The 72,089-nt window shown below is 40.0% G+C and overlaps 1 protein-coding gene across 1 annotated transcript; it reads left to right on the top strand.

Annotated features, from left to right (window-relative positions):
• Positions 1-14,249: 14,249 nt before the first annotated feature.
• On the top strand, positions 14,250-38,620 carry TNFRSF9 (TNF receptor superfamily member 9). The gene is made up of 8 exons (XM_067711329.1): positions 14,250-14,338; positions 15,079-15,259; positions 16,227-16,334; positions 16,724-16,861; positions 17,401-17,467; positions 18,837-18,967; positions 19,468-19,602; positions 36,117-38,620. The coding sequence occupies exons 2-8, from the start codon at positions 15,160-15,162 to the stop codon at positions 36,203-36,205; spliced, it is 768 nt and encodes a 255-aa protein (XP_067567430.1). The 5' UTR covers positions 14,250-14,338; positions 15,079-15,159; the 3' UTR covers positions 36,206-38,620.
• Positions 38,621-72,089: the final 33,469 nt, after the last annotated feature.

The following is a 72,089-nucleotide window of genomic DNA, read 5'->3' as shown; positions in this document are numbered from 1 at the left end:
CCAGCCCAGATCTGCCCCATGCTAGCTAAGTGATCCTGAGCAAATTACTTATCCTTCATGCCTTGGGTTCCCCACCTATAGAACAGGGATAACTTCAAAGTGTTCTCATAAGGATTAAAAGAGTTTATAAAGACAGAGCTAGAACATTGGCCTAGAATAAATACTCAAATGCTGCCATTAATACTTGGCTGTTACTTGAACTCTCTCAGCTTCTGTTTCTTTAGCATTAGAAGAGTTACATTAGTTCTTACCTCCTAGAATTGGTAAGAGGCTACATAAAATAATGTGCTGAAACACTACTGCAATGCAGGAAGCCACCCGTAAGTATTTGCTATTATTAAGATTAGAAAACATTTATTTATCAATAGTTGCAATCTGTTTAAATTCAGTGGTGATGGGATCACAGGAGAGGAACAGAGAAAATGATATGCCATAAAGATATACCATCTTGTTGAAGAAGATGAGGGCTAGAAATTGTATAGTTAAAGTTTTTGCCTTGAGATACAGTGACAGGATTTCATGGAAGGATTTGAAAAAAATAAAGTGCAAATGGCTCTTCTTAGAGTCACAGCAGATTCCCAGAGCTAAACCTATTTAAGCTTTGAGTACCTGTCTCAAAACAAGACATTTATCTTGGCCTGAAAGGCAACAAAGGGACTTGGTACAGGGGTTGTGATGTGGAGCTCTGCAGATGCCCAAGGGGCACAAAGTTCAGGGGTGTGTGAATTTGGATGGGGACAACTACATCTTTCATTTTCACTAATCTCTAATGGAAACCTAGGCTTCAATTTTTTTTTTTTTTTTTTTGCGGTACGCGGGCCTCTCACTGTTGTGGCCTCTCCCGTTGCGGAGCACAGGCTCCGCACGCGCAGCTCAGCGGCCATGGCTCATGGGCCCAGCCGCTCCGCGGCATGTGGGACCTTCCCGGACCGGGGCACAAACCCGTGTCCCCTGCAGCGGCAGGCGGACTCTCAACCACTGCGCCACCAGGGAAGCCCTAGCCTTCAATTTTGAATTAAAAAATTCACAAACATAGACAAAGAAACAGTACCTGTGGTGTTGCACCAATAGAAATTAGTTTTCATATCACATTACGGTTCTTGCAGATATCCCCAAATACCATTTACCCAAAGGTGAATTTGAAGGTATGTGATCATGAAGAAGTCCATGTATTACTACATCACAAATCGGTTTTTAAATATTTGGTAAGTATATTTCAATACAATCGGTCTCCTTTGTAATCCTTTGTATTATATTTACAAACTTAAGAACATCATTCTGTGGGACACCACAAGCGTCAGGTCTACAAGATTAAAGGTTAAGAGTCCTTGATAGGAGCATGGGCTGCAGAGCCAAACAGCTGAGTTTGAACCCTTTCTCGGTTCCTTTCCAGCCAGGGGACACTGGGCAGGCTACCCAGCTTCTCGTGCCCTAGGGATGAAGGGTGCTGTGAGGTATAATTTAGGGGACTATGTAAACATAAAGCAGTGCCTCGCAGGTAGTAAACCCTCAGTAAATGTGAGCCATTTGCAGAAAAGCAAATGTGAGAAAGGAAAACCGTACAGCTTTGGCTGGGGTTTACACACCAGAACGATTTCCCAAGGAAGAGGGGGAGAAGTAAAACTTTAGGTCGTGAAGAAGTAGGCAGACTCTGAGACTGGAGTTATTCATTGATTCATTCACTCATTCATTCAATCACTCCATTCATTCAAGAAAGGTTTCTTGACTGCCTACTATGTGCCTCTCAACACATTCACTACCACTTGTGGGCCTTGAGCAAGTGTAGAAATGGAGCTCATACACCCTACATCTAAATAAGTGGCCAACCCAGCCAGTGCTGAATGTGTTCTTTTCCACTTCAACAGAGAAACCTTCACAATAACAAAATAAAAAAAAATTGCTTTTATGTGACAAAGGTACGAAAATATCAAAGATGACTGGATTTAATTATTACAGGTGTCTACGTTCTTTGATGGCCTAGAAATGTTTGCATGGGTGGTAAAGACACACAATTCATAAATTAGTATATATTTGGTCCATAATATTAAATTAAATTAAGTGAAAATTTTTTCATGTTGTTTTAAAGTTATTTTTCTGGGACTTCCCTGGCGGTCCAGTGGTTAGGACTCCACACTTTCACTGCTGAGGGTGTAGGTTCAATCCCGGGTGGGGGAACTAAGATCCCGCAAGCTGCATGGTGCAGCCAGAAAAAAAGTATTTTTCTTCTGAAAGTTTCAAAATTATCTATAAAATTAAAATAGTATACTTGATAAAAATCAAATATCTAGTTTGTTTAAATATATCTGACCTTTTTATTTTGTGAAATTTAATTAAATTTTATTAAATACTTTTATAAAAATTAAAACTGTTTGCCATTCTGGGGTTCAATGTCCCTCTAGTTAATTCCTGTAAAGAACCACTATTACAGTTCTCATGCTACTTCCTACATATGTGGAGATTTAACAGTCAGATGAATCATTTAATATTGCAAAGCCTTCCTCAGATTTCTTGTGCAACTATTTTGAATTCCATGGTAATTCACAAGGACTTCCAAAACCACAAAAGGGAGCATAAGTAGCATCAAGATAATAGACACTTGGGACTCCTGGGAAGCTACAGTTTCCAGAATGTTCCTGCATAATAACAGATTATGCAAGAATTTATCGCATCCTAGGCCTCTGAGAGGGATTTGATTAATTTTTTTTTTAAATCTCATGTTGATTTTTATTTTTTCCAGGTTTTTTTTTTTTTTTGGGCTGCATTGGGTCTTCATTGCTGCGTGCAGACTTTCTCTAGTTGTGGCAAGAGGGGGATACTCTTTTTTTCATTTTGAATTTTATTTTATTTATTTTTTTATACAACAGGTTCTTATTAGTTATCCATTTTATACATATTAGTGTATACATGTCAATCCCAATCTCCCAGTTCATCCCACCACTAGCACCCCTGCCACTTTCCCCCCTGGTGTCCATACGTTTGTTCTCTACATCTGTGTCTCAATTTCTGCCCTGCAAACCGGTTCATCTGTACCATTTTTCTAGGTTCCACATATATGTGTTAGTATACGATATTTGTTTTTCTCTTTCTGACTTACTTCACTCTGTATGACAGTCTCTAGATCCAGCCACGTCTCTATAAATGACCCATTTTGTTCCTTTTTATGGCTGAGTAATAATCCATTGTATATATGTGCCACATCTTCTATACATTCATCTGCAGATGGGCATTTAGGTTGCTTCCATGACCTGGCTATTGTAAATAGTGCTGCTGTGAACATTGGGGTGCATGTGTCTTTTTTTTTTTTTTGCGGTACGCGGGCCTCTCACTGTTGTGGCCTCTCCTGTTGCGGAGCACAGGCTCCAGACGCGCAACTCAGCGGCCATGGCTCACGGGCCCAGCTGCTCCACGGCATGTGGGATCTTCCCGGACCGGGGCACGAACCCGCATCCCCTGCATCGGCAGGTGGACTCTCAACCACTACGCCAACAGGGAAGCCCTGTCTTTTTGAATTATGGTTTTCGCTGGGTATATGCCCAGTATTGGGATTGCTGGGTCATATGGTAATTCTACTTTTAGTTTTTGGGGTTTTTTAAAATTTATTTATTTATTTTTGGCTGCGTTGGCTCTTCATTGCGGTGCATGGGCTTCTCATTGCGGTGGCTTCTCTTTGTTGTGGACAACGGGTTCTAGGAGCGCGGGCTTCAGTAGTTGTGGCACACGGGCTCAGTAGTTGTGGCTTGCGGGCTCTACAGCGCAGGCTCAGTAGTAGTGGCGCACGGGCTTACTTGCCCCGCGGCATGTGGGATCTTCCTGGACCAGGCCTCGAACCCGTGTCCCCTGCATTGGCAGGCGGATTCTTTGCCACTGCACCACCAGGAAAGCCCTATTTTTAGTTTTTTAAGGAACCTCCATACTGCTCTCCACAGTGGCTATATAAATTTACACTCCCACGAACAGTGCAAGAGGGTTCCATTTCTCCACACCCTCTCCAGCATTTGTTGTTTGTAGATTTACTGATGATGCCCATTCTAACTGGTGTGAGGGGATACCTCATTGTAGTTTTGATTTGCATTTCTCTAATAATTAGAAATGTTGAGCAGCTTTTCATGTGTTTTTGGCCACCTGTATGTCTTCTTTGGAGAAATGTCTATTTAGGTCTTCTGCCCATTTTTGGATTGGGTTGTTTGTTCTTTAAATATTGAGCTGCATGAGTTGTTTATATAATTTGGAGATTAATCCTTTGTCTGTTGATTCGTTTGCAAATGTTTTCTCCCATTTTGAGGGTTATATTTTTGTCTTGCTTATGGCTTCCTTTGCTGTGCAAAAGCTTTTAAGTTTCATGAGGTCCCATTTCTTTATTTTTGTTTTTGTTTCCATTACTCTAGGAGGTGGGTCAAAAAAGATCTTGCTGTGATTTATATCAAAGTGTGTTCTTCCTATGTTTTCCTCTAAGAGTTTTATAGTGTCTGGTCTTACATTTAGGTCTCTAATCCATTTTGAGTTTATTTTTGTGTATGGTGTTAGGGAGTGTTCTAATTTCATTCTTTTACATATAGCTGTCCAATTTTCCCAGCACCACTTATTGAAGAGACTGTCTTTTCTCCTTTGTATATCCTTGCCTCCTTTGTCCTAGATTAGTTGACCATAGGTGTGTGGGTTTATCTCTGGGCTTTCCATCTTGCTACATTGATCTGTATTTCTGTTTTTGTGCCAGTACCATATTGTCTTGATTACTGTAGCTTTGTAGTATAGTCTGAAGTCAGGGAGTCTGATTCCTCCAGCTCCGTTTTTTGCCCTCAAGACCGCTTTGGCTATTCAGGGTCTTTTGTGTCTCCATACAAATTTTAAGATTTTTTATTCTAGTTCCATAAAAAATGCCATTGGTGATTTGATAGGGATTGCACTGAATCTGTAGATTGCTTTGGGTAGTAGAGTCATTTCCACAATATTCATTCTTCCAATCCAAGAACATAATATATCTCTCCATCTGTTGGTATCATCTTTAATTTCTTTCATCAGTGTCTTATAGTTTTCTGCATACAGGTCTTTGGTCTCCCTAGATAGGTTTATTCCTAGGTATTTTATTCTTTTTGTTGCAGTGGTACATGAGAGTGTTTCCTTAATTTCTCTTTCAGATTTTTCATCGTTAGTGTATAGGAATGTAAGAGATTTCTGTGCATTAATTTTGTATCCTGCAACTTTGCCAAATTCACTGATTAGCTCTAGCAGTTTTCTGGTGGCATCTTTAGGATTCTCTATGTAAAGTATCATGTCATCTGCAAACAGTGACGGATTTACTTCTTCTTTTCCAATTTGTATTTCTTTTTTATCTTTTTCTTCTCTGATTGCCATGGCTAGGACTTCCAAAACTATGTTGAATAATAGTGGTGAGAGTGGACATCCTTCTCTCGTTCCTGATCTTAGAGGAAATGCTTTCAGTTTTTCACCATTGAGAATGATGTTTGCTGTGAGTTTGTCATATATGACCTTTATTATGTTGAGGTAGGTTGCCTCTATGCCCACTCCACTTTCTGGAGAGTTTTTATCATAAATTGATGTTGAATTTTGTCAAAAGCTTTTTCTGCATCTATTGAGATGATCATACGGTTTTTATTCTTCCATTTGTTAATATGGTGTATCACATTGATTCATTTGCATATATTGAAGAATCCTTGCATCCGTGGGATAAATCCCACTTGATCATGGTGTATGATCCTTTTAATGTGCTGTTGGATTCTGTCTGCTAGTATTTTGTTGAGGATTTTTGCATCTATATTCATCAGTGATATTGGTCTGTAATTTTCTTTTTTTGTGACATCTTTGTCTGGTTTTGGTATCAGGGTGATGGTGACCTCGTAGAATGAGTTTGGGAGTGTTCCTTCCTCTGCAATTTTTTGGAAGAGTTTGAGAAGGATGGGTGTTAGCTCTTCTCTAAATGTTTGATAGAATTCACCTGTGAAGCCACCTGGTCCTGGACTTTTGTTTATTGGAAGATTTTTAATCACAGCTTCAACTTCACTCCTTGTGATTGGTCTGTTCATATTTTTATTTGTTCCTGGTTCAGTCTTGGAAGGTTATACCTTTCTAAGAATTTGTCCATTTCTTCCAGGTTATCCATTTTATTGGCATAGAGTTGCTTGTAGTAGTCTCTTAGGATGCTTTGTATTTCTGTGGTGTCTCTTGTAACTTCTCCTTTTTCATTTCTAATTTTATTGATTTGAGTCCTCTCTCTCTTTTTCTTGATGAGTCTGGCTAATGGTTTATCAATTTTGTTTATCGTCTCAAAGAACCAGCTTTTAGTTTTATTGATCTTTGCTGTTGTTTTCTTTGTTTCTATTTCATTTATTTCTGCTCTGATCTTTATGATTTCTTTCCTTCTGCCAACTTTGGGTTTTGTTTTTTCTTCTTTCTCTAGTTCCTTTAGGGGTAAGGTTAGATTGTTTATTTGAGAGTTTTCTTGTTTCTTGAGGTAGGCTTGTATAGCTATACACATCCCTCTTAGAGCTGCTTTTGCTGCATCCCATAGATTTAGGATCATCATGTTTTCATTGTCATTTGTCTCTAGGTATTTTTTGATTTCCTCTTTGATTTCTTCAGTGATGTCTTGGTTATTTAGTAATGTATTGTTTAGCCTCCATGTGCTTGTGTTTTTTACGTTTTTTCCCCTGTAATTGATTTCTAATCTCATAGCGCTGGGGTCAGAGAAGATGCTTGATATGATTTCAATTTTCTTAAATTTACTGAGGCTTGATTTGTGACCCAAGATGTGATCTATCCTGGAGAATGTTCCATGCGCACTTGAGAAGAAAGTGTAATCTGCTGTTTTTGGATGGAATGTCCTATAAATATCAATTAAATCTATGTGGTCTATTGTGTCATTTAAAGTTTCTGTTTCCTTATTTATTTTCATTTCGGATGATCTGTCCATTGGTGTAAGTGAGATGTTAAAGTCCTCCAGTATTATTGTGTTACTGTTGATTTTCTCTTTTACAGCTCTTAGCAGTTACCTTATGTATTGAGGTGCTCCTATGTTGGGTGTATGTATATTTATAATTGTTATATCTTCTTCTTGGATTGATCCTTTGATCATTATGTAGTGTTCTTCCTTGTCTCTTGTAAGATTCTTTATTTTAAAATCTATTTTATCTGATATGAGTACTGCTACTCCAGCTTTCTTTGGATTTCTATTTGCATGGAATATCTTTTTCCATCCCCTCACTTTCAGTCTGTATGTATCCCTAGGTCTGATGTGGGTTTCTTGTAGACAGCATATAGACGTTTCTTGTTTTTGTATCCATTCAGCAAGCCTGTGTTGTTTGGTTGGAGCATTTAATCCATTCACATTTAAGGTAATTATCGATATGTATGTTCCTATGACCATTTTCTTAACTGTTTTTGGTTTGTTTTTGTAGGTCCTATTCTTCTCTTGTGTTTCCCACTTGGAGAAGTTCCTTTAGCATTTGTTATAGAGCTGGTTTGGTGGTGCTGAATTCTTAGCTTTTGCTTATCTGTAAAGCTTTTGATTTCTCCATCAAATCTGAATGAGATCCTTGCTGGGTTGAGTAATCTTGGTTGTAGGTTCTTCCCTTTCATCACTTTAAGTATATCATGCCACTCCCTTCTGGTTTGTAGAGTCTCTGCTGAGAAATCAACTGTTAACCTTATGGGAGTTCCCTTGTATGTTATTTATCCTGTTCCCTTGCTGCTTTCAATAATTTTTCTTTGTCTTTAATTTTTGCCAATTTGATTACTATGTGTCTCGGCATGTTTCTCATTGGGTTTATCCTGTATGGGACTCTCTGCACTTCCTGGCCTTGGGTGGCTATTTCCTTTCCCATGTTAGGGAAGTTTTTGACTATAATCTCTTGAAATATTTTCTCTGGTCCTTTCTCTCTCTCTTCTCCTTCTGGGACACCTATAATGCAAATGTTGTTGCGTTTAATGTTGTCCCAAAGGTCTCTTAGTCTGTCTTCATTTCTTTTCATTCTTTTTTCTTTATTCTGTTCTATGGCAGTGAATTCCACCATTCTCTCTTCCAGGTCACTTATCCATTCTTCTGTCTCAGTTATTCTGCTATTGATTCCTTCTAGTGTATTTTTCATTTCAGTTATTGTACTATTCATCTCTGTTTGTTTGTTCTTTCATTCTTCTAGGTGCTTGTTCTTTAATTCTTCTAGGTCTTTTTAAACATTCCTTGCATCTTCTCGATCTTTGCCTCCATTCTTTTAATTTTTTTATTTTTGGCTGCGTTGTGTGTTTGTCGCTGTGCACAGGCTTTCTCTAGTTGCAGTGAGTGGGGGCCAACTTGGTTGCAGTGCATGGGCTTCCTACTGCGGTGGCTTCTCTTGTTATGGTGCAAAGGCTCTAGGCTTGTGGGCTCAGTAGTTGTGGCACATGGGCTCAGTAGTTGTGGCTCGAGGGCTCCAGTGTGCAGGCTCAGTAGCTGTGGTGCACAGGGTTCGTTGCTCTGCGGCCTGTGGGATCTTCCTGTACCAGGACTCGAACCCGTGCCCCCTGCATTGGCAGACGGATTCTTAACCACTGCATCACCAGGGAAGTCCTTTGCCTCCATTCTGTTTCCGAGGTCCTGGATCATCTTCACTATCATTATTCTGAATTCTTTTTCTGGAAGGTTGCCTATCTCCACTTCATTTAGTTGTTTTTCTGGGGTTTTATCTTGTTCCTTCATCTGGTACAAAGTCCTCTGCCTTTTCATTTTGTCTATCTTTCTGTGAATGTGGTTTTCCTTCCACAGGCTGCAGAATTGTAGTTCTTCTTGCTTCTTCTGTCTGCCCTCTGGTGGATGAGGCTATCTAAGAGGCTTGTGCAAGCTTCCTGATGGGAGGGACTGGTGGTGGGTAGAGGTGACTGTTGCTCTGGTGGGCAGAGCTCTGTAAAACTTTAATCCACTTCTCTGATGATGGGTGGGGCTGGGTTCCCTCCCTGTTGGTTGTTTGGCCTGAGGTGACCCAACACTGGAGCCTACCCGGCTCTTTGGTGGGGCTAATGGCGCACACTGGAAGGGCTCACGCCAAGGAGTACTTCCCAGAACTTCTGCTGCCAGTGTCCTTGTCCCCATGGTGAGCCACAGCCACCCCCCACCTCTGCAGGAGACCCTCCAACACTAGCAGGTAGGTCTGGTTCAGTCTCCAATGGGATCACTGCTCCTTCCCCTGGGTCCCGATTCACATACTACTTTGTGTGTGCCCTCCAGGAGTGGAGTCTCTGTTTCCCCAGTCCTGTCAAAGTCCTGCAATCAAGTCCCACTGGTCTTCAAAGTCTGATCCTCTAGGAATTCCTCATCCTGTTGCCGGACTCCCAGGTTGGGAAGCCTGACATGGGGTTCAGAACCTTCACTGCAGTTGGGGGACTTCTGTGGTATAAGTGTTCTCCAGTTTGAGTCACCTACCCAGCAGTTATGGGATTTGATTTTATTGTGACTGAGCCCCTCCTACCATCTCATTGTGGCTTCTCCTTTTTCTTTGGATGTGGGGTATCTTTTTTGGTGAGTTCCACTATCTTCCTGTCAGTGATTGTTCAGCAGTTAGTTGTGATTCTGGTGCTCTTACAAGAGGGAGTGAGTGCACATCCTTCTACTCCACCATCTTGAATCAATCCGTGAGGGGGCTGCTCTTTGTTGTGGTGCGCAGGCTTCTCATTGCCATGGCTTCTCTTGTTGCAGAGCATGGGCTGCTCTAGGCACACGGGCTTCAGTAGTTGTGGCACGTGGGCTCAGTAGTTGTGGCTTGTGTGTTCTAGAGCGTGGGCTCAGTAGTTGTGGTGCACGGGCCTAGTTGCTCCACGGCATGTGGGATCTTCCTGGACCAGGGATCGAACCCGTGTGCCCTGCATTGGCAGGCGGATTCTTAACCACTGTGTCACCATGGAAGTTCCAGGATTTGATTACTTGATTTGCCTTTTCCCAGCCCCCTACTTCTGTGGCTCATGCTCGCTGTGCTCCAAGGCAAGGCTGCTCTGTTTGGCAGTAAAAAAGCACAGAGACCCCGTCACCTTGCATTTCAGGATGTAGAAAAGAGCTGTGGGGAGGAGTTGACCTGGGGACAGACAGTGTTATCTCCGAGGGCAATAGAACTGTTGGTAGCATTATGTATTCTCTATGCCAGCATGAAGCACCAGACCCCCGATCAGAGGCACCGTGTGTTCATTGTGTGTGTTTGATTTGTGGGGCCCTGTCCTGGGTAGAATGGAGTTTATTTAACAGTGTATTTACCTTGATGTGTAACTTCTGAATATCCGGACATAGGCTATGCGGGCCTCCATTTGCCCTCTTGCCCTGGGAGCTGCAGGATTGGAGGTGGTCTGAAGTTGGAGGTACAGATCTATGAGTCACTAACATAGATGTGGATATCACACAGAGAAAGTGTGAAGAGGGAGGAAAAGTGAGCAAATTGGATGGCTGCTAACATTCCACTTTTCCTTACAGTATATGCTTCCTTCTCTGCCCCACTCTACCTCCTTCCTCTTCTCTGATTTCTCACTCATTCCTTTTTCCAATTCCTTTCTAGTTTCTTCCTTCCCATGTGTCAGGACTCCCATTGGCATCACAAGCATCCACCATCCCTAACAGCAACTGCTACCTGGATGGCTGGATGGATAGATGCTTGGGGGAGGGGTAAGGACACTGCATCTTGAATGAATCCATTTTGGGGGAAATAACAAATGTAGGCAGTGAACACTCCATGGGTGAGATTACCTCTAAGGTGTGTGCTGGCAGGAAAGGAGCATACTTTACAGGAAGCTTATTTTGAGGGGCTGTTTCCCTGTCTAAGTATTGTCTTTATCTTATTTAGAGTAGTTGAGCCTTCATGCTGTTTAACCTCAAGCTATACTCACTCGAGACCTTCAATCTTAGACCCACAGCCAGTCACGTTAAAACAAAATCTCTTCCTTGGCTTAGAGCGAGATGTTCAGAATGTGATGGAACAAAGATTATTGCTGATACGGCTAAAGTGTTGATGTTTTGTTGGGTCTATCTCTGTTTAGTTTGGGAAGACTTTTTAGAAGAGGTGAGTTTTTTTGTGGCCTTTGACTGTTTAGAAGGCTAAAATGGATAAAGCAATGTGATATGTATTGATATTCTAAAGCAAATGAAAATTGTACTAAAAGAGTATTACAGCTTTGGCTAGCTTGAATATCATGTGCATCTAGTTAGCAATAGAATTTGCCTTAGCTTCTTATCATGATTTTATCAAATAAAATGCAGAAAAGTGAACATTATAAAACTCTTCACACAGCTGAATGAGGCTGTGCGCAACCTCTGGTAGAATCATTCTGAAGCGGCTGATTTTGTTTAACCATAGGCTGGTAAAACTAATCTTGAGAACCTTTTAGCTCAGTAAAGACTCTTATGTCATTGACCCCGCTTCAAAAGGTGAGCTAATTACTGTGCTAGGAAAGGACACACATCACTTTCAGGGGAGGTAATACCTCTGCCCACAGAATATCCAAAATGTAAATTAGCAAGTAGCAGTAAGTGAAATAAAAATATAGTCCAGTTAAATGTCATGCTGTCATGTTAAACCCAGAGTCCCACAGTTAAATGAGGTTAGATGGTGACACTGAAAGTGCTAGGAAATTAGCAGCTGTGTGGTTTCTATGGCGTGATGCTCCTCTATTCGGCCAACTCTGCTGAAGTTGGTGGAGGGGATCCCACAATTATCACAGGGAGAATGACTCTCAGATGATGCTCAGAATTGGGGAATAAATTCTGTAGATAGCCCATGCATTTTTCTCCTTCTCTCTTGCTACTTGCCCTGGTTGCTTTACTGACAATCACTGTGGGAGGCTGGGGAGGAAAATTTTTGAAATAATAAGTCTCATAATAACAGTTACTATTTTCTTGAGAACTATGTGCCAGGCATTGAACGAAGCATTTCATATTCATTGTTTCATTTAATCCTCACTAAATGAGGGTGGGGTACAGGGTTCCTGTATCTGTAAGGTATGGTTGGAAAAACTGAGATTTAGGGAGGTGAAGAAACTTGCCCAAGGTTGCGTGATGGCAGAGCCTAGATTCAATCCAAATCAGCCTGATAGTAAAGCTTGGACTCTTAACCGTGTGCTATACTCTACTATTCCCATTACATGGGGTGTGGGTGAGGGTTGATAAAATTGGGGCGTGGGTAGCAAATCAAAACCACAATGAGATACTTCACACCTACTTGGATGGCTATAATAAAAAAGTTTTTTGTTGTTGTTAAAAAAAAAACCCCGACAGAAAACCAACAAGTGGTAGCAAGGATGTGGAGAAATTGAAACCCTTGTACATTGCTGGTGGGAATGTAAAATGCTGCAGCTGCTGTGGGAGACAGTCTGGCAATTCCTCAAAAAGTGAAACAGGCTGACCACACAATGGAGCAATTCCACACCCAAGAGAACTGAAAACATACGTTCGTACAAAAACTTGTACACATATCTTCATAGCAGTGTTATTCGTAATAGTCAAAAAGTGGCAACGACCCATATGTCCATCAGCTGATGAACGGATGAACAAGATGTGGTAAATCTACAGAATGGAATAGTATTCAGCCCTAAAAAAGGAATGAAGTACTGATATGTACTACATCATGGAAGAACCTTGAAAATATAATGCTAAGTCAAAGAAGCCCAATACGAAAGACCAGCTGTCGTATGATCTATGTATATGAAATGTCCAGAACTGGCAAATTCATTGAAACAGAAAGCAGATTAGTGGCTACCGGCAGCTGGGGGGAGGGAGATTGAGGAGTGGCTGCTAATGGATATGGGGTTTCTTTTCGGACCAATGAGAATGTTTTGAAATTATATACTGGTGATGATTGCACAACGTAGTGAATACTAAAATCCACTGAAATGTACCCTTTAAAATGGTGATATTTATGTGAACTGTATGTTTTGTTTTGTTTTGTTTTTTAAAGGCAGCTTCAGGTCAGATCTGGGATGTCCTTGAATACTGGACTATAGGGTCCAGGTTTTCTTCTGTGGACAACAGGGAGCCACTGAAAGTTTCTAAGGAGGTTGATGGCATCATAGGAGTCGTGGAGATGTGTAAGGTGCTTAGCACACAGCAAGTGTTTAATAAATATTTGCTCCCCTCCCCCTTCATCCCCCAATTCAAGACAAAGCCACCCTGTCTCCTGTGGAAAAAGAACTCTTCTGTTTGGATCCTAATAGAAAACCATCTGTTTTATTGAAAACCACTCTGGCTCTTGGCTCCCGGGTCATCTTCCTGAGGGCTTCTAGCCATTCAGTGCTGGGTGAGTTTTAGCATCTTGAAAGCAACCTCCTCCTCTTCCTCTCCTCTTATTCTTTCTTTCTTTTTTTTAATTTGAAATAATGGTTTTCTAAAAGCCCTCATAGATCCTAACTTCACCCAATAAAGTCACCCGCCATATAAATTCTATGCTTCCTTTGTCTCCAGTTCCCCTCCATTTCTTCCTCCTTCTTCCTCCATCTCACCCAGATAGCAAGGAACACAGTCAAAAGGAGTCAGGTCATCTTTGTTTCTAATCCTGGCTCCCCGTCCTGCTGATAATCTGGCTAGACTCATAGCTCAATGATCTTATTTGCATAATGCTGTCATACGCATCTTCAACATCCTATCAACACCTAGGGTTCATTTGCAACTAAGTCGCTTATCTGATGCCTGGTACATCAGCTGCAGTCAATAAGTTATAGCTATAGCATCACTGTTATTATAGGGTTAAGAGGTAGTAATTGACAGGAGTGCTGACCTTTTTTTTTTTTTTTTTTTGCGCGGTACGCGGGCCTCTCACTGCTGTGGCCTCTCCGGTTGTGGAGCACAGGCTCCGGACGCGCAGGCTCAGTGGCCATGGCTCACGGGCCCAGCCACTCCGCGGCACGTGGGATCTTCCCGGACCAGGGCACGAACCCGTGTCCCCTGCATCGGCAGGCGGACTCTCAACCACTGCGCCACCAGGGAAGCCTCTGACCTTTCTTTAGTAGAAATGGGTTTCATCCTTCAAATCTCAAATATTTTAAGGATGCCTTAAAAGCTTTGACATGGAGAACTACTTTAAGTGACAAAATCTGTTTGCCAAAGTCATCTGAAAAATGCCCTAACGGCAGAGGGCTGCTTTTAGTATGAAGTGTGTTATTAAGTGGGGACAGAAGCTCTAGGGGACTTTGAGGTCAGCAAATATCAAGTGAACTACCTCACAGAGCTGTCTCTGGGGATTTCCCACGAGGCCCCGCCCCCGGGTGAGTCACCAAACTCCCCTCTTTGAGTCTTTGACCTGCAGCCCTTGTCAGCTGCAGAACCTCACTGCTCTGAAGATCAAGGAGTAGGAAAGTTCTCCACCATCCCTGCGATCTCAAGGTTTGTCCATTTGGGGCAGATAGATGGGGGGAAGCGAGGAGGGATGAGGATGAAGCTTTGTTCCCTTTGTACATTTCTAGACCTTTTCCCTCCTAATTTCTAATAACTTTTATTCCATAGCCCGTTAAATAAGGATCAAGAACCTGGCCTATAGAGATTGTTGGACTCTTTAGTTTTCTGACTAGATGAGCTTTAAATCTCAAAATGAGCAGATACATGTCTATTAAGAAAATGTGATAATGAGTTGACCAAGGAGGTGTTTCAACATTTTAGCAACTAGGTGTTGAAATTCCACATGCTGTTTGGACAAAGGGAGAATAGTAATAATGAGATGTCTTCTCACTGAGCTGAACTGTTGGATGCCCCTGACAGATTCTCTCTTTAAGGACTATATTTCAGGGGCAGCAAGCCACAGGCATTGTTGAAATCTAGACGCTAATGCTAAATATCTATGAAAGTCCCCAAAAGTTCTTGCTATTGTTATTTCTGCATTTCAGCAAAACATGTTGGAAAGTACACTCTTAGACTTTGGCAAATCTACAGAAAGCTATGTGTTGAGTCATGCTTCTCTTATCCTAGAAGTTTCTATGAATTTGCTACCTTTTCCATGGTATTCCATCATTAATTTTTCCTGCAAACCCTGAGTTATGATCGTGTAGAATTGTACAGATGATAGCTGAACTGTAGGTAATTCTGAAAGGAGAAACCACCTCATCCTAGGAAACTTTCACCTTTTGCAGAGTGGTACATGTGAAACCAGCTACTTTGATTAAAATTCTTTTGGAATCTGCTTGGCTAATACGTCTCTGCAAGATTTCATCATGGGAAATTGCTATTACAACATAGTGGCTACTGTGCTGTTGGTCATGAATTTTGAGAGGACAAGATCATTGCAGGATTTCTGCAGTAACTGTTCAGCGGGTAAGGACCAAATTAACATGTGTGCTTGATCTGTTCTGCTGAAAACATGGTTCAGTTAGTCTGGTAGTCAGGGCGTATGAGCTCTGTTTTAATGATTTTTTTAAAAAATTGAACTATAGCTGATTTACAATATTGTGTTAGTTTCAGGCATACGGCAAAGATATTTATATATATATGTATATTACAAGCTATTGAATATAGTCCCCTGTGCTGTACAGCAGGTCCTTGTTGTTTATCTATTTTATATACAGTGGTGTGTATCTGTTAATCCCAAACTTCTAATTTATCCCTCCCCCGCAATAATGATCTTTGATTCATTCATTTACAAGAACCTGCATTACATTTCTTGAATGCTACATCTTAGCTGTGTGAATGCAGGCTTGTCACTTAAACTCTTGTGCTCCAGCTTCATCATCTGGGGATGATATGAGAACCTATCTCATAGGATTGATTGCTGGGAGGATCCTATGATGGGCTTAGATCAGTGCACGGCACAGGGAAAGACCTCAACAAATGTTAGTTTTGCGTGTGCAGACAGTGCTCAGACTGGGGGGTGCAGCAGGGAATAAGCAAGTGGCAGGAGGCTTAACAGAGTGGGAAAAGGCAGACACCTTTCAACTGTAGTGTGCCAATAAAGGACATTGATCTCCTGAATCCAGTCACTGGTGTCCTGGATTAATCATGAGAAATCATTCTGTTTTATTCAATAGGTAAAGGAAACTATTTTCCTTCCATTGATTTTTTTGTTGCAATATCTATACGTTGTTATTTTTAATTCTGTGATTATGCTTAGGGCAATCTTTCAAATGGATAAGTTAAAACAGTCAATCAACAAATAAAGTCTATCACTGTGGTACCTAGAAAACGAATCTTTGTTTCATATTCTGGTTTTCCTGTGAACCTCATAATGCTTTGGGTGATGATGGTCCATTGTCAAACATGTACAGCTCTTATCTACCCTTTTTAGGTACTTTCTGTGGGAAAAACAAGCATGAGCTTTGCACTCCTTGTCCTTCAAATAGTTTCTCCAGCACAAGTGGACAAAAGGCCTGTGACGTATGCAGGAAGTGTGAAGGTATGATTTAAAAGATATATTCTTCATCCAGATATGTGTTGGGAAGACAAGCTTTTATTCCCGAGTGTACTGATCTCTTTTGAAAATCTGAAGTGTCAAATAGGCTGGTTCCTCTGTTAATAGGAAGGTCCAGTAAAATAATTTACTGTAATAGCAACTATTGGTGGATTGAACTTTTTAAATATTAGAGGAAATATTCATTAGACAAGAGAGAATTTTTTAATTAGCAAAATGTAAAAAAGTCTTCTATAGATATTTAAAAGTCAACTTCATACCCTGAGACCATTAGGACCATTCTAAGTAGAACAAGCATGGTTTTTATTGCAGAACATAAATTTGCTTCCTGGATTTGGAGATCAAGGGTATTATAACACTGGGGGACTTTGTAGGTGTTTTCAGGACCAAGAAAGCGTGTTCCTCCACCAGCAATGCAGAGTGTGAGTGTGTGCCAGGATTCTACTGCCTGGGAGAAGGATGCAACATGTGTGAAGAGGACTGTAAACAAGGTCAAGAATTAACAAAAGAGGGTAGGTTTCCTCTTCTATCTAGTGCCAATTTGTGGTCTAGTCATATGTTGTTAACTTAGTTCTTGGTCCTTTGATTACAAAGTAAAACGTAGAGTTGTAGAACCTTTAAGTAATAGTAATGAACTGCTAAGTATCTGATATTTACAAAATTATTTCTCAATCAATGGAAATAATTTGAAATCACATTCGTTTTTCACCAGAACCATGCCTTTTCATGCATCCTATACATGCATATACAATACTCTATGTACAACTAGAATAAAACCTTTAGTCGCATTAAGGTTTCATTTCAAGAAAAACTGTTGAACAATCTACGTAGATTGTATTCAGTTAATGACTTTATTATGGGATTATGTTCATCACAAACTATTCAAGAAGAATTGTTCATCACTAATGAAATTCAGGAAGAATTGTTAGACAATCGGTACAGATTTTATTAAGTTAATGACTTTATTATTATGTGATCATGTTCATTACAGAGAAAGTTAAAAATGATTAAAATGCTTCCTTTTTTATTATTCCTTTAATTTTTACAAAAGGTTGTAAAGACTGTTCCTTTGGGACATTTAATGATCGGGAACATGGTGACTGTAAACCTTGGACAGAGTACGTATCATTTCTTTCTGCTTACAACATAAAGTATCTGGCTTAACTTTTCTAAAGACAAGGAATGTGATCACTGATGCTTTTTTAAACCTATCAAGTGTAGACATAGAATAACATGCAAATAGGTGGTATGGGAACAGTATGGGGTAATTGTGACTAGATTGCCAAAGTGGGCATTTTCTCCAGAAGTACTGCCCAGAACAATGAGGTCAGATTTGCCAGTGGAACTTAGCTACTGTCTGCCCTAGGTGTCCTTCTGTGTCCTTCCAATCTCTTTGCTGCCTCTGACTTTCCCCCAGTGATCAACCCACCTTCAAGTGTTCAGTGCCAGCATTGATAATGATACAGAAGAGGGTAAAGTATGTTTCCTTCCCTCAAAAGCTTTAACATAGTCTTGGGGAAACAAGACTACCACAGGTAATAAAATAGCCAACAGTGTATTTTTTACACCTTTGTTCTTTTTGCATTTGATCTTCTTACTAGAAAATCATTTTTATCATTATTTTACATTTACATTCTTATTGTGTGTTACAAAAGTATTGGTCCATAACAGATTAGAAAGTTGTTTTTGTTGTTTTTTGTTTGTTTGTTTGTCTTTTGACACAAATAGTTCAGAGCAGGGAAGTGAGTCTGCATGGACAGTGGGATCGAACTGGGTTTTGGAGAATAGGTGGGTTTGTTTTAGATAAAAAGAGGCAGGGGAAAGACACAGGACAATGATGATGGTGATGTGGACAATGATGATGGATGGCTACCGTTTACAGGGAGTAAGTCAGGCACGTAGTGTCGTTTACTCTTCACAACAGCCCTGGGACATGTATATCTTATTTTTCAGATGAGAAAACTGAGGCTTAGAGCGATTTCCCAACTTGCCCAAGGTCATTCTACGAAGGGACCGAGCCAGGGCTCAAACCCTGGTCAGTCTGATGCCAACACATCAGACTGACCAGGAGTCTCCTAACTAGCCTGGGAGTTAGGAGCTCCTAACCCTAGGCTAACTTGTCTGTCCTTCCTGTGTGCCAGAGATGGTCAAATATGCTTAAGAAGGTGGGGGTGAGAGACTAACCAGGCAACAGCCTGAAGCAAGCTGTCGTGGGACAGGCCTCCCCAGCCTGGGAAGAAAGAAGAATCCAATTAGGTAGATAGAGTGGGATGAATTGTGGAGAGCCATGAAAGCCAAGTGAACATTGGTAGAAGCCCAGATGGTCAAGTAGAAGTTTTCAAAATATCTTTGCTTTGCCTATGAACCCAGATCCACACATCTTTTTCACCAGAACTGCTTTCCTGGGTAGAAAATGTCAGTCTTTTTTAATTAGAATGCTCCGTACCTGAATTAATGATTTGAACTCTTTTCATTGGACCATCTAAGCTGTTCTTTGGATGGGAATTCTGTCCTTGTGAATGGGACGAAGGAAAGCGATGTGGTATGCGGACCGGCATCAGCTGACTTCTCTCCAGGTGCATCCTCCACCGTCATGCCTGCCCCTGGGGGAGAGCCAGGTAGCTGGTTTGTTGCTGTTAAATCGAATGTATGTGGCCATTCGGATTGGTGTCTAAGTCACTCCTGATGCCTTGCATCTCTGCCTCTAGCAGGCACCTCGACATGCCTTCCTTCTCTTACCCTGGCTTCAAGGGACCCATCCATTTCTTCGGGTGCTTCTTATTCACTCTGAATTCCACATTAGTAAGCAGAGCGAGGTGAGACTGCACCCAAACAGACATTACATCTTTGATAACGCCAAGTAATGGCGATTATAGAGTTCCATGTTTCCTATAGGCTAGAAAGGCCAAACCACTTAATTTCTGTGGGCTTCTAGGAAAATGACTAAGGTTGTAAAAAAAGTTTTCTTAACAAGCAGGCAAGTTTACTAAGATAGCTGGTGGGAGATGCCCAAGGCACGACTTCCCATGCTTAAGGGTTTACAAACGCAAATATAAATATCAGCATATTTGCAAACTTTTATTTTTGTCTGAATTTCTCCTTTTGTTCTGTTTTAAAGGTCACACCAACCGGATCATTATCTTCTTTCTTGCACTGATGTCGACTGCAGTGCTGTTCTTGGCGTCCTTCGTGGTGCTCCGTTTCTCTGTGGTTAAACAGGGCAGAAAGAAGCTTCTGTATATATTCAAACAACGTAAGAGGAACATAAAAGTGTTAGATATGAGCCTTTTTATAAAAAAAAAAAACTATTTATTTATTTATTTTTGGCTGCATTGGGTCTTCGTTGCTGCGCGCGGGCTTTCTCTAGCTGCGGTGAGCGGGGGCTGCTCTTCGTTGCGGTGCACGGGCTTCTCATTGCGGTGGCTTCTCTTGCTGTGGAGCACGGGCTCTAGGCTTGAGGGCTTCAGTAGTTGTGGCACATGGGCTCAGTAGCTGTGGCTCGCGGGGTTAGTTGCTCCGCGGCATGTGGGATCTTCCCGGACCAGGGCTCGAACCCGTGTCCTCTGCATTGGCAGGTGCATTCTTAACCACTGTGCCACCAGGGAAATTCATTATGAGCTTTTTGAGGCTAGGCTTTTTACAGTAGAAAGAGAAAGATGATTTGTTTTAAGTTACAGAAGCTAGGTTAGTATAGCACAGTGGTTATCAAGTGGGACAATTTGGCCCCCAAGGGGACATTTGGCAATGCCTGGAGAGTTTTGGTGGTCACAGTCTAAGCGGTGGGGTAGGGAGTGCTTTGCTCCTGGCATCTAGTGAGTGGAGTTCAGCGATGCTGCTAAATTTCCTACAATACACAGGACGGCCCCACCACAGAGAGTTAGCCGTCCCCAGATGTCAGTGATGCTGACGTGGAGAAAGCCTGGTGATGGCAGCACATAATCCGAAGGTGCCAGAAAAATGACCACTTTAAGTATGCTGCAGCCTTGGGCCACTGTGTGTGTGTGTGTGTGTGTGTGGCCACTCAGCTGTGGATACAGGACCCTGACAAAGAGGAATCAAAAATAACGTTGCCCCATCTCGCACTTCTCCTCTGGCTGATGAATGGCCTTAACCTGAACTAGACCCACAGCTAGAAGAAGGCCTAGAGAACAAGGAGGGAGCTTAAAGTGGGTCTAATGAGATGAATTATTAGGACACGGATCTGGATTAAATGAGAAATTTCAATAATGGATGCCATTCATGAAGCCAGATAGTATTTCTATAAGGAACTGGGCAAGTGCCTGGCACAGGGTCAATACTCACTAAATGAACGCTATTAACATTTATTCCAAAAGGCTTAGAGATGGGGGCAATCTGCATTTTTCTTTTCTTTTCTTTTTTTTTTTTTTTTTTTTTTTGTGGTACGCGGGCCTCTCACTGTTGTGGCCTCTCCCGTTGCGGAGCACAGGCCCCGGACGTGCAGGCTCAGCGGCCATGGCTCACGGGCCCAGCCGCTCCGCGGCATGTGGGATCTTCCCGGACCAGGGCACGAACCCGTGTCCCCTGCATCGGCAGGCGGACTCTCAACCACTGCACCACCAGGGAAGCGCTGCATTTTTGTCTTTGTGGAGAACAGAACCATAGATAGCAGGCTAGACTTACTAAGAGGGATTCATGTATAGGAGGAGCGCTCTGAGAGCTCTGTGACGTAGCCCAAGCCACCATAAGACTAGAGAGTGTCAGTTTGTGGGTTGTTAAAAATATAGGAGGGGAAGTATTAGCAAAGTCTTATCTAAAGATGCAGTACACTAATTTGTATAAAGTTTCTTTCTGAAAACAATATAAAACTTTTGAACATTTTGAAATATACAGGAAAATGCATAGGCATAAAGTTTAACAAACTGTAAGACGAACCCCTGTGTAACTCTACCCAGGTCAAGAAACAGAACATACTCTGCTCCCCGGAAGCGCTTCTTGTGTTCCTTCCAGATGAAAACCTTCCTTCCACTAGTGCTAACCACAACTAGATTCTTATGGTGTTCACTTCCTTGCTCTTATTTATAGTTTTGCTACCTAAGAACAGGGTTTAATTTAGTTGCTTGTGAACTTCAGACAAGTGGAATCACGCTGTATCTGTTGTACATTTTCCTTCCCCTTTTCACTCAACTTTGTATCTTTATGATTCATCCACGTGTGGCATTTATCTTTAGTTGATTTCCAGTGTTGAATACTCTTCTCTTGAATGACTGTATCATAGTTTGTTTACCCGTCTTAATATTCCTGGACACTTGGGTTGTTTCCAATTTGGGGCTCTTACAGACAGTGATATTTGAATATTTTTGTCTACGTATCTCAGTACACATAAGCACATGTTTCTGTTTTTGTGTTGTTTTTAACCTGGGAATAAAATTGCTGGGACATGAGGAATGTGTATCTTGGTCCTTAGTACTAGATTTACCAAACTGTTTTCCAGAATAATAGACCTCATTTACACTTTCACAGCAGCATATGAGAGTTCTTTTTGCTGCAACCCTTGCTACTACCTAGTGTCATCAGACTCCTTAATTTTTATCTGTCTGGTGGGTGTATAGTAGCATCTCGTGGATTTAATTTGCATCTCCCTGATTACTAGTGAGGCTGGACATCTTTTCATGTTATATTGGTCGTTTGGATGTCCTCTCTTGCAAAGTGCCTGATCTTTTGAGCCTTTTCCCACTGGGTTGTTTGTCCTTTTCTTATCAACCTATAGGAATGTTTTAGTCTACTGTGCATGTGCTGCAAATATATTTTCCGACCCTGTGGGTTGACTCTCTTTTTGAGGTCTTTGACTCTCTTTTTGAGGTCTAACCCTCTGATTTAAGCTTTAAGTTCTCACTGAAACCTCTGTTTTAAACAACTATCCCTCCCAGCTTTACCCCAATCTACAATAAAGGTCTTTATAAAATGATTTTCAAAAGTACTTATGAGTAATGAGTGAGTTTCAATGGAACAGTAATCCATTTAAAAAATTTTTAGGTTATTTTTAAAAACTTTCTATTTTGAAATAGGGATTCACAGGAAGTTGTAAAAACAGTACAGAAAAGTCTGATGTGCCACTCATGGGGTTACACCGTACGTAACTACAGTACAATATCAAAACCAGGCAACTGACATTGGCACATGGCGTGTGTTTAGTTTACTGTATGTCATTTTATCACATGTGTAGTTTGGTGTAAACCACTAGCACAATCAAAATACAGAACTATTCCATCGCCACAAAGGTCTCCTCCTGCTAGTGCTTTATACTCCAAACACTCCCTTTCCCCCACCATCCCTAACCCCTCCTAACTACAGATATGTTTTCCATCTCTGTAATTTTGTCATTTCAAGAATGTTATATAAATAGTATCATACGATATATAAATGGATCATAAATAAGAGACCTTTTAAGACTGGCTTTTTCCCCTCAGCAAATGCCATTGAGATCCATCTGAGTTGTGTTTCAATAGTTGACTCTTTTTTTATTGCTGACTAGTGTTGTAAGGTGAGGTTGTACCACAGTGTGTTTTACCATTCACCTATCGAGAGACATTTTGGTTGTTTCCAGTTTATGACTGTTACATTAGAGCTGCTATGAATAATCAAGTACAGATCTGTGTGGACATAAGTTTCCATATCTTTAAGATAAATGCCCAGGAGTGCAATTACTGGGTCATATGCTAAGTGTGTATTTAGTTTTTTAAGAAACTGCTAAACACTTTTCCAGAGGAGTTGTACCATTTAACATTCCACCAGCAACGTAGGAGAGTTTCTCCTCATCTTCACCAGCAGTTTGTATTGCAGCAATTTTTAATTTCAGCTGTTCTAATAGGTATGTACTGATATCTCACTGTGGTCTTAATTTTCCTTTCCCTAAGGGTTGAACATCTTTTCATGTACTTATTTCCCATCTGTATATCTTCTTCAGTGAAATGTTCCTTCATGTCTTTTACCCATTTTCTAACTGGACTCTTTGTTTTACTTTTGACATTTGAGAGTTTTTTATATCTCCTCGATATGAGTCCTTTATCAGATGTGAGGTTTGTAAGTATTTTCTCCCAGTCTGTAGCTTGCCTTTTCATCCTCTTCACATGATCTTCTGCAGATAAAAAGTGTTTAATTTTGATGAAGTCCAATTGGCCAATTTTTTTCATTTATGGGATTATGCCGAAGAACTCTTTACCAAGTCCTAGGTCCCAAAGATTTAGACTTTCTCCTATGTTATCTTCCAAATGTTTTAGATTTAAATCTATGCTTCATTTTTAGTTAAGTTTTATATAAGGTGTGAGAGTTTCAAGTCAATATTTTAAATTTATTTTTATTTTTTTTTGCTGATGGGTGTCCAACAGCTTCAGCATCATTTATTGAGAAGATTATCCTTCCTCCATTGAATTGCTTTTGCACTTTTGTCAAAAATCAGTTGGCTGTACTTGTGTGGGGACTCTTTCTGGTTTCTCTCTTCTGTTCCACTGATATGTGTGCTTTACCTTCTGCCAATACCACACAGTCTTGGTTACGGTAGCTGTAAAACAGTCTTGAAATTGGCTATAGGGTAGAGTGAGTCCTCCCACGTTATTCTTCTTTTTCAAAATTGTTTTGGCTATTCTAGTTTGTTTGCATTTCTATACAAATTTTAGATAATCTTATCCCTATCTGCAAAAAGTCGGCTGGGATTCTGACAGCAATTGTGTTAAATCTGTATATCAATTCAGGGAGAATTGACATCTTTACTATGTTAACTATTCCTATCCATGAACACAGTATGTCTCTCCATTTAGGTATATTTTCTTTGATTTCTTTCATCAGCATTTTGTGGTTTTCAGCATACAAGTCCCACACGTGTTTTGTTAAATTTAGGCCTTAGTATTTACATTTAACAATTGCAGATGATATGGTATCTTAAATTTTGGTTTTGACGTGTTCATTGCTAGTATATAGAAATACAGTTGGTTTTTGTAGTTTGATTTTGTGTCCTGTGATTTTGCTGAACTTGCTTACTAGTTCTAGGTTATTTTGTAGATTCCTTGGGATTTTTTACATAGACTGTAGTGTCATCTGCAAAAAAAAAAAATAGCTTTATTTCTTTTCATTTCCCATCTATATGCCTTTTATTTCTTTTCTTGCCTTATTATTCTGGCTAGAATGTCCAGTACTATGTTGAATAAGAGTGGCGAGAGGGAATATCTTCGCCTTGCTTCTAATCTTTGGGGAAAAGCATTCAGTCTTTCACCAGTAGGTATGATGTGAGCTACAGAGTTTTAGTAGCTATTCTTTATCAAGTTGAGAAAGTGTTCTGAAGATTTTTTTTTTTTTTAATCATGAAGGAGGGTTGAATTTTGTCAGGTGCTTTTTTCTGTATCAATTGATTTGATTATGTGATTTTTGTTTTTTAGCCTGTTGAGATGATGAATGATATAGATTGATTTTTGAATTTCAAACTAGCCTTGAATCCCTGGACTAAACTCCACTTAGTCATGGTATATAATTATTTTTATATATGTCTGAATTCTCTTCGCTAATATTTTGTTAAGAATTTTTGCAGCTATACTCATGAGGAATATTGATATGTGGTTTTCTTTTCTAGTACTGTCTTTGTCTGGTTTTGGTATCAGGGTAATATTGACTTCCTCAGATAAGTTGAGACATGTTCCGTCTTCTGTTTTCTGGAAGAAGTTGTGTAGAATTGGTGTTAATTCTTCTTTAAATAGTTTATAGAATTCTCTAGTGAAACTATCTGAACCTGGAGCTTTCTTTTTGGAGCTCCTTAATTACAAATTCAGTTGCCTTAATAATTATAGGGACTCAAGTTATTTGATCATACTGAGTGAATTGTGATAGTTTATGTTTTTTGAGGACTTGGTCCATTTCATCTAAGTTGTCAAATTTATGTGTTTAAGTTATTTATACTATTTCCTTACTATTTTTTGTTGTATGCAGGTCTGTAGTGATATCACCTACTGATATTGGTAATGTGTGTCTTCTCTCTTTTTTTTCAGAATCAGTGTTGATAGAGATTTGTCAATTTTATTGAACTTTTCAAAGAACCAGGTCTTTGTTTCATTGATTTGCTCTATTATTTTTCTGTTTTCAATTTCACTAGTTTCTGCTTTTACCTTTATTATTTCATTTCTTTTTCTTGCTTTGGATTTATTTTGTTCTTTTTCTATTCAGGTGGAAGCTTATGTTATTGGTTTGAGACATTTTCTCTTTCTTTTTTTCTTTTAATGATATAATGACCATTTCCAAGGTTAGTGCTTTATTTTTATTTATTTTTTTCGTGGGGGGGATTATATTTTTACAATTTAATTAATTAATTAATTTTTTGCGGTTCGCGGGCCTCTCACTGTTATGGCCTCTCCCGTTGTGGAGCACAGGCTCCAGATGCGCAGGCTCAGCAGCCATGGCTCAAGGGCCCAGCCACTCCGTGGCATGTGGGATCTTCCCGGACCGGGGCACGAACCCGTGTTCCCTGCATCGGCAGGTGGACTCTCAACCACTGTGCCACCCGGGAAGCCCTATTTATTATTTTATACAGCAGGTTCTTATTAGTCATCAATTTTATACACATCAGTGTATACATGTCAATCCCAATCTCCCAGTTCATCACACCACCTCCCCTCCTGCAGCCGCTTTCCCCCCCTTGGTGTCCATACGTTTGTCCTCTACATCTGTGTCTCAATTTCTGCCCTGAAAACTGGTTCATCTGTACCATTTTTCTAGGTTCCACATATATGCATTAATATACGATATTTGTTTGTCTCTTTCTGACTTACTTCACTCTGTATGACAGTCTCTAGATCCATCCACGTCTCTACAAATGACCCAATTTCATTCCTTTTTATGGCTAATATTCCATTGTATATATGTACCACATCTTCTTTATCCATTAATCTGTCGATGAGCATTTAGGGTGCTTCCATATCCTGGCTATTGTAAATAGTGCTGCAATGAACATTGGGGTGTATGTGTCTTTTTGAATTATGGTTTTCTCTGGGTATATGCCCAGTAGTGGGATTGCTGGATCATATGGTAATTCTATTCTTAGTTTTTTAAGGAACCTCCATACTGCTCTCCACAGTGGCTGTATCAATTTACATTCCCACCAACAGTGCAAGAGGGTACCCTTTTCTCCACACCCTCTCCAGCATTTGTTGTTTGTAGATTTTCTGATGATGCCCATTCTAACTGGTGTGAGGTGATACCTCATTGTAGTTTTGATTTGCATTTCTCTAATAATTAGTGATGTTGAGCAGCTTTTCATGTGCTTCTTGGCCATCTGTTTTGTCTTCTTTGGAGAAATGTCTATTTAAATCTTCTGCCCATTTTTGGATTGGGTTGTTTGTTTTTTTAATATTGAGCTGCATGAGATGTTTATATATTTTGGAGATTAATCCTTTGTCCATTGATTCATTTTGCAAATATTTCTCCCATTTTGAGGGTTATCTTTTCATCCTGTTTATGGTTTCCTTTGCTGTGCAAAAGCTTTGAAGTTTCATGAGGTCCCATTTGTTTATTTTTGTTTTTATTTCCATTACTCTAGGAGGTGGGTCAAAAAAGATCTTGCTGTGATTTATGTCAAAGAGTGTTCTTCCTATGTTTTCCTCTAAGAGTTTTATGGTGTCCGGTCTTACATTTAGGTCTCTAATCCATTTTGAGTTTATTTTTGTGTATGGTGTTAGGGAGTGTTCTAATTTCATTCTTTTACATGTAGCTGTCCAATTTTCCCAGCACCACTTATTGAAGAGACTGTCTTTTCTCCTTTGTATATCCTTGCCTCTTTTGTCCTAGATTAGTTGACTATAGGTGTGTGGGTGTATCTCTGGGCTTTCTATCCTGTTCCATTGATCTATGTTTCTGTTTTTGTGCCAGTATCATATTGTCTTGATTACTGTAACTTTGTAGTATAGTCTGAAGTCAGGGAGTCTGATTCCTCCAGCTCCGTTTTTTTCCCTCAAGACCGCTTTGGCTATTAGGGGTCTTTTGTGTCTCGACACAAATTTTAAGATTTTTTGTACTAGTTCCGTAAAAAATGCCATTGGTAATTTGATAGGGATTGCATTGAATCTGTAGATTGCTTTGGGTAGTAGAGCCATTTCCACAATATTGATTCTTCCAATCCAAGAACATGGTATATCTCTCCATCTGTTGGTATTATCTTTAATTTCTTTCATCAGTGGCTTATAGTTTTCTGCATACAGGTCTTTTGTTTCGTTAGGTTGGTTTATTCCTAGGTATTTTATTCTTTTTGTTGCAATGGTAAATAGGAGTGTTTCCTTAATTTCTCTTCCAGATTTTTCATCATTAGTATATAGGAATGCATGAGATTTCTGTGCATTAATTTTGTATCCTGAAACTTCACCAAATTCATTGATTAGCTCTAGTAGTTTTCTGGTGGCATTTTTTTTTTTTTTGCAGTACGCAGTCCTCTCACTGCTGTGGCCTCTCCCGTTGAGGAGCACAGGCTCCGGACCCGCAGGCTCAGCGGCCATGTCTAATGGGCTTAGCCACTCCGCGGCATGTGGGATCTTCCCGGACTGGGGCACGAACCCATGTCCCCTGCATCGGCAGGCGGATTCTCAACCACTGCACCACCACTGAAGCCCTGGTGGCATCTTTAGATTTCTCTATGTATAGTATCATGTCATCTGCAAAGTGACAGTGTTGTTTCTTCTTTTCTGATTTGGGTTCCTTTTATTTCTTTTTCTTCTCTGATTGCCATGGCTAGGAATTCCAAAACTATGTTGAATAATAGTGGTGAGAGTGGACATCCTTGTCTTGTTCCTGATCTTAGAGGAAATGCTTTCAGTTTTTCACCATTGAGAATGATGTCTGCTGTGTGTTTCTCATATATGGCCTTCAATATGTTGAGGTAGGTTCCCTCTATGCCCACTTTATGGAGAGCTTTTATCATAAATGGGTGTTGAATTTTGTCAAAAGCTTTTTCTGCCTCTATTGAGATGATCGTATGGTTTTTATTCTTCCATTTGTTAAATGGTTTATCACATTGATTGATTTGCATATATTGAAGAAGGCTTGCATCCCTGGGATAAATCCCACTTGATCATGGTGTATGATCCTTTTAATGTGTTGTTGGATTCTGTTTGCTAGTATTTTGTTGAGGATTTTTGCATCTATATTCATCAGTGATATTGGTCTGTAATTTTCTTTTTTTGTGACATCTTTGTCTGGTTTTGGTATCAGGGTGATGGTGACCTTGTAGAATGAGTTTGGGAGTGTTCCTTACTCTGCAATTTTTTGGAAGAGTTTGAGAAGGATGGGTGTTAGCTCTTCTCTAAATGTTTGATAGAATTCACCTGTGAAGCCACCTGGTCCTGGACTTTTGTTTGTTGGAAGATTTTTAATCACAGTTTCAATTTCATTCCTTGTGATTGGTCTGTTCATATTTTCTATTTCTTCCTGGTTCAGTCTTGGAAGGTTATACCTTTCTAAGAATTTGTCCATTTCTTCCAGGTTGTCCATTTTATTGGCATAGAGTTGCTTGTAGTAGTCTCTTAGGATGCTTTGTATTTCTGTGGTGTCTGTTGTAACTTCTCCTTTTTCATTTCTAATTTTATTGATTTGAGTCCTCTCCCTCTTTTTCTTGATGAGTCTGGCTAATGGTTTATCAATTTTGCTTATCGTCTCAAAGAACCAGCTTTTAGTTTTATTGATCTTTGCTATTGTTTTCTGTGTTTCTATTTCATTTATTTCTGCTCTGATCTTTATGATTTCTTTCCTTCTGCCAACTTTGGGTTTTGTTTGTTCTTCTTTCTCTAGTTCCTTTAGGTGTAAGGTTAGTTGTTTATTTGAGAGTTTTCTTGTTTCTTGAGGTAGGCTTGTATAGCTATAAACTTCCCTCTTAGAACTGCTTTTGCTGCATCCCATAGGTTTTGGATCATCGTGTTTCATTGTCATTTGTCTCTAGGTAATTTTTGATTTCCTCTTTGATTTCTTAAGTGATCTCTTGGATATTTAGTAACATATTGTTTAGCATCCATGTTTTGCGTTTTTTACGGTTTTTCCCTGTAATTGATTTCTAATCTCATAGCGTTGTGGTCAGAAAAGATGCTTGATGTGATTTCAGTTTTCTTAAATTTACTGAGGCTTGATTTGTGCCCCAAGATGTGATCTATCCTGGAGAATGTTCCATGTGCACTTGAGAAGAAAGTGTAATCTGCTGTTTTTGGATGGAATGTCTTATAAATATTAATTAAATCTCTCTGGTCTATTGTGTCATTTAACGCTTCTCTTTCCTTATTTATTTTCATTTCAGATGATCTGTCCATTGGTGTAAGTGAGGTGTTTCAGCCCCCCACTATTATTGTGTTACTGTCGATTTCCTCTTTTATAGCTGTTAGCAGTTGCCTTATGTATTTAGGTGCTCCTATGTTGGGTGCATATATATTTATAATTGATATATCTTCTTCTGAGATTGATCCCTTGATCATTATGTAGTGTCCATCCTTGTCTCTTGTAAGATTCTTTATTTTAAAGTATATTCTATCTGATATGAGTATTGCTACTCCAGCTTCCTTTGGATTTCCATCTGCATGGAATACCTTTTTCCATCCCCTCACTTTCAGTCTGTATGCGTTCCTAGTTCTGAAGTGGGTCTCTTGTAGACAGCATATAGATGGATCTTGCTATTCAACAAGCCTGTGTTTTTTGGTTGGAGCATTTAATCCATTCACATTTAAGGTAATTATCGATATGTATGTTCATATAACCATTTTCTTAATTGTTTTGGGTTTGATTTTGTAGGTCCTATTCTCTTGTGTTTCCCACTTAGAGAAGTTTCTTTAGCATTTGTTGTAGAGCTGGTTTGGTGGTGCTGAATTCTCTTAGCTTTTGCTTATCTGTAAAGCTTTTGATTTCTCCATCAAATCTGAATGAGATGCTTGCTGTGTAGAGTAATCTTGGTTGTAGATTCTTCCCTTTCATCACTTTAAGTATATCATGCCACTCCCTTCTGGTTTGTAGAGTTTCTGCTGAGAAATCAGCTGTTAACCTTATGGGAGTTCCCTTGTATGTTATTTGTCATTTTTCCCTTGCTGCTTTCAATTGTTTTTCTTTGTCTTTAATTTTTGCCAGTTTGAGTACTATGTGTCTCAGCGTGTTTCTCGTTGGGTTTATCCTGTATGGGACTCTCTGCACTTCCTGGCCTTGGGTGGCTATTTCCTTTCCCATGTTAGGGAAGTTTTTGACTATAATCTCTTGAAATATTTTCTCTGGTCCTTTCTCTCTCTCTTCTCCTTCTGGGACCCCTATAATGCGAATGTTTTTGCGTTTAATGTTGCCCCAGAAGTCTCTTAGGCTGCCTTCATTTCTTTTCATTCTATTTTCTTTATTCTGTTCTATGGCAGTGAATTCCACCATTCTGTCTTCCAGATCACTTATCCGTTCTTCTGCCTCAGTTATTCTGATATTGAATCCTTCTAGTGTATTTTTTATTTCAGTTATTGTATTGTTCATCTCTGTTTGTTTGTTCTTTATTTCTTCTAGGTCTTTGTTAAACATTTCTTGCATCTTCTCGATCTTTGCCTCCATTCTTTTTCCGAGGTCCTGGATCATCTTCACTATCATTATTCTGAGTTCTTTTTCTGGAAGGTTGCCTATCTCCATTTCGTTTAGTTGTTTTTCTGGGGTTTTATCTTGTTCCTTCATCTGGTACATAGCCCTCTGACTTTTCATCTTGTCTATCTTTCTGTGAATGTGGTTTTCGTTCCACAGGCTGCAGGACTGTAGTTCTTCTTGCTTCTGCTGTCTGCTCTCTGGTGGATGAGGCTATCTAAGGAGCTTGTGCAAGCTTCCTGATGAGAGGGACTGGTGGTGGGTAGAGCTGGCTGTTGCTCTGGTGGGCAGAGCTCAGTAAAACTTTAATCCACTTGACTGCTGATGAGTGGGGCTGGGTTCCCTCCCCGTTGGTTGTTTGGCCTGAGGCAACCCAACACTGGAGCCTACCTGGGCTCTTTGATGGGGCTAGTGACAGACTCTTGGAGGGCTCACGCCAAGGAGTACTTCCCAGAACTTTTGCTACTAGTGTCCTTGTCCCCCTGGTGAGCCACAGCCACCCCCCACGTCTGCAGGAGACCCTCCAACACTAGCAGGTAGATCTGGTTCAGTCTCCTATGGGATCACTGCTCCTTCCCTGGGTCCCGATGCGCACACAACTTTGTGTGTGCCCTCCAGGAGTGGAGTCTCTGTTTACCCCAGTCCTGTCAAAGTCCTGCAATCAAATCCCACTGGCCTTCAAAGTCTGATTCTCTAGGAATTCCTCTTCCCGTTGCCAGACCCCCAGGTTGGGAAGCTGACGTGGGACTCAGAACCTTCACTCCAGTGGTGGACTTCTGTGGTATAAGTGTTCTCCAGTCTGTGAGTCACCCACCCAGCATTTATGAGATTTGATTTTACTGTGATTGCACCGCTCCTACCATCTCATTGTGGCTTCTCCTTTGTCTTTGCATGTGAGGCATCTTTTTTGATGAGTTCCAGTGTCTTCCTGTCGATGATTGTCCGGCAGCTACTTGTGATTCTGGTGTTCTCTCAAGAGGGAGTGAGTGCAGGTCCTTCTACTCCGCCATCTTGGTTCCGAACCTTGGGACTTTTTGTCTTTCTAATATAAGAACTTCACATTATAAATTTCTTTCTCAGTACTGAATTAGCTGCATCCACACATTTTGATATGTTGTTTTTTTCATTTTCATTCAGTTTGGTGTATTTTTTGTTTTTCTCTTGATTATTTAAAAGTGTGTTTTTCAGTTTCCAAGTTTTTGGTGATTTTCTTGTTTTCTTTCTGCTGTTGACGTGTATTTTAATTCCACTATAATAAGAGGACACTCTCTGTATGATTTCTTTTAAATTTGCTGAGGTTTGGTTCATGGTCCAGGTTACTGTCTATCTTGGTCTCTGTTCTATAGACACTTGAAAAGATGGGTGGAATGTTCTTAAATATTGATTTGATCCTGTTGATTGATAATGTTGTTGAGTTCTTCTATATCATTGCTGATTTTCTGTCAAGTGTTTCTATCAACTCTTGGGAGAAGGCCATTTAATTCTTCAAATATAATTCTGGATTTGTATATTTCTCATTTCAGTTTTGTCAGTTTTGTTTCACCTATTTTGTAGCTCTGTTGCTTGTTGTATACATATTTAGTACTGCTATGCCTTCTTGGTGAATTAACTCTTATAATTATGTAAGGTCCCTCTCTATGTCTGGTTTTCTTTGCTCTGAAGTCTACTTTATCTGATAGTAATACAGCCACTCCTGCTTTTTTAAAAATTAATAATATACATGGTATATCTTTTTCCATCCTTTTACTTTCAACCTTCCCACATTTTTATATTTGAAGTGAATTTCTTATAGACTACATACAATGGTCACACTACTAATTTCTATCTTTTGATTGGTACATTTAAACAATGTACATATATTGTAATTATTTATATGATAGGGCTCAAGATATTATTTTATTTTTTTGTTTTCTGTTTGCTTTCTCTGGCATTCATTTCTCTGTTTTCTTTTTCTGCATTCCTGTGGATTACTTGAACATTTTTTAGAATTCCATTTTGGTTTATCTTTTTTTTTTTTTGCGGTACGCGGGCCCCTCACTGCTGCAGCCTCTCCCGTTGCGGAGCACAGGCTCTGGACGTGCAGGCCCAGCGTCCATGGCCCACGGGCCCAGCTGCTCCATGGCACGTGGGATCCTCCTGGACCGGGGCACGAACCCGCGTCCTCTGCCTCAGCAGGCGGACTCTCAACCACTGCGCCACCAGGGAAGCCCTCCTTATATTTTTCGAGTGTATCTCTGTATAGCTCTTGTATAGTGTGGTTGCTCTAAGTACCATACATATTTATATAGACTACATCAACATTTTAACATTTGAAAAAAGTATAGAAATCTTACCTCCTTTTAACCTCTTCCAATTTATAATATACTTGCCTAAAATATTTCTGCTACATGCTTTGAGAACCATCTTAGTGTTATAATTTTTGCTTCAACCATCAAACATAATTTAGAAAACTCAAGAGAAAGAACGTTTATTTTATTTACCCATATATTTGCTCTTTCTGTTGTTCTTTCTTCCTTCCTGATGTTCCAAGATACCTTTTTTTTAATCATCTCTCTTCTGTTCAGAGAATTTTCTTGAGCCATTCTTTTAGGGTAGGCTTTCTTTTGTCTGAAAATTTCTTGATTTCCCCTTCACTCCTGAAAGATATTTTCACTGGATATAGAATTTGGGCTTGAGAGTTCTTTTCTTTAAGCACTTGAAAAATGTTGTGCTACTTCTTCTGGCCTGCCTGGTTTCTGGTAAGAAATTCACTGTCATTCAATTTGTTTTTCCCCTATAAGTGATGTGTTGCTTCTCGCTGGCTGCTTTCAAGATTTCTTTCTTTCTTTCTTTCTTTTTTTTTTTTTCTTTTTTTGGTTTTTCGTTTTCCAAACTTAAACTACAATGTATCTTGGTGTGGATTTCTTTGGATTATCCTGTTTAGCATTCACTTAGCTTCCTGAATCTGTAGATTTATGACTTTTTCCAGATTTGGGAAATTTTTGGCCATTATTCCTTCAAATACTTTTTCAGCCCTACTCTCTTTCTCTTCTTCTTCAAGGACTCCAATGACATGATATTAAGTTTTTTTGGCTATAGCCCCACATGTCTCTGAGGCTTTGTTCATTTTTTTCCCTAGTCTTTTCTCTCTGTTGTTCACATTGGGTAATGATTCTTTCCTTTGTCTTCTCCATTCTTGTGCTGAGCCCATTCATTGATATTTTACATTTTGGTTATTGTAATTTTTCAGTTCTAAAATTGTCACCTGGTTCTTTTTTAAAATTTTCTTTTCTTTTTTTAATTTGTTTCAAATGTGTTCCCAATTGCTTGTTGAAGCTTCTTTTTTTTTTTACCATGCCACGCAGCTTGTGGGATCTTTGTTCCTCCAACCAGGGATTGAACTTGGGCCCTCAGCAGTGAAACTGCTGAGTCTTAGCCACTGGACCATCAGGGAATTCCGTGAGGCATCTTTATGATGGCTGCTTTAACGTCCTTGCCAGATAACTCTAACATCTATATCACCTAGATGCTAGCATCTGTTGTCTTTTCTTATTCAAGTTGAGATCTTCCTGGTTCTTAGAATGACAAGTGATTTTTTTAAAAATTGAAACCTAGACATTGGCTATGATGTTATCAGACTTTGGATATAATTGAAAGCTGGTGTTTATTCAGGGTTCCTCTAACACCACTCTGGCAGAGGAAGGAGGATGCTGCCAGGTGGAGGTGGAAGTCCAGGTTCTATACTAGACCTCCTGGGGGTGGTAGATCCTTGTTATTGCTCCCCACTAAGCTCCCACAGATACTACCCTGTCTGGGATGAGGAAAGACACTTTGTTCCTGCTCCCCACATGGTTTCCACTGACACTGAATGGGTGGGGGGTGGGGTGGCCTTGTTACTGTTGAGTGGTGGTGAAGTCCTAGCTCTCCACTCGGACTCCTCTGATGCTGCCCCAATGAGGATGTGGCAGTGAGCCTTGATAGAGCTTGGCAAGGGTGTAAGTCTATGCTCTCTACTGTGTCTTTAGTGGTGTGCTTGGGTGTGGGTCCATGGTTTTTTTTTGCTAGAGTAGAGCTGTGATTATCTAAAAGCTTTTAGTCTTGTTACTCTGCTCTTTTCCTGGTTTCATAGCTAGAGAGATCAGACTTCTCTTGGGGCATTTTTTTTTTATTAGCCTACTTCTCCAGTTCCCAGTCTGGGACATGTGAAACAGAGAGAATACTCAGGGAACTCAAGGCCATATTTCTCCTTGGGTTCCAAGCTCCTTAACTGGTCTGCTTTCTTGCCACCTTTCAGATTCCTCTTACGTTTGTTATACATAAAACGTCCAGCCTTTTCAGCAATACTTGGCAGGAAGAATAGGGAAAAGTATGACTACTGTATCTTTCCAGAAGCAGATTTCCATTTAAAAATTCATCTTTGATGCTATTTCAAAGGAAAAGAACATCTCATTGGTATTCCTGGATGTCTTGCCAGGTTTTCATAAGTTCTTGGAGATAGTGTGCTTGTTGGGTTTTGGTTATTTTTTATAGTAACAAGCAAGTAAAATTGGGATAGGACCTTTTGCTTTGACAGGCTATAAAAATAATCTATATTTACTGGTGGGCTTGGGTGTGGGGATATAGTTATATATGTGTGTGTGTATATATATATGTATATATATATATAATTTAATATATATTTTAAGATTGAAAGTTGCTCGGCAATAACACAAATACTATACACTACCATGTAAATGAAAATCTGGAAGCTAGTGCACAAATCAGTTCTTTACTTACTAATTGATGGAAGCAGTGGGAGTAACTTTAAAATCTCGATGCCATAAGCATTTCATTCAAAAGAAGCCATCTAATGTGTAATCTAAGTAACCCTCAAGACTAAAACATGTGCTGCTGAATTGAAACTACAGTTACGTTTGGCACATGACTAACTTTATGCTATAATGATTCATGCTCAAGACTGTTTTTAGCCTTTGTAGACAATAAAGAAACTAGTATTTTTCAGGACCAATAAAAAAGTATTTGGTAAAACGAAAAAAAATCTTAAATAATCCTGAAAAAACGTTTATACTTGCTATTACCTCTCTTGCTGATGAGTTGGTTCAAACTAAAGTTGAAAATGTTTGCTGCTGAGAGATGTTCTGCAAATGGGATTTATGGAAAATGAATGTTAAATGATTCAAACAGACAACAAAAGATAACTCTCTTTTAAATTACTTTTAGCATTTATGAGACCAGTACAAACAGCCCAAGAGGAAGATGCCTGCAGTTGCCGGTTTCCAGAAGAAGAGGAAGGAGTGTGTGAACTGTGAAGAGGAAATCCACAGATGTGTTGGAACTCTCTTGAGAAGAATCACAGGAGAAATATGAGGGATCCCACTACTGTACCTTTCAAATTTAAAAACTCCATATTGGATAATACCAACGGTTACCCTAACAAGTTTTTTTTCCTAAATGCTAACGACTTGGCCTTTCAAGATGTACCACTTTTAACAGAACAGAAAAATGGGACAGAAATGCTGGTAAAAGTGATATTTTCTAGATACTGCTTAAGAGGTTTGGGCTAGTTTTCTTGAAATCCAAAGAGAATTATATTTTAAATTTAATCATGTAGGCCAATCGTGCAGCTAAAATTATAATCAAAATCAATTCTATTTTTTTTTTTTTGGTGCTAATATGACATATGGCAATAGCCATAAGATGCAGGCACTATCCCCCATCAAATTTTCCATGGGTTCAATCATTCAACACAAGACATCCTCCATTGTCAGGGGAGAATGAGGACAGTCATCATCATTGCCCAAGTTTGGGGTCAAGAGCAAAAAACTAAAAAATAACAGACCTTGGGACTTCCCTGGTGGTCCAATGGTTAAGACACCTCACTCCCAATGCAGGGGGCACAGGTTCAATCCCAGGTCAGGGAACTAAGAGCCTACATGCTGCACAATGTGGCCAAAACCAAACAAACAAACAAATGAACAAAAGAAGAAAAAGCAGACCTTGAGGAACAGTTTTGGAAAGAGTCAAATGTCCCTGCATATCCTTGGTCCTCTCCATCTTTCCATCTTCTGCCTTTGTCCTACTCCCCTCTGAGCCACAGCTTACTTTTTATTTTATTCTTAAAAACTTTAGCAGTAATATTTTATATACATAAACTAGTAAATGAAACAGGAGTGCAGACCCGTGAACACATAACCCAACCCGAGCGCTAGAGCAGGAGTTGCCAAACTCCCACGGGCCAAATCTGAGATGCCATGTGCCTTCATATAGTTTATGAACTAAGAATGGTTTTACATGTTTAAATAATCAAAAACAAATCAGAATAAGAATAATACCTCATGACGCATACAATTATCTGAAATTCAAATTTCAGAGTCCGTAAGTAGTTTTCCTGGAGCACACAAGGCACCCTCAGGTGGCCTTTGCATTGCAACAGCAGAGTTGAGTAGCTGTGACAGAGATTGTATGGCCCACAAAACCTAGAATATTTAATAAGTGACCCTTTATAGGGTCAAAGTCAGGATCAGAGCATCCAGCTGTGTGCTGCTTCCCTCCCTCATCTCCTGTCTACCTCCCCACCCCAACTCCAGGCAATTTCTCACAGAAATGTTGTCTCTCATTTCCTTGCTTAAAAGAAAATCACGTATCATATAATTATGTACCCCACAACTATTTTACTTAGTTTTGTTTGTTTTTGAGCTTTATGAACATGGTATTGTGCTGTATGGAGACTTGTGCTTTAATCACTCAGAAGTATATTTGTAAGCCATTCATGTTATTGTGTGTAGGTAGCTAGAATGCATTCATTTTGACTGCGGTACAGCTTTGCAAATATACCATTATTTATCAGCCCACTCTGAATCAAAGGACACTTGGGTTGTTTCCAGGTTTTTTTTTTTTCAATTATGAAAAATATTGCTATGAATGTTCTTTTATATGTTTTCTATTTAAGAGTGTCTCTAGGGAAACTTCCTTAAAGTAGAATTTCTGGATCTTAGGGCGTATGAATGTTCAACTTTATGAGCTAGTCCCATGTCAGTAAGGATATGCTAAATTATGCAGAAATGACAAATGAGCCCCCCCCCAGTCTTAACAGATTACAACCACACAACAGAGGTGCATTTCTGGATGTCATTACATGCCTGTTGAAGGCTGACTGTGACTCTGTCCCATGTTATTTCACTCCGGGATTTAGGTGGAGAGAGCAGCTTCTACTTGGGACATTGACCATCTTGTGGCAAAGGAACACACTCATAGGTAGTTGGCTAGATTCTAACTTTAAGAAAAATTCCTGCAGCCATGCTTGGCAATAATAGGGCAGAAAGTATAATCTTCACACAAGGAGGGGCAGCAAATATTTCTGAACAATAAAAAGTCTACTGCAGGGCTGAACTGCTTTTCACCATGGTTGTTCTAATTTGTGCTCCTGTCAGCAGTGAGTCCCATCCTTGCCACCCTCAGGCATTTTCAGACTCAATTTTGCCAACCTAGTGGGTTTAGGATGGCATCTCACCATAGTCTTATTTTGCATTTCTGTCACGTTTTTATATATTTTGTGTTTCTTTTTTGAGAAATGCTTGCTCGTGTTTTTTAAACCATTTTAAAATTTTGGTTATTTCTCTTTTTCTTATTGATTCATAAAAGTTCTTTATGTAGTCTAGATACTAATCTTTGGTTACTTATATGTGTTATAAATATTTGTTTGCAATTTGTTTTTTCTCTTTTTAACTGTGTCTCTCTTTTTCTTTGTGGTAATAAGAGAAACGTTCTTAATTTAATATGGTTCAGTTTACAACTCTTTTCTTACATGGTTAACATTTTTTTTGGTGTCCTGATTAAAGAAATGCTTCTCTGCCCCAATATCATAAAGATATTTCCTCATATTTTATTCTAAAAGTTTTAAGTTTTGTCTTTTGTATTTAATTCTAACCTATCAGGAATCATTTTTGTGTATGTCGTGAGAAATGATCCAATGTTGACTTTTGTTTGTGGATAACCACTAGTCCCAGTACCATTTATTCAATGCTCCCTTTCTTCCCTATGGATCTGCAATACACCTCTGTCATTTATCAAATTTCCATCTATCCACAGGCGGTTTCTAGGCTCTCTATTCTGTTCCATTTGTCAGTTTGTCTGTCCGTGTGCCAATACGCACTGTCTTTGTTACAGTAGCTTAATAATAGCCCTTGATACCTGGCAGGACAAATCTTTAATGTCCTTCAATAAAGTTTCCTATAGTTTCTCCAGAAGTTGTACATCTTTAGTTAGATTTATCTCTAGGTTCGTTGTTGTTGCTTCTTAAGCAGTTTTTTTTGTCGTCGGAGTAGAGAGATGTCGTTGATTTGCGTACATTGCTTTATAGCCTGCCTCTTTCCTAAGCTTCCTTTTATTTTCTGATAGTACGTATGTGGATTCTTTGGGGTTTTCTAGACACACAATCATGGTATTTGTCATAATAATAGTTTCTTGTATTTCTAGTCTTTTGTCATTTATTTCTTTTGCTTGGGGTACGCTTGACTTATCGTCAGGACCTCCAGTACAATGTGATAGTCTGTTTTTTATCCTATTTATAGAGGATACTTTCAGGGTATTTTTTGGGTAAATATACTTGATCAGCTTAAGGAAGTTCCCTTCTATTCCTGGTTAGTGCAGAGGGCTAGTTCTTCATTTTGTAATCACGAAAGGGTGTTGAGTTATATCAAATGATTTTTCTGGAAGAAAACAAAAGCATTTGATTACAGATGCCTCAGTTAACTGTTCTATCACATTGACTTGGAGCTACACTTCGGGTAGATTCCAAGAAAATTACTGCCGGAAAGAAATTTAATGCAATAACGAGTGTAATAATAGGTATTCCTCCCTCCCCCTTAAAGGAAGCTGTGGTGTATGATATAATAATGTGTTCAGAAACATTTTTTGTTTTAATTTAAATAGATGAAGTACCTCCATTTGGCTCTTTCTTTACTGTTTTGATAAGAGTTTTATTTATAGTAAAAGATGAAGGTAATATTTATGGAGGATTTTTTGAAACTTTCTAGCCAATCTCACCAAACACATAAAAAAGTACGAATGGGCATGATTACTTTTCCAGAACAAGAACATTTGAGACTTGACTTGAGCACTTTGACCTTCCCTGAATGGCTCATATGCGGTCTCTGGGTGGGGCCGGTTGGTATTTTGGGAGCCTGACCAGGAGGTTTCAGGCAAAAATTCTGTTAACCTGGTATTCTGGTAAGAATAAGAGAACAGTCATTGGTGCTACAATCCTTTTAAAATAAGAGGCAAAGCAAAGCTGAGGGCGTTCACCAGTGCTGCTTCAGAACAGAGCTAGGTATAACTTTTTTCTCCCTTTTCCAAACTACAGCACTAAATTCCAACGTGGCTTTCACTCTCAGCTTTGGACTTTTGATGTTTAATTCTCTGTTGTCCATTATCCACAAACACAAAGGGACCGGTCATGCCCCACAGGCTTGGGTCACCCAGGCTAATTCATTTGTCCCAGGTTATAAACACAGAAAATCCACCATTTATTCTGCTTATCTGACAGAGGTTATGTTTATTACACAGACTGTACCATACTCTTATCATAGTATATTTTGGTATAATGTCTAAATGTTATAAATGAAAAACACAGGAACTTGGGGGTATGAGTCACCTTTCCCCCTAAATGACAGTTAACAAAGAATGAAAGTAAAGACAGAATTAAATGGTCCCCTTTGAGGATTAATTTAGGAAATCCAATAATTAAGTTTAATAGAAATGCATGGAAATTTCTCTAATCCAAATAAATGAACATATTTAGGGATGTACAAGTTGCAAACAGTTTTCTAAATGCTGCAAAACAAGCTTCGGTTACTTCTGAAGCAAATTTGGATTTTCGTCTTTGGTGGAAGGTATCACTCTGGTGGAAACTTTTGATATGAGGGGCCTACGGTGGCTAAAGTGGGTGTCTCCCTCCTCTGCAGAGCCGATCTTTCCACTGTGGGTGAGGTGTGCTCACGGACCACAGAGAGTGTGAGTTATGTGTGGTCTGTGTGTGGTAAGGCCAGAAGAGCAGTCATTACCTCTTTTTTTTTTTTTTTTTTTTTGCGGTACGCGGGCCTCTCACTGCTGTGGCCTCTCCCGTTGCGGAGCACAGGCTCCGGACGCGCAGGCTCAGCGGCCATGGCTCACGGGCCCAGCCGCTCCGTGGCATGTGGGATCTTCCCAGACCGGGGCACGAACCCGTGTCCCCCGCATCGGCAGGCGGACTCTCAACCACTGTGCCACCAGGGAAGCCTTACCTCTCTTTTTTAAAAAAAAAACCTCTATAATAAAACACACATTGGTCATTTCACAGAAAAAAAGAATATCTAAGAAAAACGCTTATTTTTTTTAAAGTTCTATTCCTGTTGCAATGTCAAATCATAAGGCTAATTAATAGTGAAATAACGTGCTATTCTTTGTAAACGATGGAAACAGACTTTAGTGCCTAAGTACGAGAAAGATTTCAAGTTTGGGATTTCTTTGTCTCCCAACACCTGACTTTTTAGTCACATACAAACATGAATGCTGTTTTTTATATCAATATTGATTCAGATAGCTGTATTTCAAATCGTCACTGAAGCCTTTCAGTTAACACGTCTTTCACAAATTCACGGAAGAGGCTGATTCTGACAAACCCACTGAAGGGATGACTCTGAAATAGGTGACTTCTTCATTGGACCGGCATCCTCTGGAAGCTCTGATCAGCCCCGTGCTAGGACACGAAGACAACGGACCCACCTCCCCCTTGAGGGCTTTGAGGCCAGGGGACTGATAAGAGACACAATGTTACCAGGACCTACTATGTGCCAGGAGTAGACAAGAGCGCTGATCTCCTGGAACTTCCAGCCTGGTAAAGAGACAGCAGTGCATCAGGGTGCCTGCGTGTTTGGTGGGGAAGGGGGAAAAGCACACGCAGCAGGGGTGGAGGGAGGACTTCCTGGGGACGGTGAGGACAACTGGGAGGAGTAGGTGGTATCTACTCAGGCTGTGTGTTTTCCAGAAGAAGCGAGGGTCCCAGGCAAATGGGAGTGAGCGTTGGGGTCAGGGAATGGAGGGGAGATGAAGGGAGCTGCAGGGTCAGCAGGGACCAAGTCCCCAGAGTTTAGAAGCTAAATTTAGAAGCTCGGATTTTAAACTGTGGACACTGACGGGGGAGCCAGGGAAGGGATTTGATGTGATTTGCGTTTTCAAAAGATCTCCCTGACTACAGTGAGGAAAATGGATTAAAGGGATGGGGGGCGCCTCCAGGAGAGACACATCTGGGGATGGGGCACAAGGCCCTGGTTCCTGGCTTGGGCAGTTGGGAAGACAGTGGTACTGTCAGCAGAAGAAAGAAACCCTGGAGGAGGAAGGGGCAGGTCCAGTGTCAGCCCCAGACCCTGTGGTATACCCCAGCGGAGGGGCCACATGGTGCAGGGGGTTGGGGGGGAGATGGGGGATGCGGAAAGGGGCATCGCAGAGGCCAGGGCGGGGTCTCCAGAATCCAGCAGGTGACGGTAGAGTCAGGACCATCCAAGGCCACCAAGATGCCAGGAGAGTTGACAACAAAACAGATACTGGCGGGCTTCCCTGGTGGCGCAGTGGTTGAGAGTCCGCCTGCCGATGCAGGGGACGTGGGTTCGTGCCCCGGTCCGGGAAGATCCCACATGCCGCGGAGCGGCTGGGCCCGTGGGCCATGGCCGCTGAGCCTGCGCGTCCGGAGCCTGTGCTCCGCAACGGGAGAGGCCACAGCAGGGAGAGGCTCGCGTGCCGCAAAAAAAAAAAAAAAAAAAAAAGACAAAGACAAAGAAAAAAACAGATACTGGGTTTAGCTACAAGGTATTAACCTTAATGGGAACTCTTTCAGGGGAAAGCCAGGCCGTGGGAATGCATGGTAAGAGACAGCAGGCGAACTCAAACCTTTCAAAAGTTAGATGGTAAAAGAAAGGTGATGGCATGGGAACCGGGGAGCCACCTGGGGTCCTGGGGTAGGGTTATCGAATAAAACACGGCACTCTCCGTTAAATTTGAATTTTAGAGAAGAGGTGAATAATTTCTCAGTATAAATAGGTCCCATGCACTATTTGGGACATGCTTTTAGTGAAAATTGTCTGTGGTTTATCTGAAATTCAAATTTACCTGGCGTCCTGTTTTGTTTTGTTTTTTTTTTTTGGCTGGGCCACGTGGCTTGTGGGATTTTAGTTCCCTGACCAGGGATTGAAGCCGGAGCCCTTGCAGTGAGAGCTCAGACTCCTAACCACTGGAACGAATTCCCATGGGCGACCTGTATTTTTATTTGCTAAATTTGGCAAACCTCGTTAAGGGGGAGTATTTGGTTCTCTTTTAATCAGAGAGACTTGAGCAAGGTGAGATGCAGATGTTAAAGGGAGAGTCTAGGGACTTCCATGGTGGCGCAGTGGATAAGACTGTGCTCCCGATGCGGGGGGCCTGGGTTCCATCCCTGGTGGGGGAACTAGATCCCACATGCATGCCGCAACTAAGGAGCTGGAAAGCCGCAACTAAGGAGCCCTGGAGCCGCAACTAAGACCCGATGCAACTAACTAACTAAATAAATAAGAGAGAGTGTATAACGGGAATCAGGTTGGGGGTTGGGGGTGGGCGGGCGGGCAGTGCCTGAGGGGTGGACAGGGTGTGGCTGGAGCGCAGGGAGTGAGGGTGGAAGTATCCATGGGGGCCAGACGAATGCAGGTGCTGGGCTAGATGGAGGGAGGGGGAGCTGCCTGACAGAAGGTTCTCTGGGATCCTCTGCCGGTGTGGAGGGTGTAGGGGAGGCTGAAGGATGGGAGATAAAGAGCTCATTTTATTGGAGGGTTGGCGAGCTCCTTCCAGGTAAGAGCTTCACCCTGCAGGGGCGGCGGGTCCTGATCCACTAGGGCCGAGCTTCCTGCAAGGTCTCAGAAGACACCGAGTGAACTGCCCACCCCCCACCCCTGGGGCCGGGGTTTTCCAGGAGGGAGTGACAGAGGTCAGCGGGAGAAGGAAGTTGAAGATATTGGCAAGAGAGTTGCAAAAAGATTCCAAGTTCAGATTTTACACGTGAACTAGGTACTTTCTATAAAGGCCATTATAGTACATCATTCAATGTTTCTGAAGACAGGTTACCAAAAACACTTAACTCACAGGGTAATGTTAGGGCTCCGGCAGCAGCATATAGCAAAACAGCCTCCTCTAGTGCATGAGAATTTCAAGGAGGAAATGGACGTCAGCAAGGGAAGGAAGTCAGCTGAAAAGTGCTGTCCTTCCTCTCTCCCCACTTTGAACCTCCCACTCCACCCCCAGCCTGCATGGGATAAGAAGAGCTCAGAGCCTTTGATACCAGAATATGGCTTTGACCATGACAAAGCCTGGGTGTACAGACTGGTGTATACATTGTGTACTGGAGAGAACTCACTGTAACCAGACATCATCCTCACCACCTAACATCACATTGTATAATTCTTTCTTCTTTATTGTCTGGCAACCACTGAATTTCTGCTGTGACCCTTGGAAAGTGCCAGTAACTGTGGGTTGAATGAACGAGTGAATGAATGAGATCAGGTAGGCACACTGAGAGCCACCCGCTTTTTGCATAATTTTCAAGAAAATATTTCTGCAACACCAACACCTTTCATTTATTGTAATAAGATCCCGCCAAATTCTCTTCTACCTTTTACCCAGTGAAGACAGAGGTTGGGTGAGTTGCTCTCTATGGTTACTAAGAGCTTTAAGATTGATAGCGGTTTATTTTCTTCCAACTTCGATCATGATTGCTGGTCTTAGCAGGGAGAGGGACTTGTAAGAAGGCTGAGCAACATATAAGTGTTCTTTTCCACTTTGGGGTGATTGGGGGAAAAGTTAAAGATTGTATCTTCCATTTGGGATGCATATCATTCCCTGATTTTGCTTCTGTTCAGAGGATCTGAGATGGGATTTCATCTTCTGCTCTTGATGTTGGCAAGATCCTGTGAAATAAACACTTTACCCCGGTGTGGAAGAGACAACCTGTCAAACACTGAGAGCTGAGATGAGGTGGCATTAGACCAGCACATGCTGGCATACATAAGAAATCCTGGGTTGCGCTTTTTCAAGATTTCTTTTCACTCTTATTCAAGTCACATAACAAGCCAGAATCTATTGAGAACTCTTCCATCTGATACACCTGCTAAGACAGCTTGAGGCCATATAGTACTTGGGTTAAGTTCATGGGTGTTGGACTCAGCCAGTTTGAGGTTTGATCACTGCCCTCATGCCTTGTGGCTGAGTCAACGTATGCTCTAAGCCTTGGTTTCCTCCTTTGTAAAATGACATGGGGCAGTTGCTAAGATGACATAAATAAGGCCTGTGGCACCGTGTCCCTCACAAGCCAAGTGCTCAAGAAGCCATCTTATCATATTCTTATTAAATAAGCATGTACAATTCTATCGAGCAATTTAACATTTCTGATTGCAACAAATGCTGTTAACTCAGTGTAATTATAATCACACATCCTGCAATTATGGTGTTTCCAAATATAGACACTGGCTGGTCTGGTTCTAAGAGGCCCCAAGAAATCAATCCTAGCACAGCTGTCCGATGTGGGGATGCCTGCTTACCTCCTGTGCAGTTTTGCACTCCGATAACCATGGCTGTGTTCCATTTCTTCCTTCTTCACTGAAAAAAATACAGGAAGTTGAAATAGCAGGGACTTCCATCTAAAGTAAAACATTCCATGTATTAAGCTTTACAAGTGAATTCTGCGTATATGTTTGACAGTGGAACAATGTTCCCTTATTTTAAAAGACAAATTCCTTCATGGCTTGTGTAATGTTAATGAATAAATATGTTTGGTACATGAAATCACCCTACGCTATGCTTATTCCTGTGTCACAGAACACTTTTTAAAAATAGAATTCTTCTTCTGGCCTATAGATCTCAAATATGAAGCATTCTTAAAATAAAGTTAAATGTTCATAGAGAATACTATGGAAAAATACTGCTCTTTTGGAATTTTTAGGTATCAGTGCTTAGCCTTAATAATTTTTGAGATATAAATTTTAAATAAAGATATGGAATAAGAGCGTCAAAACTGTCTCAAATGATAAATGCTTAAATTGCTGCAGATAATTAGCAAAAACAAATTTGTTTTCCATGATGCATTTGCAATGATATTTTAAAATTAGGCCATACCACTCTACCATGACTTATTAATTATTAAGTTGAATTTTTTGTGCTATTTCTTAATATATATTTATTTATTATCTTTTGCTGTGTTGGGTCTTAGTTGCGGCCCGTGGGATCTTTGTTGAGGCATGCGGGATCTTTCATTGAGACGTGTGGGCTCTTTGTTGTTTCACGCGGGCTTCTCTCTAGTTGTGGCATGCGGGTTTTCTCTCCTCTAGTTGTGGCGCGTGGGCTCTGTAGTTTTGCAGCCCGTGGGCGCTCCCATTGAGGCGGGCGACCTCAGTAGTTGTGGCGTGCGGCCTTAGTTGCCCCGTGGCATGTGGGATCTTAGTTCCCAGACCAGGGATCGAACCCATGTCCCCTGCATGCACGGCAGATTCTTTACCACTGGACCACCAGGGAAGTCCCTAAGTTGAATATTAATACAGCAATGAATTTCTTCTTTCATGCTTATGAATATTTTTATAGAGCCCTGGAGGTGAAACTGCTGGACTATAGGGCATGTGAATTTAAAATGTTTATAAGTACTGTGCAGCACAGGGAACTCTACTCAATACTCTGTAATGGGAAAAGTATCTAAAAAACAGTGAATGTATGTATATGGATAACTGATTCACTTTGCTGTACAGCAGAAACTAACACAACATTGTAAATCAGCTATACTCCAATAAAAACTAAAAAAAAATCATATAAAAGGTATGCAAGGTACACATATAGGGAGAAAAGTGAAGGAAAGCCATATTTTCTGATAAGAAAAAAGTAATATTTTAAAATATTTACCTGTAGATTCAATGAAATTCCATTAAGCTTTCTACAATTTTGTGTTTTTCATGGTATTTAACAAAAATTTTCTGAAAGGTATTTTGAATACCAAATAACCTGGCATATCTAAATCATTACTTTCAGAGAGGCCCTCGTCCATGTGCTATCCAGATTTATTATAAATATGGATGAATTGAGAGGAAATAGCTATTATTTGTTTTATATTTCAATACATGTTCCAAATTGATTAAAACAAAAATCAAAATATTTTGCATTTTAAAATGAAATAAAATAATATGTTTACAGGTGTTGCAAAATTGTCCTTTAACAGGGACTGGGGGTAAGGATGATGTAAAAGTTCTGGAAATAGTGGCAATGGTTACACAGCATTGTGAATGTTCATTTTTTTCCCAAAGTTTTCTAATGACATGTTTATAATACAGTTTCCTGTAATTCAATCACTTCTTTTTTATTGAAATATTGTTGACATGCAGTATTAAGTTAGTGTCAAGTGTACTCCATAATGATCTGACATTTGCATACATTATAAAATGACCAGCACAATAATTCTAGTAACCATCTGTTCACATACAAAGTTATTACAGTATTATGGACCATACTCTTTATGCTATATATTCTATCACTGTTGCTTATTTATTATATAACTGGAGGTTTGTACCTCTTACTCTCCTTCACCTATTTTGCAACCCCACCAGTCCCCCCTTCTGGCAGCCAACTATTTGTTCTCTGTATCTGTGAGTCTGTTTTTGTTTTGTTTTTTAGATTCCATGTATAAGTGAGATCATACGGTATTTGTCTTTCTCTGTCTGACTTATTTCACTTAGCATAATATCCTCTAGATTCATCCATGTTGTTGCAAATGGCAAGATTTCTTCTTTTTCTTTTTTTTTTTGTACTGAGTAATAGTCCATTGTACATATGCCACATCTTCATTATCCATTCATCTATTGATCGATGCTTGGGTTGCTTCTATATTTTGGCAATTGTAAATAATGCCGCAGTGAACATTGGGGTACAGATATCTTTTCAAATGAGTGTTTTTGTTTTCTTCAGGTAAATACCCAGAAGTGAAATTGCTGGATCACGTGGCAGTTCTATTTTCAATTTTTTGAGAAACCTCCATGCTATTTTCCACAGTGGCTGCACCAATTTTCATTCCCATCAACAGTGCACAAGAGTTCCCTCTTCCCCACATCCTTGCCAACACTTGGTATTTGTTCTTTTTAATAATAGCCATTCTGACAGGTGTGGGGTGATATCTTATTGTGGTTTTGATTTGCATTTCCCCAATAATTAGTGATGTTGCACAGATTTTCATATGTCTGTGAACATCTGTATGTCTTCTATAGAAAAATATCTATTCAAGTCCTCTGACTATCTTTTAATTGGGTTTTTTTGATGTTGAGTTGAATGAGTTCCTTGTATATTTTGGATATTAACCTCTTATTGGATATATTGTTTGCAAATATCTCCTCCCATTCAATAGGCTACCTTTTCCTTTTGTTGATAGTTTCCTCTGCTGTGTAAAAGTTTTTTAGTTTGATGTAGTCTCATTTGTTTATATTTGCTTTTGTTTCCCTTGCCTGAGAGATAAAACAAAAAAAATTGCCAAGAATGATGTCAAAGAGTGCTCTACCTATGTTTTCTGCTAGGAGTTATATGGTTTTAGGTCTTAAATTTAAGTCTTTAATCCATTTTGAATTTATTTTTGTATATGGTAAGAGAAAGTAGTCCAGTTTGATTCTTTTGCATGTAGCTGTCCAGTTTTCCCAAAACCATTTATTGAAGAGTCTGTCTTTTCCCCATTGTATTTTCTTGCCTCTTTTGTTGCAGATTAATTGCCCATATATGTGTGGGTTTATTTCTGGGATCTCTATTCTGTTCCAATGATCTATGTGTCTGTTTTAGTGCCAATACCATACTGTTTTGATTACATTCACCTTGTAATATAGTTTGAAATCAGGGAGCATGATACCTCCAGCTTTGTTCTTCTTTCTCAAGATTGCTTTGGCTATTTGAGGTCTTTTTTTAAAAAAATAATTTTATTTATTTATTTATTTTTGGCTGCGTTGGGTCTTTGTTGCTGCATGAGGGCTTTTCTCTAGTTGTGGCAAGTGGGGGCTACTCTTCGTTGCCATGCACGGACTTCTCACTGTGGTGGTTTCTCTTGTTGTGGAGCATGGGCTCTAGGTGCACGAGCTTCAGTAGTTGTGGCTCATGGGCTCTAGAGTGCAGGCTCAGTAGTTGTGGTACATGGGCTTAGTTGCTCCACGGCATGTGGGATCTTCCCGGACCAGGGCTCGAAACCATGTCCCCTGCATTGGCAGGAGGATTCTCAAACACTGTGTCACCAGGGAAGCCCCTATTTGAGATCTTTTGTGTTTCCATACACACTTTGCTTTGAATTTATAGATTGCCTTGGGTAGTATGGTCATTTTAACAATATTAATTCTTCCAATCAATAAGAAAGGTATAACTTTCCATTTGTTTGTGTTGTCTTCAATTTATTTCATCAGTGTGTTATAGTCTTCCAAGTGCAAGTCTTTTACTTCCTTGGTTAAATTTATTCCCACGTATTTTATTCTTTTTGATGCAGTTGTAAATGAGATTGCTTTCTTAATTTCTCTTTCTGATTGTTGTTGGTGTATAGAAATGCAACAGATTTCTGTATATTAATTTTATATCTTGCAACTTTAGTGAATTTGTTTATTCTAATAGTTTTTTGGTGGTGTCCTTAGGATTTTCTATATATAATATTTCATCAACTGCAAACAGTGACAGTTTTGCTTCTTCCTTTCCAACTTGATTACCTTTTATTTCTTTTTCTTGTCTGATTTCTATGGCTAGGATTTCTGTTACTTTGTTGAATGAAAGTGGCAAGATTGGGCATCCTTGCTTGTTCCTTGTCTTAGAGGAAATTCTTTCAGCTTTTCATATTTGAGTATGATGTTGTCTGTAGATTTATCATATATGACCCTTATTATGTTGAGGTATGTTCCCTCTATATCCACTTGTTGAGAGTTTTTATCATAAATGGATGTTGGATTTTGTCAAAAGCTTTTTCTGCATCTATAGAGATGATCATATGATTTTCATTCTTTGAAAATGAATTTGTTAATCAATTTGTAAATGTGATGTATCACTCTGATTGATTTGCAGATATTGAACCATCCTTGCATCTCTAGGATAAATTCCACTTGATCATGGTGTGTGATCCTTTTAATGTATTATTGAATTTGGTTTGCTAATACTTTCTTAAGGATTTTTGCACCTGTGTTCATCAGTGATATTGTCCTGTAATTTTTGTGTGTGTGGTGTTTTTGTCTGGTTTAGGTATCAAGGTGATGCTAGCTTTGAACACATTGGGAAGCATTTCTTCCTCTTCAATTTTTTGAGAACAACTTGAGAAAGACAGGTGTTGTCTCTTCTTTAAGTGATTGGTAGAATTCACTTGTGAAGCCATCGGTCCTGAACTTTTGTTTATTGGGAGTTTTAAAAATTATTATTATTGATTCAATTTCATTACTGGTAATCAGTCTATTCATATTTTCTATTTCTTCCTGATTCAGTCTTGGAATACTGCACATTTCTAGGAATTTACCCATTACTCTAGATTGTTCATTTTATTGGTGTATGATAGTAATCTTTCATTATCCCTTGTATTTCTGTGATATCAGTTGTAATGTTTCATCTTTTGTTTCTGAATTTATTTATTTAGACCTTGTTTTTTTCTTGATGAATCTGGCTAAAGGTTTATTAATTTTGTTTATATTTTAAAGAATCAGCTCTTAGTTTTATTAATCTTTTCTATTTTTTAGATGCTATTTTATTGATCTGATCTTTATTTTTTTCCTTCTACTAACTATGCATTTTGTTTTTTTCTTCTTTTTCTATTTCTTTAGGCATAATGTTAAATTATTTATTCAAGATTTTTCTTGTTTGCTGAAGTAGGCTTGTATCACTATAAGTTTCCCTCCTAGAACTGCTTCTGCTGTGTACCATAGATTTTGGATTGTTGTGTTTCCATTTTCATTGTTCTCTAGGCATTTTTAATTAATTAATTAATTAATTAATAATTTTGACATCTTTATTGGAGTATAATTGCTTTACAATGTTGTGTTAGTTTCTACTGTATAACAAAGTGAATCGGCTGTATGCATACATATATACCCATATGCCCTCCCTCCTGCATCTCCCTCCCGCCTCCCTATCTCACCCCTCTAGTGGTCACAAAGCACCAAGCTGATCTCCCTGTGCTATGCAGCTGCTTCCGACTAGCCATCTATTTTACATTTGGTAGTGTGTATATGTCAATGCTACTCTCTCACTTCATCCCAGCTTACAATTCTCCCTCCCCATGTCCTCAATTCCATTCTCTACATCTGCATCTTTATTCCTGTCCTGCCCCTATGTTCATCAGAACCAATTTTTTTTATGTTCCATATATATGTGTTAATATACGGTGTTTATTTTTCCCTTTCTGACTTACTTCACTCTGCATGACAGACTATAGATCCATCCACCTCACTACAAATGACTCAATTTCTTTTCTTTTTATGGCTGAATAATATTCCATTGTGTGTATGGGCCACATTTTCTTTATCCATTCATCTGTTGCTTCCATATCCTGACTATTGTAAATAGTGTTGTAATGAACATTGTGTTACATGACTCTTTGAATTATGCTTATCTCAGGGTATATGCCCAGTAGTGAGATTGCTGGGTCATATGGTAGTTCTATTTTTAGTTTTTTAAGGAACCTCCATACTGCTCTCCATAGTGGCTGTATCAATTTACACTCCACCAACAGTGCAAGAGGGTTCCCTTTTCTCCACAACCTCTCCAGCATTTATTGTTTGTAGATTTTTTGATGATGCCCACTCTGACTGGTGTGAGATGATACCTCATTGTAGTTTTGATTTTCATTTCTCTAATGATTAGTGATGTTGAACATCCTTTTGTGTGTTTGTTGGCAATCTGTATATCTTCTTTGGAGAAATATCTGTTTAGATCTTCTGCCCATTTTTGGATTGGGTTGTTTGTTTTTTTGATATTGAGCTGCATGTGTTGCTTGGATAATTCAGAGATTAATCCTTTGTCAATTGCTTCATTTGCAAATATTTTCTCCCATTCTGAGGGTTGTCTTTTTGTCTTGTTTATGGTTTCCTTTGCTGTGCAAAAGCTTTGAAGTTTCATTAGGTCCCACTTGTTTATTTTTGTTTTTATTTCCATTTCTCTAGGAGGTGGTTCAATAAGGATCTTGCTGTGATGTATGTCATAGGGTGTTCTGCCTATGTTTTCCTCTATGAATTTTATAGTGTTTGCCCTTACATTTAGGTCTTTAACCCATTTTGAGTTTATTTTTGTGTATGGTGTTAGGAAGTGTTCTAATTTCATTCTTTTACGTGTAGTTGTCCAGTTTTCCCAGCACCACTTATTGAAGAGGCTATCTTTTCTCCATTGTATACTCTTGCCTCCTTTATCAAAGATAGGGTGACCATATGTGCATGGTTTATCTCTGGGCATTCTATCCTGTTCCATTGATCTATGTTTCTGTTTTGTGCCAGTACCATACTGTCTTGATTACTGTAGCTTTGTAGTATAGTCTGAAGTCTGGGAGCCTGATTCCTCCAGCTCCGTTTTTCTTTCTCAAGATTGCTTTGTCCCACAGGATTCCACTGGAGATGCCACTCTCGCAAGTCACGGGTAAAGAGAGCTGGCTCATTGATCAGTGACCTTTGATGTTGCTATTGCAAAAAGATTATGACTTGCTGAAGGCTCAGATGACGGTTAGTATTTTTTAGAAAGAAAGTTTTTTTTTTTTTTTGGCCATGCCATGTGGCTTGTGAGATCTTAGCCCAGAGATTGAACCCACGTCCTTGGCAGTGAAAGCTCAGAGTCCTAACCACTGGACTGCTAGGAATTCCCAAGGAGGTATTGTTTTAAATTAAGGTATGTACGTTATATTTTTAGACACGATGCTATTGCTCATTTCATAGACTAGAGTATAAACATAACTTTTATATGCACTAGGAAACCAAAAAAATTTGTATGACTCACTTTATTTGGATATTCACTTTATTTCAGTGGTCTCGAACTGAACCTGCAATATCTCCAAGGTATGCCTGTAATATGGGTTGATTCTATAAACTGTAGAACTTGGTCATATAATAAGAGAATACTATGTATGAATGATTCACTTTGTTATAAAGCAGAAACTAACACACCATTGTAAAGCAATTATACCCCAATAAAGATGTTAAAAAAAAAATAAGAGAATACTATGAACAGCATTATACCAGTAAAGCCATTTGGATTCAGGGCTTAATTTGATGAAGTTTTTATCTCTGTTTTACTTAATTTGTCTAGAACTGATCTTTATGTTTGGTGTGAGGTAGGGATTCCATTTCATTCTTTCTTCTACATGGATTGTTGCCCAAACTTGCTTTCTGTTTACCAGTGCCAAGTAGAAATGTGGAGACAGTGTGCTGGGTGAAGTAGAAAAGAGTAGATTTATTGCTTTTCCAGGCAAAGGGGGCCACAGTGGGCCAGTAACCTCAAGACTGTGTGTCCCTGAAGTTCCCTGGTGGTCTAGTGGTTAGAACTTGGTGCTTTCACTGCTGTGGCCTGGGTTCAATTCCTGGTGGGGGAACTGAGATCCCGCAAACTGTGCGGCACAGCAAAAATGTGCTTGGGGTCAGCATATAGTTAATCTCTTCCACCTGGTGGGAGTGTCAGTATCTGCAAAACAGCTTAAAGGACATGGCTCAGAATATTATCTATAGTCCTTGAGGAAAAACTAAATGTCCTTGACTTGTTTAACGGCTAAGTTATTATTTTGTATTGATTGACTGTTTCCCTTTTTTCATGCATTTTCTCACTTCTCTGATTAAATTTATTTTTTGGCTAAAGTTTTTCTACAGACAAAAGGCAGGCGGAGGACATGGGTGGGGGGTTCTATTCTGGGAAGGCCTCATAGGGTCCTGCTCGGTTACTGGATGACTAACCTTTCCCCACTTAGCTGCAATGTTGCTTTCAAAAATTCAAGTATCTAATTACAGATGAAGTGAAAACACAGTTTGGGGGCTTAATTAACACATTAAAATTCAAATAAAGCCTAGAAAAACATTCCACTAAGCACTTGTTATATTTCCCTTAGAAGGGGTTTTCAGAATGAATTGAAATGAGGAAAGTGGCATTCACTCCACCCCCACCCCCACCACGTTTCTTGTCTGGATGACAGAACACAGAATGTCATTTATCTCAAGCACTGATACAAAAATCTCTGTTGCCTTTGATATTTAGCATCTCAAACACTGGCCTGAAAAATGGAGAGAACATCCTGCAATGTACATTCAACTCTTTTATTTCAGTTACAAAATGAAATTCCTAAATGAACTCTAGTGATTCTTGAATAAGAAACGATGGTTGGGCAATTCATGCCCTTGTTTGACTCTTATTATGGGGGATTATTTCTCAGTTTTGATCGTGTCAGATGATAGCTGTCTTTAAATTAATCATTGACAAGTTACTGATTCTAAGCAGCATTGCATTGCTCCTCACCTTTTTTATAGCATCAAAAAATTTTAATGTCAATTTATATCACAATAAATTTTTTAAAAATTCACAATAAATAAAAAGAACAAAAGGAACCTGTTTCATGAGTGTAACAGTCTGTTCCAGAATCATCCTCTATTAAAAAAAATTTATTGGAGTATAGTTGCTTTACAATATTCTGTTAGTTTATACTGTACAGCAAAGTGAATCCGCTATATGTATACATATATCCCCTCTTTTTTGTATTTCCTTCTCATTTAGGTCACCACAGAGCACTGAATAGGGTTCCCTGTGCTATATAGTAGGTTCTCACTAGTTATCTATTTTATGCATAGTATCAATAGTGTATATATGTCAGTCCCAATCTCCCAATTCATCCCACCCCTTCCCCTTTCCCCCTTGGTATCCATACGTTTGTTCTCTATGTGTGTGTCTCTATTTCTCCTTTGTAAATAAGATCATCTATACCAATTTTTTCAGATTCCACATATATACATTAATACTTGTTTTTCTCTTTCTGACTTACTTCACTCTGTATGACAGTCTCTAGGTCCATCCACATCTTTACAAATGACCCAGTTTCGTTCCTTCTTATGGCTGAGTAATATTCCATTGTATATATGTACCACATCTTCTTTATCCATTCCTCTGTTGATGGACATTTAGGTTGTTTTCATGTCCTGGCTGTTGTAAATAGTGCTGCAATGAACACTGGGGTGCATGTGTCTTTTTGAATTACGGTTTTCTCTGGGTATATGCCCAGTAGTGGGATTGCTGGGTCATATGGTAGTTCTATTTTTAGTTTTTTGAGGAAACTCCATACTGTTCTCCATAGTGGCTGTATCAATTTACACTCCACCAACAGTGCAAGAGGGTTCCCTTTTCTCCACAACCTCTCCAGCATTTATTGTTTGTAGATTTTTTCATGATGGCCATTCTGACTGGTGTAAGGTGATACCTCATTGTAGTTTTGATTTGCATTTCTCTAATAATTAATGATGTTGAGCATCTTCTCATGTGTTTGTTGGCCATCTGTAGGTATTCTTTGGAGGAAAGTCTATTTAGGTCTTCTGCCCATATTTTAATTGGGTTGTTTTTTTTTTTGATATTGTGCTTCATGAGCTGTTTGTATATTTTGGAGATTAATCCTTTGTCAGTTGCTTCGTTTGCAAATATTTTCTCCCATTCTGAGGGTTGTCTTTTCTTCTTGTTTATGGGGGTTTTTGCTGTGCAAAAGCTTTTAAGTTTCATTAGGTCCCATTTGTTTATTTTTGTTTTTATTTCCATTGCTCTAGGAGGTGGGTCAAAAAAGATCTTGCTGTGATTTATGTCATAGAGTGTTCTGCCTATGTTTTCATCTAAGAGTTTTATAGTGTCTGGCCTTACGTTTAGGTCTTTAATCCATTTAGAGTTTATTTTTGTTTATGGTGTTAGGGAGTGTTCTAATTTCATTCTTTTACATGTAGCTGTCCAGTTTCCCCAGCACCACTTATTGAAAAGGCTATCTTTGCTCCATTGTATATTCTGGCTTCCTTTGTCATAGATTAGGTGACCATACGTTAGTGGATTTATCTCTGGGCTTTCTATCCTGTTCCACTGATCTGTATTTCTGTTTTTGTGCCAGTACCATACTTCCTTGATTAGTGTAACTTTGTAGTATAGTCTGAAGTCAGGGAGCCTGATTCCTCCAGCTCCATTTTTGTTTCTCAAGGGTTGGGCAATTCACTCCCTTGTTTGACTCTTGTTATGGTGGACTATTTCTCAGTTTTGATCATGTCAGATGATAGTTTTCTTTAAATTAATCATTGACAAGTTACTGATTCTAAACAGCACTGCATTGCTCCTCACCTCCTTTTGCCAACAGAGTCTGTTCTGTGAATTTCCTCCTGAACTGAGTGCCTCATATTTTTTTAAAATTAATTTTTTAAAATAAATTTATTTATTTATTTATTTTTGGCTGCATTGGGTCTTCATTGCTGTGTGTGGGCTTTCTCTAGTTGCATCGAGTGGGACTACCCTTCGTTGCAGTGCATGGGCTTCTCATTGCCATGGCTTCTCTTGTTGTGGAGCATGGGCTCTAGGCACAAAGGCATCTGTAGTTGCAGCACACAGGCTCAGTAGTTGCAGCCAGCAGGCTGTAGAGCATGGGCTCAGTAGTTGTGGTGCATGGGCATAGTTGCTCTGCAGTATGTGGGACCTTCCCAGGCCAGGGCTTGAACCCGTGTCCCCTGTATTGGCAGGCAGATTCTTAACCACTGCACCACCAGGGAAGTCTTTTTTATTATTATTAATTAATTGATGTATTTATTTGGCCGTGCTGAGCAGCATGTGGGATCATAGTTCCCCGATCAGGGATCAAACCTGCCATGGAAGCACAGAGGCTAACCACTGGACCACCAGGGAAGTTCCTGAGCGCCCCAGCTTTGAATCCCTCTTTTTCCTGAGAGTTAAAGGTGATGGTATTAAGAGGTAATACCATCACCTTTAAGGTAATAACCCCTTCAGACGTTTTCAGTTTCAGTGTGGCCAATTGTAACTGATGCACTGAATGGTGTATTTTTTTTCTGCACAAAGCTGATGAAGAAGATGTAAGTTAAACATCTAGCCATGTTTAAAGACATAAAAAGTAATAGAAGGCAAAAAATTAATAAAAGATTTAAAGCAATTTCCAAGTCTGAAGAGCAGCATGTTTTTTCCCCTCTATTTCTCAGTGATCTGAAAAACTCCTCCCTATAACTTCTCACATATTCTATTGACTTTGTTTCTTTTCTGTATGATGTTTCCCAATGAATGTAGCGAAGACCCCATAGAAGCACCTGGATCTGTTAAGGTAAATCTCACTGTTGGATTTCAATCTGATGATGCCATGGATTCAAGGACAAGGAGGTCATTGTCCCAGATGAAGTGGGTGGGGCTGGGAGGCACAGTGTGAGGAGCAAATCATGACAGGGAAGGCGAGGGAGGGTCTTCCTTCTTGCCATGTGCTGCCAGAGCTTGAAAGGTCTGCCCCGAGGGGGTCTGACCCCTGACTCTCACGGAGCAGGTGTCTGGAGGAATGGTGCATCCTTTAGCAAAGTGGTGGACGGCAGACAGCATGAGCTCACCGTCAGCTTGTGTCAGTTAGAGATCAAACAAACATAATCCATGTCCTCCCTACCTTCTCTTTATTTTCTTCTCACAGAGGGACCCTCCATACACTTCACAACCATCAGTCTCCATCTCTGGTTTTGTGAGCAGGGTCCCTTGACGTCCATCCATGCACTTCTCATCCAGACGCTCTGGATTCCATCTGGACTCTCGCAGCCTTCTCAGTGGCCGCTTCCCTGTTCCCAGACTTGAGCTTCTCTCAGGTGTGTTCTTCCCTCACGAGTACGTGGGGCTTGGAAGGTATATGGATCACGCAGGAAGGAAACACTTGGGGGGATCATTCACTGAACATCTCGCCAGAGCAAAACCAGCTATGGTGTCCCTGGACATCCATCCCTGGACTCACACAGGTAGATTTGGCACCAAACACTCAGTGTTCCGCGTTGGTACACAGTGCTGTTCTCTCAATGAGCTATGCCCCATCAGTCTGCCTGTCGTTAATTCCCAAAGTTGGTGTTGTAGAGGCAGCCAGAGCAGCATGGTCAAGAACAAGATTCTGCTTGAGCTCAAACCCTTCTCCCTCCTTCATTGCTGAGTCCTGGACCTGCCCCCTCACCTCGCTGTGCCCATGTTCTCATCCATTGGATGAGATGAGAAGGTAGGGGCTGTCATGAGGATGCATGAGTTAATGTTTGCAGAGAGTTTGATGCACAGTGAGAGCCAGGTTCGATGTTTATTAAACACACACTTTTGACATTCTCAAAATGTAAAGGAACATGAAATATAAATTTCAGATGGGTTCTCTGAGAGCTTTCAGATGGTCCTGAGCAGGCTCTGGTGCCCCAGTGTCTTTCCTTCGTCAATAGTTCTAGGTGAGCAGTGCATCCAAACTAAACTGCTGTTTGTCCCCTGGCATCCCTGGCAGAAGGACCAGTGAGCTGATTATCCACCAGCCTTTACACTAAGAAATCAGTGAAGAGGTGCAAACCCAGATACCAGTCTCTGGGCAGGATTCAAATACCTCATTTTATCTGGGCTGGCTGCGGGTAGAGGGCAGCCCTGTGATGCACTACAGCGAGCCTGTCAGAGCAGCCAGACACCAATTTTATCTTTAGCTCTGCCTCCAACTCACTCTACAGTTTTTTTTAGAGAAGGAAGAAGCCATCATTTCTAATTGTAGAATAGAGTGAATAATTGTGTTTTTTCCCCTTTCTTTTCAATGTGAAGGATAGCAGGATGGTCATGTTTTCGTCGGTTGTAAGTTACTATAAAAACTTCAATAAAATATACTTCTATCATGGAAGCAACCTAAGTGTTCATTGGCAGATGAGTGGATAAAGAAGATGTGGTACTTATATACAATGGAATATTAATCAACCATAAAAAATGAAATATTGCCATTTGCAGTAATATGGATGGATCTGGAGATTATCATACTAAGTAAAGTAAGTCGAAAGAAAAAGACAAATATTATATGATATCACATATATGGAATCTAAAAAATAATACAAATGGATCTATTTACAAAACAGAAACAGACTCACTGGCATAGAAGACAAACTATGACTGCCAAAGGGGAAAGGGATGAGGTGGGGGGATAAATTAGGAGTATGGGATTAACAGATACACACTACTATAAAATAGATAAACAACAAGGACCTACTGTATAGCACAGGGAACGATATTCAATATCTTGTAATAACTTATAATGGAAAATAATCTGAAAAAATATGTATGTATAACTGAATCAGTTTGCTGTACACCTGAAAATAACACAATACTGTAAATCAACTATACTTCAATAAAAATATATATACTTCTTTTTTTAATTTAAAAATTTTTTTAAGTTTTTAAATTGAAGTATAGTTGATTTACAATATTGTGTTAATTACTATCATACAGCAAAGTGATTCATATATACACATATATGTAACTGAATATATATATGTGTGTGCATATATATATATATATATATATATACACATATATACATTATTTTTAAAATATTCTTTTCCATTAAGGTTTATCATAAAATATTGAATATTGTTCTCTGTGCTAGGACCTTACTGTTTATCCATTCTATATATAAAAATTTACATCTAATAACCCCAACTTCCCACTCGATGCCTCCCCCAACCCCCCCCCCTTGGCAACCACCAGTCTGTTCTCTATGTCTGTGATTCTGTTTCTGTTTCATAGACAGGTTTATTTGTGTCATATTTTAGATTCCACATATAAGTGATATCATATGATATTTGTCTTTCTCTTTCTGACTTACTTCACTTAGTATGATAATCTCTAGTTGCATCCATGTTGCTGAAAATGGCATTACTTCATTCTTTTTTAAGGCTGAGTAATATTCCATTGTATATGTACCACATCTTTATCCATTCATCTGTCAATGATCATTTAGGTTGTTTCCATGTTTTGGCTATTGTGAATAGTGCTGCTATGAACATAGTGGTGTATGCATCTTTTTGAATTATAGTTTTGTCTGGATATATGCCCAGGACTGGGATTGCTGGATCATATGGTAATTCTATTTTTAGTTTTCTGATGAACCTCTGTACTGTTTTCTGCAGTGACTGCACTTACATTTGGTGCATGGCTGAACTTACATTCCCATCAACAGTGTAGGAGGGTTCTCTTTTCTCCACATCCTCTTCAGCATTTGTTATTTGTAGACTTTTTACTGATGGTCATTCTGACTGGTATGAGGTGGTGCCTCATTATAGTTTTGATTTGCACTTCTCTAATAATTAGTGATGTTGAGCATATTTTCATGTGGTTATTGCCATCTGTATGTCTTCTTTGGAGAAATGTTTATTTAGGTCTTCTGCCCATTTTTGGATAAGGTTGTTTGCTTTTTTTATTGTTGAGTTTTATAAGCTGTTTGTATATTTTGGAAATTAATCCCTTGTCAGCCGCATCATTTACAAATATTTTCTCCCAGTTTGTAAGTTGTCTTTTCATTTTGTTTATGATTCCCTTTGCTGTACAAAAGCTTGTAAATTTGATTAGATCTCATTGTTTATTTTTGTTTTTATTTCTATTGCGTTGGGAAACTGACCTAAGAAAACATTGGTATGATTTATGTCAGAGAATGTTTTGCCTATGCTCTCTTCTAGGAGTTTTATGGTGTCACATCTTATGTCTTTAAGCCACCTTGAGTTTATTTTTGTGTATAGTGTGAGGGAGTGTTCTAACTTCATTGATTTACACATGGCTGTCCAGCTTTCCCAACACCACTTGCTGAAGAGACTGTTTTTTCTCCATTGTGTATTCTTGCCTCCTTTGTTGAAGATTAATTGGCCACAGGTCTGTGGGTTTATTTCTGGGCTCTCTATTCTGTTCCAGTGATCCATATGTCTGTTTTTGTGCCAGTACCATGCTGTTTTAATTACTGTAGCTCTCTAGTATTGTCTGAAGTCTAGGAGGGTTATGTCTCCTGCTTTGTTCTTTTTCTTCAGGATTGCTTTGGTGATTCTGGTCTTTTATGTTTTCATATGAATTTCAGGATTATTTGTTCTAGTTCTGTGAAAAATGTCATGGGTAATTTGATAGAGATCATATTAAATCTGTGGATTGCTTTGGGTAGTATGTACTTTTTGGGGGGGGGGTCTGGCTTCTTTCACTCAGCAAAATGCTTTGGAGATTCATCTGTGTTGTAGCATGTGTCCATAGACCATTCGTTTTTTTAATGGCCAAATAATATTCTGTTGTGTGGATATACCACTATCTGCCCACTCACCTGTTGATGTACGTTTGGGTTTTTCTCCAGCTTTTGGGTTTCACAAATAAACTAACATGAACATTTGCATGCAGATCTTTGTGTGGATATATGCTTTCTCTTTTTAAAATTTTTATTGGAGTGTAGTTGCTTTACAATATCGTGTTAGTTTCTACTGTACAGCAAAGTGAATCAACTATACATATACATATGTCCCCTCTTTTTTGGATTTCCTTCGCATTTAGGTCACCACAGAGCACTGAGTAGAGTTCCCTGCATTATGCAGTAGGTTCTCATTAGTTATCTGCTTTATACATAGTATCAATAGTGTATAGATACATGTTTTCTCTTGAATAACTATCTACATGTAGAATGGTCTGATCACATAGTAGGTCTATTGTAACTTTTTGAGGTATACATAATATGATTTTAAAAATATATATATACATATATATATTATTGAAGTATAGTTGATCTACAATGTTGTGTTAGTTTATGGTGTATAGCAAAAATGTTTCAAAAACAGTCTTTAATCAACGATAGGCTGTATCTTTCTATGTCAATATCTAATATACTTCACCATGTGAATGTTGCTAGAAACAACTTTGCAAATACATTGTTGCATACCTTCTGATCATCTCTTTGGGATGTATTCCTTGAAGTGGAATTGTTGCATCATATATGATCTACTTTTTATTTTTTTAAATTAATAACTTATTTTTTGGCCTCACCACGTAGCATGTGGAATCTTAGTTCCCTGACCAGGGATCGAACCCATGCCCCCTGCAGTGGAAGCGAGGAGTCCTAACCACTGGACTGTCAGGGAAGTCCCTCTGGAGCCTCTTTATAATCAAAAAACCCATTGCCACCACCATCATTATCACACCTAACACTTGTTAAGCACACTTCTGTATTAACACCTTTAATCCCCACGCCAGCCCTAGAGGTGAGCACGGTTCTCATCCCCAATCTGCCGATGAAGGAACAGAGAAGCAGAAGGAAGTAACATGGCCAGAGACAGGGCAGGATTCCCACCCTGATAGTCTGTCCTGAGCCGCATGGATGAAGCCTCGAAATGTTAGCAAATGGCCCCTCTGTCCCTTCAACCTTCCCACAGCTGTCAACTCAATTATTCCTCAATCCAAGAGGTGGTTTCCAGACACCCAGCCATCATTTGGACCCAGTTCGGTCGGTCAGAAGTTATGCTTAAATCCTACACTTTACGCGTGGTCTGATGAGGCAGAAGCCCAGCACTTTCTCCTCCATCATCTTACGCACCGTGTCTTGAATAAGATGGCCAGGGCATTTTCAGTAGCCAGGTCCTCCTTTTGGCTCTGGTAGCAGATGGAAACCTTGGAATAGAGACAGCACTGAAAATGGAGAAGAGTAGAGACGTTTTGGGGGGAAGAGTTACCTCCACCTTGTTATTGGAAGAACAGAAGAGCAGTAACTCACAGATGATGCAGCAAAGATCAAGGCTGGTCGCTGTGGGTGGGGTTGGGGACAGGGAGACAGAGCCTGCCAAAGGGTGCGGAGGAGACAGCAGACGCTGCCGGGTGCTCTCCTGGAATTGCTGTGTTTCAGGGGAAAGCGTCATTTATGTGAAAAAGAACTGTGTGCTAGAAACACATTGTAGGTGAAAAAAGGGATTAAAAAGAAAGCTATGGATCATACACATAGACGTACGAGCTAAAGACAAACTTTAAGGACAGCCTGACAAAGCAATGAACAAATCCAGGAGTTGGGGCTGTTTTGGTCTATTCATTGGATGGAGAGAAGCAACTGTTGAACATTTGAAGCCCTTAAATGTGCTCATTTCCTCACTGATCCCCTAAATTCCTAAGCCACTTATGCTTAAGCAAGAGTTCTTAGCATCTTCTACACACTTTAGGCTGCTTCTGTGGAAGGTCATTTCTGCCTTTGAGCCTACCTGAACGTCAAGCTTACAGAACATCAATCTAAGTGACTTCATTTTTTAAAAAATGATCACCAATGAATATCCCAAGTTCACTTCTAATCTGTCTTAAATTTCAGGTATTTTTAAAATAATACATTTATTGCTGCAGATAGACTTAATGTTTCAACTTGTTGCTGTGTGTGATCACATTTATTATTAGGAAGAAGAATTTCATCCTTCTGCTTCCTTAATCTCTGCTTTAGCAACCAGATTGTAAGTATGTCCTCAAGCCCAAATGTCATGTAGTAGTCCCTCTGGACACTGAAACCCTGCTATGTGACACCCTATGCTATGGAGTAAGACGCACTATGGGGTGTTGTTGGCATGTAAGGCCACTGCAGGGCACCCCAAATGGAAAAGGCCACTCCAGCAAATTAATTCCATAATGGAATCTCGTAAGAACTAGAAAAAAAACCAGACTGACGATTTTTGTGATACTGTCACGGTCATGGTGATGGAATCCTACCACCTGCTTTTTGGCAGTCAAGAACAGGGACAGCACAGACAGAAAGAAATACAGGTTGACAGCCTGCAAGAGTGGCCAGATTTGAACTTTAAAGCCACAGAAGAGTTACTGTATAATATAATGGCTGTATTGAACTGAAGCCCAAAGTGAGAGAAGGGCAAGAAAAAATATGCTCTAAGGTTAATGCCAAAGTGTTGAAGATGTAATTCAGTCTTTGGTAGCTGAGTAGCCCCTTTGTGAGATGTCCGTTCTTCTGCCACCTGGCAGCACCTGCTCCTAAGTCCATCGTGAAGCCCTGCCTTTTAATGGAAACCTGAAACTCTACAACGACTGCTGATTTCTCCAGATCTTTTTTTTTTTTTTCTGTACGCGGGCCTCTCACTGTTGTGGCCTCTCCTGTTGCAGAGCACAGGCTCCGGACGCACAGGCTCAGCGGCCATGGCTCACAGGCCCAGCCGCTCCGCGGCATGTGGGATCTTCCCGGACCAGGGCACGAACCCGTGTCCCCTGCAGCGGCAGGCGGACTCCCAACCACTGCGCCACCAGGGAAGCCCCTCTCCAGATCTTTAAGAAAGTAAATGCTACTGCTTTTCTTTTTTCAAAGGTAGGATGTTCAGTAACTGCTTCTGTACTGTCTTCATGGTGGGACCAGCCCACAGTGGCTGCAAGGTGGTTTCCTCAGGGTTCTCACACGTGTGATAATTCTATATGGGCTTTGGGACCCCTGGCGGTGGTGTGTGGGTTTGTTAAAAAATAGGAGAATGAAAAGAAAGTAAAACTGTTCTGGTTAAAAAACACTTCTTTAAACTACTTTTGAATTGAATAAAACTTGAGTCTGTCAGCAATATCCATTCCAAGCCTGTTGTGTGAAGGACACCAACCTAGGTTTTGTGAGATTTCCTCTCTATGGAGTGTGGAAGATAGAGCAGCCACTATGTTAGATGTAGCTATTCTGTAAATATTCAAAGGGACAAAGGAAAGTGCCAAAGGAGCAGATAAAGAGCTGGAGAGAATCCACGGAAAAAGCAACCTCTGGGCAATCCCTGGAGGCTGAGTCTGTATGGAATGGAAACTGATCTGTTCTGGTTACTAATGCTGTGTAACAAACAGCCCCAAAATGTAATGGCATAAGATAATCGTTTTAATATGTTCATGATTATGTGGGTGAGGAATTCAGACAGAGATGACTTGTCTCTGCTCTACAAAGCCTTGGCCTTTAGCTGGAGAGATTCCGTGGCTGGACGTGACACAACAGCTGGGGCTGGGCTTATCCAGAATCATCTTCACTCACATGCCTGGCAGTTGATGCTCGTTGTCTGTGGAAACCCAGCTGGGGCTGTCAGTCAGAACACCTACGCATGGCTCTCCATGTGGCCTGGATTCCTTATAACATGGTGGCTTCAGGGTGGTAGCTTCTTACATAGTGACTCAAGTCTCCAAAGTTGAGTGTCCCAGTGAACAATGAAGAAGCTGCATCACCTTATATGATCCAGCCTCAGAAATCACACAGGGTCACTTCCCCACATTATGTTTGTTGCAAGTCGCAGGGTGTAGTGGTTTTAAATTATGCCCACACATTTTTTGATATGCCTCCTTTCCAAGGGTGGAGTCTAGTTCTCCTCCTGTTCAGAATGGCTATACCTGGTGACTCACTTATCATGAATAGAATATTGTTGATGTGATGGTATGTGACCTCCAAGACCAGGCAATAAAAAGGCAGTTCTCTCTTTCTCATCACTGAGCCCAGCTGCCATGTCATGAAGACACTCAAACAGCCTACAAGAGAGTTCCTCATGGTGAGGAATGAAGGCCTCCTGCCAATAGCCCTGTGACCCAGCCATCTTGGAAATGGGTTACCGTAGTCTCTTTGGCCTGCTATAACAAAAATACCATAGACCGGGTGGCTTAAACAACAATATTTATTTCACACTGTTCTAAAGGCTGGGAAGTCCAAGATCAAGGTGCTGGCAGATATGATGTCTAGTGAGTCCTGCTTCCTTTCCTGGTTCATAAATGGTCATCTCACTGTGTCCTCATATGGAAGAAGGGGGTGAGGGAGCTTGCTGGAGTCCTTTTTATAAAGGCACTAATCCTATTCATGATGGCTTCACTCTCACGACCTAATCACCTCCTAAAGGGCCCCACTTCCTAATACCACCACACTGGGGATTAGGTTTCAACATAGGAATTTGGGGCGGGGGAATAGAAACGTTCAGTCTATAGCATGGATCAAGATTTCAGGTGGCTACCACCCCAGTGGACATCCTGAGCAACATGAGATCCTAAGCCAGTTAAGAATTCTCAAATTCCTGATGCCCAGAAACTGAGATAATAAATGTCTGTTGTGTTAAGCTTCTAAGTGTTAGGGTAACCTGTTACACAGCCATAGAAGACTGATACACAGGGTCAGCCCAGATTTAGGAGAAGACAACACACACCCCATCTATTAGTGGGAAAAGTGTAAAAGAATTTGTGGACATGTTTGAAAACTGTCCTAATTCACAAGGAAACAATAAAGACTTATTTTCCCTCCCCCCACCAAAAAAAAGGAACCACTCTCTGGAAGCTTTCTAGCAAAGCCTGTCTCATTATTTGTTCTTCTTAATGTCATACCAGAAACATGTGTTAAGAACATTGGATCCTGACCTGGTCGAAGAAAAGAGAGTTCCTGAAATTGGCCTTCCACCATTTACTTTATTAAAAATAAGATTCATTTCTCCAGAAGTTCCTTGCACATATTGTGCTTGCACTGACCGTTGACGATGCTGGTCCTTACCCTCTCTTCCAATTCCCCTTAGTATGGAACTAACTCCTATTCATCCTTTATATCCCAGGCTAGGAATCCACCCTATCAAGGAATACAATCACCGAAAAAAGGCTGGGTGCCCACTGCTGCCTGTAACTTCCAGGCACTCCTGTCTCTTATGGCATTCACTACCCTGCCCATGAAGATCTGTTCATGTGTCTGTCTTCCCCATCAGGATGTGCTACAGGGATTGTGTCTTATTTTGCACGTTGGTACCAGAGCACTGCCTGTCCCTAGACAGTGATGATGGTGATTATGTGCACATCTGGAGGAAAACACCAAGAGCTGACATTTGCCTGGTGCTCACTACATGACATACATCATGCTAAGCACTTTTCTACATCATCTCTTTTAATCCTCACAATGACAAGGATGACCACAATGAGAAAACTGTGGAACAGAGAGATTAAGAAATTGCCCACGTTACCCAGTTGGTGAGAGTGTTACCGAACTCAGGGCTGGCTGCTTGCTGCTCAAAAATCAATACTTGAGAGGCAAGTGTTGATAGAAATGGAAAACGTTGGTTTCAATCAGAAAGATGGCAATCTGGAGAAAAAGCAGACTCATGTCCCCAAACCAGCTTCAAAGATTCTGCTCAGCCATAGAAGTTTTTAAGGGAAAAGGGGAAGTAATCTCAGTTAATCTTTGAAATAGGGGATCAGACTGGTTGCCATCTCCCACTGCGTGTAGGCTTGCTGTCCAGTTTTCCCAGCACCAATTATTGAGGAGACTGTCTTTTCTCCATTGTATATCCTTGCCTCCTTTGTCCTAGATTAGTTGACCATAGGTGCATGGGTTTATCTCTGGGTTTTCTATCCTGTTAAATTGATCTATATTTCTGTTTTTGTGCCAGTATCATACTGTCTTGATTACGGTAGCTTTGTAGTATAGTCTGAAGTCAGGGAGCCTGATTCTCCAGCTCTGTTTTTCTTTCTCAAGATTGCTTTGTCTATTCAGGGTCTTTTGTGTTTTCATACACATTGTGAAATTTTTTGTTCTAGTTCTGTGAAAAATGCCAGTGGTAGTTTGATAGAGATTGCACTGAATCTGTAGATAGCTTTCGGTAGTATAGTCATTTTCACAATGTTGATTCTTCCAATCCAAGAACATGGTATATCTCTCCATCTGTTTGTATCAATTTAATTTCTTTCATCAGTGCCTTATAGTTTTCTGCATACAGGTCTTTTGTCTCCTTAAGTAGGTTTACTCTGAGGTATTTTATTCTTTTTGTTGCAATGGTACTCGGGAGTGTTTCCTTAATTTCTCTTTCAGATTTTTCATCTTAGTGTATAGGAATGCAAGACATTTCTGTGCATTAATTTTGTATCCTGCAACTTTGCCAAATTCATTGATTAGCTCTAGTAGTTTTCTGGTGGCATTTTTAGGATTCTCTATGTATAGTATCATGTCGTCTGCAAACAGTGACAGTTTTGCTTCTTCTTTTCCAATTTGTATTCCTGTTATTTCTTTTTCTTCTCTGATTGCTGTGGCTAGGACTTCCAAAACTATGTTGAATAATAGTGGTGAGAGTGGACATCCTTGTCTTCTTCCTGATCTTAGAGGAAATGCTTTCAGTTTTTCACCATTGAGAATGATGTTTGCTGTGGGTTTGTCATATATGGCCTTTATTATGTTGAGGTAAGTTCCCTCTATGCCCACTTTCTGTAGGGTTCTTATGATAAATGCATGTTGAATTTTGTCAAAAGCTTTCTCTGCATCTATTGAGATGATCGTATGGTTTTTATTCTTCCATTTGTAATATGGTGTATCACATTGATTGATTTGCGTATATTGAAGAATCCTTGAATCTCTGGGATAAATCCCACTTGATCATGGTGTATGATCCTTTTAATGTGTTGTTGGATTCTGTTTGCTAGTATTTTGTTGAGGATTTTTGCATCTATATTTATCAGTGATATTGGTCTGTAATTTTCTTTTTTTGTAGTATCTTTGTCTGGTTTTGGTATAAGGGTTATGGTGGCATCATAGAATGTGTTTGGGAGTGTTCCTTCGTCTGCAATTTTTTGGAAGAGTTTGAGAAGGATGGGTGTTAGCTCTTCTCTAAATGTTTGATAGAATTCACCTGTGAAGCCACCTGGTCCTGGACTTTTGTTTGTTGGAAGATTTTTAATCACAGTTTCAATTTCATTCCTTGTGATTGGTCTGTTCATATTTTCTATTTCTTCCTGGTTCAGTCTTGGAAGGTTATATCTTTCTAAGAATTTGTCTATTTCTTCCAGGTTGTCCATTTTATTGGCATAGAGTTGCTTGTAGTAGTCTCTTAGGATGCTTTGTATTTCTGTGGTGTCTCTTGTAACTTCTCCTTTTTCATTTCTAATTTTATTGATTTGAGTCCTCTCCCTCTTTTTCTTGATGAGTCTGGCTAATGGTTTATCAATTTTGTTTATCGTCTCAAAGAACCAGCTTTTAGTTTTATTGATCTTTGCTATTGTTTTCTGTGTTTCTATTTCATTTATTTCTGCTCTGATCTTTATGATTTCTTTCCTTCTGCTAACTTTCGGTTTTGTTTGTTCTTCTTTCTCTAGTTCCTTTAGGTGTAAGGTTAGATTGTTTATTTGAGAGTTTTCTTGTTTCTTGAGGTAGGCTTATATAGCTATAAACTTCCCCCTTAGAACTGCTTTTGCTGCATCCCATAGGTTTTGGATCGTCGTGTTTTCATTGTAATTTGTCTCTAGGTATTTTTTGATTTCCTCTTTGATTTCTTCAGTGATCTCTCGGCTATTTAATAACGTATTGTTTAGCCTCCATGGGTTTGTGTTTTTTACGTTTTTTTCCCTGTAATTGATTTGTAATCTCATAGCATTGTGGTCAGAAAAGATGCTTGATATGATTTCAATTTTCTTAAGTTTACGGAGGCTTGATTTGTGATCCAAGATGTGATCTATCCTGGAGAATGTTCCATGCACACTTGAGAAGAAAGTGTAACCTGCTGTTTTTGGATGGAATGTCCTATAAATATTAATTAAATCTATCTGGTCTATTGTGTCATTTAAAGCTTCTGTTTCCTTATTTATTTTCATTTTGGATGATCTGTCCATTGGTGTAAGTGAGGTGTTAAAGTCCCCCACTATTATTGTGTTACTGTCGATTTCCTCTTTTATAGCTGTTAGCAGTTGCCTTATGTATTGAGGTGCTCCTATGTTGGGTGTATATATATGTATAATTGATATATCTTCTCCTTGGATTGATCCCTTGATCATTATGTAGTGTCCTTCCTTGTGTCTTGTAAGATTCTTTATTTTTTTTTTTATTTTTTATTTTTTTCCAGTACGCGGGCCTCTCACTGCTGTGGCCTCTCCCACTGCAGAGCACAGGCTCTGGACATGCAGGCTCAGTGGCCATGGCTCACAGACCCAGCCGCTCTGTGGCATGTGAGATCTTCCCAGACTGGGGCACGAACCCGTGTCCCCTGCATCAGAAGGCGAACTCTCAACCACTGCACCACGAGGGAAGCCCAGATTCTTTATTTTAAAGTCTATTTTATCTGATATGAGTATTGCTATTCCAGCTTTCTTTTGATTTCCATTTGCATGGAATATCTTTTTCCATCCCCTCACTTTCAGTTTGTATGTGTCCCTAGGTCTGAAGTGGGTCTCTTGTAGACAGCATATATATAGGTCTTGTTTTTGTATCCATTCAGCGAGCCTGTGTCTTTTAGTTGGAGCATTTAATCCATTCACATTTAAGTTAATTATCTATATGTATGTTTCTGTGACCATTTTCTTAATTGTTTTGGGTTTGTTTTTGTAGGTCCTTTTCTTCTCTTGTGTTTCCCAGTTAGAGAGGTTCCTTTAGCATTTGTTGTAGAGCTGGTTTGGTGGTGCTCAACTCTCTTAACTTTTGCTTATCTGTAAAGCTTTTGATTTCTCCATCAAATCTGAATGAGATGCTTGCTGCGTAGAGTAGTCTTGGTTGTAGGTTCTTCCCTTTCATCACTTTAAGTATATCATGCCACTCCCTTCTGGCTTGTAGAGTTTCTGCTGAGAAATCAGCTGTTAACCTTATGGGAGCTCCCTTGTATGTTATTTGTCATTTTTCCCTTGCTGCTTTCAATTGTTTTTGTCTTTAATTTTTGCCAGTTTGAGTACTATGTGTCTCAGCGTGTTTCTTGTTGGGTTTATCCTGTATGGGACTCTCTGCACTTCTTGGCCTTGGGTGGCTATTTCCTTTCCCATGTTAGGGAAGTTTTCGACTATAATCTTTTGAAATATTTTCTTGGGTCCTTTCTCTCTCTTCTCCTTCTGGGACCCCTGTAATGTGAATGTTGTTGAGTTTAATGTTGTCCCAGAGGTCTCTTAGGCTGTCTTCATTTCCTTTCATTCTTTTTTCTTTATTCTGTTCCACAGCAGTGAATTCCACCATTCTGTCTTCCAGGTCACTTATCCATTCTTCTGCCTCAGTTATTTTGCTATTGATTCCTTCTAGTGTATTTTTTATTTCAGTTATTGTATTGTTCATCTCTGTTTGTTCTTTAATTCTTCTGGATGTTTGTTAAACATTTCTTGCATCTTCTCGATCTTTGCCTCCATTCTTTTTCCGAGGTCCTGGATCATCTTCATTATCATTATTCTGAATTCTTTTTATGGAAGGTTGCCTATCTCCACTTCATTTAGCTGTTTTTCTGGGGTTTTATCTTGTTCCTTCATCTGGTACATAGCCCTCTGACTTTTCATCCTGTCTATCTTTCTGTGAATGTGGTTTTTGTCCCACAGGCTGCAGGATTGCAGTTCTTCTTGCTTCTGCTTTCTGCTCTCTGGTGGATGAGGCTATCTAAGAGGCATGTAAGTTTCCTGATGGGAGGGACTGGTGGTGGGTAGAGCTGACTGCTGCTCTGATGGGCAGAGCTCAGTAAAACTTTAATCCACTTGACTGCTGATGAGTGGGGCTGAGTTCCCTCCCTGTTGGTTGTTTGGCCTGAGGCAACCCAACACTGGAGCCTACCTGGGCTCTTTGGTGGGGCTAGTGACAGACTCTTGGAGGGCTCACGCCAAGGAGTACTTCCCAGAACTTCTGATGCCAGTGGCCTTGACCCCACGGTGAGCCACAGCCACCCCCTGCCTCTGCAGGAGACCTTCCAACACTAGCAGGTAGGTCTGGTTCAGTCTCCTATGGGATCACTGCTCCTTCCCCTGGGTCCCAATGTGCACACTATTTTGTGTGTGCCCTCCAAGAGTGGAGTCTCTGTTTCCCCCAGTCCTGTCGAAGTCCTGCAATCAAATCCCACTAGGCTTCAAAGTCTGATTCTCTAGGATTTCCTCCTCCTGTTGCCACACCCCCAGGTTGGGAACCCTGATGTGGGGCTCAGAACCTTCACTCCAGTGGGTGGACTTCTGTGGTATATGTGTTCTCCCGTCTGTGAGTCACCCACTCAGCAGTTATGGGATTTGATTTTACTGTGATTGCACCCCTCCTACCATCTCATTGTGGCTTCTCTTTTGTCTTTGGATGTGGGGTACCTTTTTTGGTGAGTTTCAGTGTCTTTCTGTCAATGATTGTCCAGCAGCTAGTTGTGATTCTGGTGTTCTCACCAGAGGGAGTGAGAGCACGTCCTTCTACTCTCCCATCTTGTTTCCTCTACCTAGGCCTGATTTTTTTAAAAACTGTTCATGTAAGGAAAGTGTTTC

The sequence above is a fragment of the Pseudorca crassidens genome, chromosome 2 (genome assembly GCF_039906515.1).
Source record: "Pseudorca crassidens isolate mPseCra1 chromosome 2, mPseCra1.hap1, whole genome shotgun sequence".
NCBI classification, from domain to species: Eukaryota; Metazoa; Chordata; class Mammalia; order Artiodactyla; family Delphinidae; genus Pseudorca; species Pseudorca crassidens.
This window is presented reverse-complemented; position numbering and strand designations above follow the sequence as displayed.

Excerpts from the sequence above, each read along its gene's own strand:
- TNFRSF9 (XM_067711329.1), top strand. The coding sequence starts at position 15,160 with ATGGGAAATTGCTATTACAACATAGTGGCTACTGTGCTGTTGGTCATG. Across the intron at positions 16,862-17,400 it reads TCAAGAATTAACAAAAGAGG|GTTGTAAAGACTGTTCCTTT; the intron begins GTAGGTTTCCTC and ends TTTTTACAAAAG. Across the intron at positions 17,468-18,836 it reads GACTGTAAACCTTGGACAGA|CTGTTCTTTGGATGGGAATT; the intron begins GTACGTATCATT and ends GGACCATCTAAG.